General features: G+C 48.1%; 2 protein-coding genes and 1 non-coding gene across 3 annotated transcripts; 2 read left to right on the plus strand and 1 right to left on the minus strand.

Annotated features, from left to right (window-relative positions):
• Positions 1-2,479: 2,479 nt before the first annotated feature.
• Positions 2,480-54,857, minus strand: KCNK12 (potassium two pore domain channel subfamily K member 12). Its single transcript, XM_043468506.1, has 2 exons — positions 54,467-54,857; positions 2,480-7,825 (listed from the first exon to the last, which is right to left on the minus strand). The coding sequence occupies exons 1-2, from the start codon at positions 54,855-54,857 to the stop codon at positions 6,924-6,926; spliced, it is 1,293 nt and encodes a 430-aa protein (XP_043324441.1). The 3' UTR covers positions 2,480-6,923.
• Positions 31,325-31,431, plus strand: LOC122442826. Its single transcript, XR_006269800.1, has one exon. It is a non-coding gene; the product is annotated as a U6 spliceosomal RNA (small nuclear RNA).
• Positions 54,856-55,756, plus strand: LOC122442464 (proline-rich proteoglycan 2-like). Its single transcript, XM_043470339.1, has 2 exons — positions 54,856-55,487; positions 55,594-55,756. The coding sequence occupies exons 1-2, from the start codon at positions 54,856-54,858 to the stop codon at positions 55,754-55,756; spliced, it is 795 nt and encodes a 264-aa protein (XP_043326274.1).
• Positions 55,757-71,079: the final 15,323 nt, after the last annotated feature.

A 71,079-nucleotide genomic window follows, 5' to 3' on the forward strand; every position in this document is an offset into this window, starting at 1 on the left:
CTAGGCCCTCATTTTGCTGACAATGAAAAGGAACCATAGGAAGGTGGGGAGGTCTGTTCACCACAGGCCAGAGAGACAGAAACCAGAGGCAGAAGTGAGCTCTCACACCAGGCATTCGTTGCCTTATGGTTACACCTTTCTTTAGTGATTCCACCAACATTTCTTCTGTGAATGTTTCTCTCAAAGTGGAATTGGAAAGAGCCACAAATGTACTTTGCCCAAACTCCACTTCTTACAATCAAGAAAGCTCTGTGCTGGCTCTAGGCCCAGGGGACTGCACGCAGGTCCCTTTCCTGTCTTCCTACACATGGTTCCTTCTGCCTGCGACACCTCTACCTCTCAGCAGCCAGATCATTGGGCCCCTCTTGTGCTCAGCTTGGACAGCCTGCATCTGAGAGGCTCCTCCGACTGCCTGGTGGGCTGGCTGTCTCTCTGTGGGCGCTCCTGGCAGCCCAGACGGCCCACGGACGTGGAATGCTCATTCTGCAGAGCTGCCAGGCCCTCTTTGCTGTCAGCCTCCCACAGCCTGGAGTAAGGGCTGTGCTGTCTTTCTCACCCTGTCTCTTCCGGCCCTAGCATGGCAAGAAGTTGCTGGTCACAAACTAAACAAATGACCTATCCCCTCCGATCTGGGACCAAAACGGGAAAAGTACCAAACTCCCAGGGTTGGTAGGAGATTGAGATAAACATACAAATCCCTTGTCCAAGAGCCTGGCTTGGCAAATATAAGTTCTTTTTTTATTATCTTCTCATCAGGCTTCCCTGGTAGCTCAGCTGATAAAGAATCCACTTGCAATGTGGGAGATCTGGGTTTGATCCCTGGGTTGCGAAGATCCCCTAGAGAAGGGAACAGCTACCCACTCCAGTATTCTGGCCTGGAGAATTCCATGGACTGTATAGTCCATGGGGTCGCAAAGAGTCTGACATGACTAAGCGCCTCTCACTTTTCATCAGGAAAACAGAAAGGTAACTCACCATAGAAGGGAAGTGTTGGCAATCCATCCTGGATGGCTGGGTGGAAATCTATTGATCAAATGTCATAGGAACCTTAGGCCTTAGAGCTTGAAAGGAAGGTGAGGACCACTTCATGCAGCTGAAACACTGACCTGAGGTGATTATACAGCTGGGGAAAGAGGCCCAAAGACAGAAGGAGGCTGATGGGTGACCATAGGGCAGGTTCCTCCACTGCAACAGCTAGCTGGTAGGTCTCTGCTGGAAGGAGGGGAATGGGAAGGCCTTTTTCCAGAAACACCACAGGCTACAGTTTTGCAAAGTTGGGTATGATTCCTAGGCAGATCAGGAAGTCAATTTAATAGCATTAAAACAAAACAAACCAGAATGGAAAATAGTATACTGTGTATCATTGCAGCTATACGGAAACTTTGGGGTTTGAGGGAGCCAGGGAGTGATTTTGTAGATTGAGGCGGGCAGGGTCTGTACTTGAGTGACCTATCAATTGCTTCTCATCTCTAGAGCAAACTGAAGCATAAAGATAACCTGGCGAGGAGGCTGAGGAGGAGAGAGGAAGCCTCAGTGGAATTGGAGATGGTGATTAAAGAGGGGTCAAAAAGGAGAGGTTGCAAAGGCATCATGGGCAGAAGAAATCATTTGGTTGCAGCCTTCACTCCAGTATTCTTGCCTGGAGAATCCCATGGATGGAGGAGCCTGGCAGGCTACGCTCCATGGGATTGCAAAAAGTCGGACATGACTGAGCAACTAATGCACTTTCTGTCCTAGCTGGCACCACAGAGGGCCTGCTGCAGAAGCCATCATGAAATGCTTCTATAACAGTGATATTGTATATGTGGAGCATTTACACTTTTCAGCGTTCCAAGCCTCCTCGGAGGTGTGGGGAAGGGTGAGATCATTATCCCATTTTGCAGATGGGGAGACTGAGGATCTGAGAAAGCTGACTGCCGGATGCAGAATGAGAATCCAGTCTTCCTAGCTTCTGAATAGGTGGCCTTTCCACCACACCACAATGTGAGCACTCTGTGTTTAGACAAGGTTTAGGGTTTAAGACATTTGCCCTTCAAAATCACCCAGGCAGCTGCCAAAAAATTCCAAGGCCTGCCTGCTTCCCCCCTGCAACCACTAAAATCAGAATTGGGGCATGGGGCTGGGGCATCAGTATCTTTCAGAGGTCCCTTTGGAAAGCCTAGTGCACAGCCAGAACTGGAAACCTTGGGCACAGTTGGGACTGTTTCCCCAGTGCTGGTTCCTCCACACCCCTACTTTCTTTCCGGGCCTGGCTATCAGTCTGCTTTGGCCCATCAGGGGAAGCGGCCTAGGATGTCTGTTGGTGCCCTTAGCTCACGTGAATGACACTGTTGTTTTCCAGAGTAACTCCCCCAAGACGCTGCCACCCAGGCCCAGTCCTCAGAGCCGATGTCTCTTGGGGCCCCCTGAGAGGAGGTGTGATCAGGGAGGTGGAGAGGCAGGCGGCTCTGACAGACAGAAAGCAAACAGCTCAAAGGGGTGGCAGGCTGCATTTTATTCATCGTTAATTTCAACACCCTTCAAACCCTCTCTTGGAGTGCTGCTCAGAAAAATAAATGTATTGTTTAAGAAACCCTGCAGACTGGCCCCGCATGCTCTAAATCACTCCTAAGAGAACAGGGAGCATAGAAAATGATCTGTAAAGCAAGGGGGAGCTTCCCTAGGGAAGACAGGGTGGAAGAGGGGATGGAGTCGGGGGGTGGAAGGGGAGGAGGCTGACAGCAAGGGGAAGGGGAGGGTCTTGGGTCAGGTTGGTGCAGTAATCTCACCACTCCAGGGTGGAGACTGGCTGGGTGGGCACGGTGCCTGGAGGTGTCAGAGCTGCTCCAGGGGCCAGAGTCCAGGCTGATGGCCCTGTCCTTGGGGTCAGGGGTGCTGTCAGCAGCCCTCTCCCCCTCTCCCCCACCCCACAAAGTAGGGAGCCTTTGGCAGCACCAAGCAGCATATTTTCTAACAACTGTTCCAACAAAGAAATGAGCCCCAGCCAGTGCCTCTTCTGGACTCAGAAGTGCCTCAAGCAGTCTGTCTGAATGTGCTTTCCAGACAGTGAGCACGTGCAATTGTGCTTTTTGTTTGTGAAAAATGTAAAAAGTTACAGTAAGATGGAGCCGTCTGGCCCATGGCTCCTGCTGTGCTCCTCACCCACCTGGGAGGGGGCGCGCAGGAGGCAGGGCTCTGCTGGGAGGCCTGTCTGAGGGACGGAGGAGCCTGAGTACATTCGGCAGCTGTTTTCCAGGGTTTGGCTTGGGTTTGGTGGCTGGCTTCTGTGTAAAACACAGATCTGTGCAAAGTGTTCATGAAATTCCCCCAAGACAGGGAGGAATTTTCCAGGCCCTTGCAGATTTCCAGGGAGCTAAAAATGCAAAAATCCTTCTTCTTAAAGTAGCCCAGACTGGGATTTTTCTTTTCTTTTCTTTTCTTTTTTGCCTTGGGGAAAGGGGCTAGTAGCTCTTTATAAAGCTGACACGTGTGCATGTGTGTGTGTGTGAGCGCATGTGTGCATGAGGCTGCAATATGTGACACTCCTGGCAAAAGCCCAGGATTGCCTGGCATTTTCCACAAGCTGAGGGCCTGAGGCTGCCTGAGCCTTCTGCCTCCTCCGCCAGACCCAGACAGAAGCACTGGCTTCAGACAGAGAACACAAGGGCCTGACTACTTGGTCTTCTTACTGAACACGGCACCAAGGCGTGCCCTTGCCCACCCGGCTCTGGAAGGCCAGGCTCCTGTCTAGGATTCTGGCCTCTGCATGGCCACAGCTGGGTGACAAGGGCTTCTTAGAGCCCATGCTGTCTTTACCGGAGCCTCACAGCCCCAGCACGAGAGGAGTGAGTGTGGGCCTCAGGTTAGGAAGCAACTCTTGGAGCCTGAGGGCACTGTGAGCTACCAGCTGTGGGTCAGACCGGAGACCCCTGTGTGGTGGGAGAGGCCACAGCATCTAAGAGAAAGGAGCACTTTCTTAGCCAGGGGTTCAGAAACCTGCACCAAATCAGGGGTCCCTAATGATGTCTATAACCCTGAAATGAAAGGAGGACCCCATCCCAGCTTGTCAGGCAGGTCTAGTTCTCAATGCTCGCCCTCAAGCAGGATATCAAACAAGCCCTTTAGCTCTGGGTCTAGGTTCCGACAATCCCACTGACCTTGTGAGTTTGGCTTTTCCAAGGGAAGCAGCCCCTTTGGCCTGAGGTGAAAGACAATGTTTATTGCGAAGCGGAGAGTAGATTAAGGGAACGTGAAGAAAAGTACATGCATACCACTGAGCCCTGATCTGCCACTGTACACTAGAGGGCCGGTGTTTCTCTGGGAGGTTGCTGAGGAAGAGAGGTCCCTTTCCTGGCTCCCTTGAACGATGCTTTCAATTCCCTCAGAAGCGTGCTCAAGCTGTCTGCAACTGCCTCCTTCCAAAGCGAAAGCACAGGAAAAGAAGTGAAAACAGCTAAGGCTGCAGCATGAGCAACCCAGAAGAGACATCAGGGAGCAGCGGTGACAAGAAGACTGCCAAGGAAGGTGGCGAGCTTTTCTTCTCTGGAGGCAGATCCTGTTCCCTCTCGTGGGGATGGGATTCTATGCGGTCCTGTTCGTGGTCAGAGGATTGCTGGACGCCCCTTCTGGCCTGCCTAGCTCAAGCAGCCTTGATGACTGTGTCTTAAGTCTTCTGTGCTGTTCCTGGGGCTCACCTTTCTGGGTAGGTTGCTGTTTTGCCTGTTGTTAAGTCCTCATGGTCTAGGTATCTCTGTCACGGGAATGTCTGCTTTCCCTCTGGATGGCTCAGATCCCCAAGTTATTTCCCGTTGCCTAGGTGACATCTCTAATTGGATGCCTTTTCATCTTTCCTTCTTTTAAAGGGACAGACCTGAAACCTTATTTCTAGGTCCCATTAGAGAACTCTGCCCTGAAAACATGTGTGCCTCTCTGAACATGTGGTCCCTTCAGTGTGACTGCAGCTGTCGCTCACATGGAGGAAGGGGTGGCGGGGTTGGGAAGGGTGGCTCATGGAGCCAGTCTAGCTGATGTCACAGTGCATCCTGGAAGTGTGGCTCTCTGGAAGCCTACCCTTCAGGAATTGGCAAGATTGACTTCTGTCCAGGCCCGCTCCTCACTGGCTTCACCCCCAGATTAGGGTCTGTGTTTAAAAGCTAATTTAGATCCAAATTAGAAATGACCCCTCACTACCCAAAAAAGAAATGATCCCAAAGTAGCTGGAGAGTTGCTCAGATCTGAATTTGTCTTTTCCTTCCTGCCATGAACTGGAAGGGGCGAGGGGAGGCTGACATTCAAGCATGACTCTTAATGCTGTGTGTGTTGTTTGAGAGTTCCAGGCACATATGCTTCCTTCATTTCCAAGAAGGGAGATTTCACGGCTTCTGATGCCTTTCAGGCAGAAGGTGTGAAGTGTCCTGGTGCTTTTCTAAGACTTCCTGTCAGAAGCTGTATATATATTGGTGGGTCACACTGTGTCTGACTAGACTCTGGTATTTGTCCTTGGGATCGTCATCTTTTTAGATGAGAAAATGGGCCGATAGAGGATTGTTCCTTTATAGTCCGAGACCTTCATCTCTTCAATGAAGACTGGGCATCGGGCCTTCCTCCAGGTGGATGACTGTCTGCGAGGCAGAGGGTGAGTCTAGGAGAACCTGTCTTTCAGCTTGAGGATCATCCAGACCAAAACTTGAATCCCAAAACTGCTTCTTCCATCCACCAGCTTTCTCCCTCTGGCTTGCCTCCACTTCCAATATAGACTGTGTGTGTGGAAAAAAACACGTTCACCTGAGTATCAGAGGGACCCACAGGGCTCAGAATGGGATGTATCCCAAACACATCATGGGCTCTGGAGTCATGTTCTTTGTCACTTGCAGGATGGCTGCTTTGGTTCCCAGGGCTGCAGGCCCTGGTGCCCACCGGTGCAGCTAGCAGAGCCCTGCTGCAGGGGAGAGGCAGCAGGAGGGGGTGCTCTGCACCCCTCAGGCTCTCTACAAGGGAAAAAAAGGTTGAGAAAAAAAATCCCCACCAACAAAGAAAAACTTGTCTGAGAAGACTCAGATGTTCCTGGCAAACAACAAAAAGCATTCCCGCGGATGATGCTGGTGAAAGGAAGGAGAGTTGAGGGGATTCAGAGATGTGCCCTGAGCCACAGAGATCAGCCAGCTGAGGCAGAGCTGGGCTTCTGTAGCCTGAGTGAGCCCTGCAGACCACTGCAGGCTTTCCCTCCTTAAACAGAGTTGCCCAGCTCCATGTTCTAAGTGGACTAACTCCAGGCTGAGAAAGGCCTCCTAAGCCCCTTACCATGGCAATTCCCAGATCTCTGGGAAATGCCACCGTCCGCAAGTTGGTGCTATGCTGCATCTCATTGCATAATACTACACCATTCTCTGTGTGTAGCGGCTGTTCTATATATATACATTAGGAGGCAACATATGGCTCTCCCCACCCCCACCTGTCATAACTGTGACTATATCATTTCTGACGACCAGAAGGAAGCTGCTAGGCTGGGCCAGGATTCTAAATGCTGCGGAGGTAATTCAGAGCCATGGAAAGTTGCACCATATGCTTTGGGGTTGCCAGCTGCTTATGTGCATGGAGGCGGGGTTTAGTGCCAGTCTGCAAAACCCTGGGGCGGCACTCCCCTGGCTGCCGTGCGCACCAGGCGAGGGTCTGGGCTGCCACTTTTTCTCTCCCCGGAGGAGAATCTGCTGGGGACCACGGTTCTCCAAGAAGGGGACCCACAAGAATAACAGGCTCCCCCAAAACCTGCCCTTGATAACATCAGGCCTGGCCAAATAGTATTTCTTTAAAAAAAAAAAAATTTTTTTTTTTGTTTTATTTTATTGGATAAAGGTTAAGAAAGCGCCAGCGTCTGAGAGGAGGGCAAACGCCGCCCGGCTGCACGCCAGCCTGCTTGAGGGTCCATGGCGCGACAGGTTGCGCCTCTACCTGGAGGCGCTGGTCTCGGCCAGGCGGTTGTTCATGATGCCCAGCGCGCCCACGCCGCCCGAGAAGCCGTTCTGGCGCGTGTTGACGCACACGCTGCGCGGGTAGCCGTTGGCCGTCTCCGACAGCTGCTTCTGCAGCAGCGCCAGCGACACCTTGTTGGAGGCCGTGAGGTCGCGCATGGAGATGAGCTCGCCCGACAGGCGGCGGCCCTCGGCGTCGCTGTCGCGGGCCGCGGGGTCGGCGCCGAGTGCGGCCAGGCGGCGGCGCAGCCGGGAGCCCGGGGTGATGGCGTTGCGCCGGGCCAGGGGCGCGCCGGGCGCGGGGCAGCAGCGCGCGCAGCAGCGGCAGCTCAGCTTGCGCAGCATCCAGTTGAGCACCTGCTTGATGAGGATGGAGATGACGTTGAAGAGCGAGTAGATGCAGCACACGCCGAGCAGGATGAAGAGGAAGTTGCCCAGGCGGTAGAGCCCCTGGTTCCGGTAGGCGGCGTGCTGGCTGCTCACCAGGTCCCCGAAGCCGATGGTGCTGAAGGTAACGAAGCAGAAGTAGAGTGAGTCCACGTAGTCCCAGCCCTCCACGCTGGTGTACATGGCCGAGGCGCAGCAAGACAGCAGCACGGCGAAAAGGCCCAGGATCAGCAGCACGTGGTACACCGAGGGCTTCCAGCCTGCCAGGCAGTCGGCCTCCGAGAGCGCGGAGCCGCGGCGGAAGGTGGCGGGCAGCAAGCCGCTCCGGCGCAGCTGGCGCTCCCGGCAGGCGCGCATGATGAAGGCCAGCAGCGAGATGATGCGCTCCAGGAAGAGGTTGAAGAACAGGATGGTCCCGGCGCAGCCGAACAGCCCATAGGCGATGAGGAAGGCCTTCCCGCCCACCGTGGCGGGGGTGGTCATGCCGAAACCTGTGGGGACAGAGCAGGGGTCAGCGCGGTCCTGGCTGGACAGGTGGTCCCCACCCAGCGCGGCGCAGTTGTATTCAGGTGTTGACATGGCTCACATCCTGAGTGGCACCACTCACCTGGAGGAGAAGCAGTGCCAAGACATTTCTCTCCCTTGGCGGCACCAGATATGGTTCCTAAGTCTGGACAACCACTAAACTGATGGAGGATACATGACTCCTCTTCTGGGGGATCTATAAATCAATACCAGTGGGGTGAGAGAGTCGCTAGGAAAGACCCATGGCGAAACATAAAACAGCTGCACAGGGGAAGACTTTGAGATACCCACAAACCACACAAGTGTCATCTGCTCTCTCACCACTCAAATCGTTGGGTTTTTTTTTTTTTCAATGTACCAGTGGCACACTTGGGCCTTGTTAGGACAGAATTCCATAAAGGCTTCATTTGATAGAATCGCTGGGGACCAGGTAGGATGTATTCAGTCCAGGTAGCTATATTTGATGGTCTCTGAAAAGGGGTTTATGAAACTGACAAAGGATTGTTTGAGAATGAGTACCCAGCCTTCAGAGAGTGAGCCTGTCTCTGCCATTGGACATCAGCTCTTTCTCACCCAAGGACCACCATCAATCACCCTTGCTCCACTTGTAGCCAAGGGAAAGGTTTCAGCCCAGCTGGGTCCTGTGCTGCTGTGTGTCTGGAGTGACTTTTATCCTGAGAGGTCTGCTCTAGGCCTGGGCAGCTGCTTACTGCTTTGAACTCTTATAATTAAGTCTTAATTTACCCACTTGTTCAAAGCACAGTCTTGAAGGGAGTTTCTTTATCGACTGATTGCTGCAGAAGGCTTGGCTTCCGGCCAGGGTGCTTGGCCCATTCTGGCCAGGGTCCTGCAGATTGGCAGCTCTGCTCCTCCACCATAAGCTCTCAGCCAGCTGCCAGCTGTGATGTCTTTGTGGGACCCATAGCTACCTGACTCTGGTTATGGGAGGGGATGTTATCCCTTAGCATGAAGATCCACTGCTGCTTGGAGTCTGAGCTGAAAACATATTATCAGAGCAGCACGTCAACACCTCTGCAGCTAAAATTCAGGGGCATCCCTGTTTAATGCATACCCAAGGTCAAGAGGTCTACCTATGCCCTGTTAGTGGGGTAGGGCCAGCTCTGGGAAAGGGGTGGCTTAACTATTTCCCTGAAAAACCTAGAGAAAATTTTTTTTCAGAATGATCCCTTAAATGTGTATGCTAATCATTTTCTAGAATCCTTGGAGGAAATGCCCCATTGCCTGACATTGTCTTCATCTTATGCTTAATGACTCAAGAGAAAATCTTATACTGATACCTCTGTTGAGGAAGATGTCTCCTCCTAGGGATTATGTCCCTAGGTTCAGAATTTTGCTATAAGAGTGTGAAAAAAAAACAAACTAGCAGTGTAGCCAGGAGTTCAAAAGAGGGATTTTGCTATACTTTAAAGTCAAACTCAAGTTTCTGAATTCATAAAGAAATCAACTCTGAATCAATATGACTATATGCGGAGTGGGAGTGTTTGTATTTGTCTCTGTGTGTGTTTGTAAAAGAAATCCTACTAACAGATTGATAACCCAGGTGTCCACCAGCATAACTAATTCATGGTCAATTCATACAAGAAAATACTATATAGCAAAGAAAAAGCAAAGACCACTGCTACCTGCAACAACATGAATGAACCTCACAAAAAGACTGTTAAAAGAAACTGGACACAAAAGTATTCCATTGGCATAAAATTCAAAGCCAGGTAAAACCAAACTACAGTACCTTTTTAGGGATGCATACCTGACTGGTAAAATTACAAAGGAAATTGAGATAAAAGTCAGAATTGGAGTTTGCTCTGGGGTGGCAGGGTGGGATGAATGGAAGGGGACTCAGGGAGACTCTGGGGTGCTGGAAATGATCTGTTGATCTGAGTGGTGGTTACATGAGTGTTCGTTGTATAATAACTTTTCAAACTATGTTTTAGGAGCTTTTTTACTCTTATGATAAGAAAAACCTCAAAATGCCTAGATGATTAGGAACTGTGAGGGATCTTAATTCTGGTCTACCTGTCACTGTATAGGTGAGGGAGCAGGGGTCGAGGGAACATGACCTGCAGCTCGTGGGGGACAGATGGTTCGTGGGGGGACAGATGCCATACTTGTGTCCTGGCTTCTTGCCTGGTGCTTAGACCATCATACACAACACTGCTGCTACTCATGAAGGGAAAACAACACCTCTGGTTGGGGGATCACTTGGCTAAATTCCTAAAGAAATGAAAAATGCTGAGCCTGGAATATTAATACTATGCCGAAGAGAATATTGAATGGAATTTTCCTGTTCTTTAGAATTTTCAGCTAAAAGCTTAGCGTGACATGTAATACATTAGCCCTCATTCTAAAGAGAAGTTTTAAATATTTATTTATTTGACTGTGCTGAGTCCGAGTTGTGACATGCAGGATCTAGTTCCCAGACCAGGGATCAAACCCGGGCCCCCTGCATCGGGAGCTTGGAGTCTTAGCCACTGAACCACCAGGGAAACCCATAAAGAGAAGTTTTAAATACACCTACATTGTATCTATTAAATCAGCAAAATAGGGTGGCCAGTAACCCATATCACCCACTTCCAGGCTGTACAGAAAGGCTAGAAAGTACCCAGGGATAGTGGGAGATGGTCTTGAAATAGGAGGGTGCTGTGGCATCCCCAAGGCAAGAGATGGTGGGGGTGGGATTGGTCAAGAGAGCATGAGGCTGCAGCAGGGGCAGCCTCGCAACTCGTTTCCTGGTGGATGCTGGCTGAACTGCAGACACTTGTAAACTCAGCCTGGAGCACCGGAGCAGAGCATGCTGAGGGTTCTGGGAGAGCCAGAGGTGTCTCCGGGAATCTGACCCTGTGCTGGACAATTCCCTGGGCCGAAGGCTGACTGGTGCAGCTCACACAGGCAGGGGCAGGAAGTGGGAGGACTAGTGGGAGCAGTCTCCTAGGGCATCCTGCACCAGAGTCGGGGGAGAGTGACAGGGGGCAAGTGACCTCTGCAGCCAAATCTGAAGAGACTGCCCAGGAGGGCTGCCTCCTGGATCATGGGGACCTGAGGGGCGGAAGGCAGGGGAGCATGCAGTGTAGTCATAGGAAGCACCACCCACTCAAGGAAAGGTGCGGGGTGGTGGTGCCTGTGTTTGGGGGGATCACCAAAGACATACTGGCTCCATGAAAAGGTATGCCTATCCTAACAGTGGGTGTTGTGGTGCAGCCATAAGGCCAACCCCTACTGGCTCATTCCTTTTCCCAGACAACACTGAGGACCTGGTTTGGCAGGCCTTGTGCTACACTCAGGGCTTTGGTGGAAAACCAGACAGATGCCCTCACAGATGACCTAGGCTGCCTTCTTAGACATTTTACACAGCTCCCCACTTACCCCTCTGCTCTCAGCGGCTCACCCCTGGACAAGGGCAGAGCTTTTCCCTGCTGCCTCCACGCAGAAGCTGGGCCAGACCTGGTCCTAAGGTCTCCTCGTGGCTATGACTGTAGGCCCCAAATGACACCAACTGTGTGACTGGCTGCGGCACTTTTAGCCGAAAATGAAGACGACAGGCAGGTAGGAGGTTCCCTGGCATCACAGAGGGCACCCAACGCCAGGGTCCCTCTCACTGGCCTTCTCCTGAGGTCTGGCCCTGTGCCCACTTCACCCCACTTTGCTTTCCTACAGACCCACCATCGGCTCAGCTCCAGAGACAGGGTGGAGGGGGCACGGTCCACTGTCCTTCCCCATCAGCACCAAGAGGCTCAGAGCTCTGCGGGTGCTGAGGGCGGTAGGGTCAGTGCCTGGTGCTGCTGCCTAGCCAGATGTTCCCACAATGGAAGAACAGTCCCCCCAAACCCTGGCAATCTGTGGGGAGCCAGGCTGGCTCTGGAGAAGGGCCTTGAAGCTTCAGCCAGAGAAAAGGCAAACCCAACCACCCAGAGAATTCCCCCTTCCCCCACTCACACTCTGCAGAGGCGTAATCTGTCCCTGGGTTCGCACCAAACCTGCTGTTTTGTTTATGCCACAATTGATCTGCCATCCCAGTTTGCAGAGAGCAGACACTTGGGGGCTTTATTATGCCACTTTGACAAAAGCTGTGAAGCTCATTCCCACAGTCTGTCTGGTGCCGCCTTCGCAAATGGGGCCCCAGTGACAGGGCCTCTGGAGTTCAGCTCTGAGAGCCTGGAAGCGAGATGGGGAGGCCAGCACTGATCTGTCTCAGGCCCTGGGTGGCAGCCTCTGTGCTGGACACTGGACATGTCCCCTCATCCCATCCCCTCAGCCATCCTGAGAGGGATGCATCATCAACCGCAACAGTGCAGGCAAGGGCATGGGCTGAGTAAGATACTCAGCGAGTTACTGTTTGTAAGTGGCTGAACTGACTCTGGTGCCATTTTTCACTGCACCAAATGGGACATTTGGGTTCATCATCTGGGGCAACTTTTCCCACTAGCTCTGCAGTGTCATCTTGGTGGAGGGGAAATATAATTTATAATCTAATCTGAGATACTTGACAGCAAATAATTACCCCAGGACAACAGGTGTAAGCCACAGTGAATCCAAGCAACTGGGATGCATGATTAAAATGCAGATTCCAAGGCGGGTCCCACTCCAGAGACTTATTTAGAATGGCCCAGGACTCTGCATTTTAACAAACGTCCCCTGATGATTCTAATGTGAATGGGCTAAAGCGCTTCCTTTAAGAAACAATATAATACTCTATTGTTAATGACCCTACTGGTTGGAATTTGCCTAATTTCAAATATTTTGATTTAAATTCCCTAAAACTTTTTTTTTCAGCTTTAGAGAGTTGTAGTTGACATATAAACCTGTAAGATATTTAAAATATACATCATAATGATTTGTTGGTTTAAATTTCAAGTAACATAAAACCCTTGCTGTGGACATTGCAGCTATCTCCTTTAACCATCACCCCACCCCCCACCCCTAAAGTATAGCAGCCAGGCCCCTTGAAGAACTGACCCAACAGCCAAGGGTGGGCTCCATTAGTCTAGCCCAATCTGGAAAATCCAGTCCCTTACTATAACTGGTTGGAGGATATAGGCCTAAGCCAATCAGTGCAGGGCATTTTCATGGCCACAGAGTTTGGCTCAGGGATGGGCATGTGACCCCATTCAGACCAATCAGATGAGAGGAGAGTTTCACTGATCGTTTCTGGGTCAAATGCTTCTCACTTTTAAGAGTGCTGCCCTGGGTATGGAGGGAGCAGGAGGTGGCCCCAGGAGTGGTTGGTGGCCATCTGTGACCATGAGGAGCCAGCTTAGATGAAGCTGACACTGCAGAAGGCTGGGTCAAGTTGTCCTGAAAGCCCCAATGAACTGTCCAGTCAAACGGGCCAGGCTGTCTGGCCGACCTTTGGGCTTCCAGGTACATGAACCCATGAATCCCTTCTCCTGCCTACGCCTTCTGTCACGTACAACCAAACGCACTCCAGCTGGTGCCAATGGTTAAGGGCCTGGTTAAACAAGGAAACAGTACCAGACCTGAACTCAAAGCTTTGACTTCTGTTGTAGCTCCTATCAGCCAAGTGACTGAAGCAAGTCACTATCACTAACTCCTCTGAACTTCTGTTTTTTCATCTGTAAAATGAGCTCTTGATACAAACCCTCTCTGAACTGTAAGACAGCCTGCCGATGGGTGTTGCTCAAGATGAGTCAGTAGACTTAATGGAAGGTGGAGAGAATTCCCATGATTTAAAAAACAAGTTAAAATGAAACAAGTTTATTTACTGCAGGACTTTTCAGAGTGCTCACTGTGTTAACATGAAACCATGAGGGCTATGCTAACACAGTCCAGTGTTCCTCAAACATAAGCCATTGACCGTAGAATGTATTTAGTCACCTCGAGTGACTTGGGTATTTCAAAAAGTAATCTTTAGGAAATGCCATACTTTATGCTCACGAAAAACTAAGGATGAGACATTTAAAAACGTGTGTGAGGATTTCCCACGTTTTAAAAAAGTCACTGCAACGCTGCAATGCCTTTGCAGTGCCTGGCATGTAGAATGTGCTGGGCCAAGTCTGTTGAGTGAATGCATTGACTGTCACTCTACTTGTTTGGAGTAGTGATTCTCTGACTCGATTATCTAGGACCAACCTGGAATCTTATCAGGTTCTGAGGTGGCATTCATTATTCCAAATTTCTAACCTGGCTCCAGGTGAGGCCACTGCAATTGGTCAGTGAACCTTACTTTGAGCACCAAGTGCAGATGACTTAGAATTAACTTCATGGGACGGTCTCAACAGTGAGTTTGGGAACCCCTTGGGAGGAGGGACCATTATATCAGCAATTTGGAATTATAGATTATATAGGCTGCTCAGGTTTGAATCCTAGCTCCACTAGGATTTGTCTTTGAGCAAATTAATTAACCTTTCTGTGCCTCCATTTTCTGTACTAAACTGAGTCAATACATCTAAAACTCTTAGGATAGTGCCTGCCTAGCGTATTGTGCTATGCGGTGCTCAGCCGTTTCAGCTGTGTCCGACTCTTGGCTGAAGCCCACCAGGCTCCTCTGTCCATGGGGTTCTCCAGGCAAGAATACTGGAGCCAGTTGCCACGCCCTCTTCCAAGGGATCTTCCCGACCCAGGGATCGAACCGGTGTCTCCTGTGTCTCCTGCATTGTAGGCAGATTCTTTACTGCTCAGCCACTGCAGAAGCCCTTGCCTAGCACATTAATAAGCGCTTAATAAAGTCTTCTTTCTATTCTTCACAGTGGACAAGGGAATCATAAATAAATTAGGCAGTGATAGTTATTTGCTGATTCAATAACTGAAAATAAAAATTTCAAGAACCTCTCAAGGATGAGAGTTAAATGTCAGGGACAGTGAGAAAGCTGAGGTCAGGGGGGCAGTGGGCAGAGGAGGGGAAAGGACCCATTTGGACTCATCAGATAAAATATAGATCTCCCAGATAAACCTGAATTTCAGATAAACAAATGAACTTTTTAGTGTAAGAACATCCCAAACATTGCATGGGCCATATTTACACTTAAAAAAAAAAAAGATTCGTTGTGTTTCTGAAATTCATATTTAACTGGGAGTTCTGTATTTTTATCTGCTAAATCTGGCAGCCCTACCCATGGCCTACTTGTCTGCTGGGCACACTCCTCTGGGAAGCATCTCCCAACACCCCCCTCTCTTGGGATCCTTCCTGACTGCTGGAGGAGGGGTAACAGGCTCACTTTAACACTCAAGGGGCCTAAAGCTCACACAGAGCTGGGCCTTGCCCAAGGCCAGGCCAGCAGCTGGGTCTTCCAGCACCTCTGCCTCTCCAAACAGGAAACAGTGGGAGATGTGGGGTGGGCTGTGGGGCAGAGGCTGGAGCAGCCTTCAGGCGGCTCTGTGGTTGGAGCTGACACTGACTTGGGGAGAAGGCAGGAAGTACAGGGCCATGCTCTATGGAGGCGGGCTGGGCACTTGAGAGGTGAGACTTCAGTTAAGACTCACATAAGCCCCAGGTCTGGAACCTTGAGGCTGCCCATGTCATCCTTCTCCAAGTCCCTTTCCTGAGGAGGACAGCCGAGCAGCCTGGCCAAACCTTCTGGGAGGGTTGAGAATGAAAGGAAGGCTGGAAGAAGTTATTAAAGCATTTAATGAGGAGTGGAAACATGGAATATGTGATAATTATATTATCACATAATAGCTGATATGTATTGTGCCCTCACTTTTTCCAAGCACTATGCCAAAGCTTCATGTAAATCAATGCATCCATTCTCACAATTCAGTGAGACACAGGGTGTCATTCATCCTAAGTCATAGATTTTTTTCCCTCAAGTTTTAACACCCCTGAAATCAGGATGCACCTTATAATCAATGACTTAGTGTATTTGGCAGCATTCAAAATTCTTAATGGCATACATTATTGGTGCATCTATAATTGATGGTGTCTTAGATTTGATGAACTACAGTGGGAATTATTATCATTCCCGTTTGTGAGATTAGTAAACTGAGTCACACTTAATAAAGGCACTTAGGTTAAATAACTTGCACAGATCACAGAGCAAGCAAGTGGCAGAGCCCAGTGCGAAACTAGAGAAAGGACTTTGTGATGCGCTAAGAGAGAGTCAAATGCACGAGAGTTCAGACAAAAGAGACGTAGGCTGCTTTTGGCTAGAGCAGCAGTTCTTAACTCTGGCTTCAAAGTGGAATCTCCTGGGAAATTTAAATTAGTCCCCAGAGCTGCTTAGGTCAGGGCTGTGTTCTCTTGCAGTGACTGAGAGTCTTATGGAGGAAGAGGTATTCATGTTTAGTCTTAAAGTGTGGATGGGACTTTGAGAAGGAGGAAGTTAGAGATATGGTGTGCCCTGCTGGGAAAGTGGTGTGCACAGGGCCAGGGTAAAGGGCTGGGTCCAGCCTGGCTGGCTCCCATGTGCAGCTTGGTATCCAGCCCACAGACAGCGTTCAGCAACTCTTGCTGATGGAGTGAGTGACCCTGAGGCAGAAGGAGGAGGGCAAGGCTGGGGACCCTCCTGTCCACCTTATTCTCAGGCTGAACTTGCAGGAGCTCTGTGGCAGTGAGAGTGTCACCTGACACCTCTAGAAGCTTCTCCATCATCTGGGCGTGGCATCCAGCAACATGTCTGGCCTTGTACAACAGAAACTCACAAACTCTGACACACTCGATTTCGGCTTTGGAGAAGGTGATGCCTCCCCCCAGCGTGAAGACCAGAGCCTGAAGCCAGCCCAAAGGGGATGTTGACACTCACTTGGGACAGCTGAGGTCACAGTGGCCCCATGAGGTGAAGGGACAAGTTATTGGTGGAGTCGTCTTGGGTGTGTGTACAGTAGAAACTCACAAACTCTGGAAACATCAAGCTCAGTGAGCCTCCCTTCCTGCAGGCTTAGGAAGGGCCAACATTGGCTTTCTTGGAGAGCTGAGGGCAGGGGCTGTGGCATCAAGCTCTGGCGCCTCTACTCACTAATGGGCCGACGGGGACACGTTATTCTCCCTCTAAAAGTCGCCTGATGACCGCCTACCTCGTGAGGTTGCTGTGAAGAGTGGATGAGGAGGTGGTTCCCTCGTGCCTCCCACAGTGCCTAGAATGTGGCAGGCGCTCAAGAAGCTGCAAGCTTAACTGGGAAACACACGGGCGAGGCTGGCCCTCACATCACAGCTGATGAGCCGCAGGTGGAGCAGGGCCCGGTGAACTACGACTAGGCATTTCAGCAGCAAGGAAAAGCCCCCGTACACACACCCAAGACGACTCCACCACTAACTTGGAGTCCCTTCACTTCACCGGGCTTCCGTGTCCTCAGCCATCCTGGGTGAGTGGAACATCCCCTCTGGGCTGGCTTCAGGCTCTGGTCCCCTTGCTGGGGGGGAGACACCACCTTTTCCAATCCTGAAATCATATGTGTTAGTGGGGGGAGGGGGTTGATACTGGAAAGTGGGCCTGTGGTGGAAAAGCTGACACTCTGGGCGCGGTGTTTGCCGGTACTTGGGTGCATGTGTGTGCGTGCGTGCGTGCTCACTCGTGTCTCTCTTTGCAACCTCATGGACTGTCGCCTGCCAGGTTCCTCTGTCTGTGGTATTTCCCAGGCAAGAATACTGAAGTGGGTTACCATTTCATCCTCCAGGGGATCTTCCCAACCACAGGGATTGACCCTGTGTCTCTTGTGTCTTCTGTATTGGCAGACGGGTTCTTCACCAGCTGAGCCACCAGAGAAGCCCACTAGTACTTGAGGATTTGTCTCAATTGTAAACCAGATGGGAGGCTCCCTGAGGGCTCGGCGCCACAGCGGGGCTGGGGCTGGCCTCACGCCAGAAGCTCCCTGTGTGCGTGTGCTGAGCCGCTCCGTCGTGTCTGACTCTTTGCGGCCCCACGGACCATGCCAGACCCGTCTGTCCCTCGGCTTTCTCCAGGCAAGAATACTGGAGTGAGTTGCCATGCCCTTCTCCAGGGGATCTTCCTGACCCAGGGATCCCGACCCCATCTCTTACGTCTCCTGCATTGGCAGGCAGGTTCTTTACCACTAGCTCCCTGACTCAGTCCAGAGAGGCAACACAGAAGCACACAAGCCCTGTGGAGAAAGCGGGCCCTCTCACTCTCCTGTTCGCTTTTGCTTGTTCTTTGGGGGCCTTTGGGATGATCTTTAAGGGGTGTGTGGGGATGGCTGAGAGGGCCTGGGGCTTAAAAAAGTAGTCTGAACCCCACAGGCTGCAGGTCAGGGATTTTTAACATTAGAAAAGTTTTGGTAATCTGGGAGTGATGGACATGTGACCCCAAGAATCGGCTTTGAATCTCAGTGCTGTTTTCCTTGCCCATGGGGCTAACTGAACCTGCCCCCACCATGCGCTTCATCTGTGGGATTAAGGTTTTTCTCTCCTCACCAAAAATCATTCCGCAAAATGAGTTATTAAAAGCCGGTTAACTACGCCTGCCTCCGGGACGCTCCCGCTTAACAACCTCTCCTGGGGAGCAGCTGTCAAGCTGGGGCCTCGGAGCTGGAGGGAAGATGACTCATTTACATAGAGCCCGTCCTCTGTCCTGCCCCCCTAGATCTGTCCCTGTCTCTCTGATGACTAATCCTCTTCAGGGATGAGCTCACCGCCCCTCCTGCCCACCACAAAAAGAGCAGAGCCCAGAATTTAGCCTCAGCCCAGAACTGCGGGAGAAGACTGACTCCAAGGCCAGGGAAGGCAGGGACAGTCCCTGATGCGACAAAAGTCTGGCTAACAACAGCCGGAGGTGGGGCAAGAGGTGAGGAAAGCCCTGAAGCCCACGCAACCCCAGCCTTGCTCCCCCAAACCTCAGGGTCCCCACGCAGGGCTGTGGAGAGGCACAGGCCACCCCTCAGAAGGGCGAGTAGACCCACTGTGGGGAGAAGGCAGGTCCCTCAACCCAGAAGTGTCCATACACTGTCAACTGAATCACACTTCACCTACAATCCTAGTTGAGAGAGAAGATTCTTTTTTAAAGGGAACCTGTGGTAGTTCCCAGAGAAGGCAATGGCAACCCACTCCAGTACTCTTGCCTGGAAAATCCCATGGATGGAGGAGCCCGGTAGGCTGCAGTCCATGGGGTCGCGAAGAGTCGGACATGACTGAGCGACTTAGCAACAGCAGCAGCAGTGTTAGTTCCTGTCAAACTGTCCTCTCACGCACACAGTTCCAGCTCCTCTCAGTTAATTCAGTTTTTATTCATCTGGAGAAGCACATCCTCCTCCCCGCCCATGCAGCCACAAGCCACATTTGAGGGGGGCCTTTGCCCCCAGGCTGAGGGGAGACACGAGGAAGGGGCTGCTTCTCGGGGCTCTGAAACCATCTCGCTGACTCTGGTTCCCCAAACCTGGCCACCTCCCCACACCTCTCCTCACAGAAGGCAGTCTGCCTGGCTGCTCCAGAGGAGGAAACAAGCCAAGAAACCATGAGAAAAGCAAACTGCACTTGAAGCTGCAGCCAGGTCCAGCTGCCGTGTACAGTAGAGCGGGTCCCCGGGGAGCCGTGGGTATGCCGCGCTGGCCCGCTGACATGGCCCCTTGCCTCAGGCTGGTAAATCAGCGTGAACATCTCTGTTAGGGCCTGGCTGGGTCAGGAGGGCCCAAACCTGTGGCCCCTGCACTGAGGCTAAGTAGGGAGGGGTGCCTCCTTCTCCAGATGGGGTGGGGGCCATCCCAGCTGCACATTCGGCTCTCGGCTGCCCCGCAGGGAAGGGAGGCTGATCCCTGGCTCACAGGAAGGCAGGGTGCAGCGGAGGATGTCTGGAGCCTACTCTGTGCCCCGCACTCTGCTGGTGCTATCACAGATACGTCCCCAGAGCAGCTCCTGGGTGTGCTGGGGGAGTGTGTGACTTCTGGTTATTATTCAAGTGTGGAAACCAGGGCTCAGAGAAGTAAAATAGTGCCTGAAAGAACACCCCCAGCACTCAGGCCTCAAGCCCCACATTCACAACTCTTTCCATTCTGCCTCTTAAGGCCTGACTCAGCCTTTGGTTCAGAGATTGTGGCTGTGAGTTTGCTTTGAAACATGCAAACAATCATACCATGCAGGAGGACTGACTGTGGCCAAAATGCCTGCCCTGGACCTATGGCAGGAATCTGTACCAGATCCCAAGCAACGAGAGACAGGGGCCGGGGCACAGAGGCGTTGAGGACCTTGCTGAAGATCACAGAAATTCCAACTCAGGCCCGCCGACTCCAAATTCCACTTTCCTTCCTCATCACTTTGTTTTAACCCCCTTGCCCCATTTGCACAGAGAGGGCCTGATGACTTGGGACCAGACTCCTGGTTTTCTGGAAATATTCTCTGTCCCGGTCATTCTGAACTTTGTCCCAGACCCAATGCACTGAAGCACAGCTCTGCCCAGATCTCTCTCCTGCTTACATTGCAACAAACTCCCAAGGGACAGGAAGATCCAGAATTTCTTAGGCTTAGATTCAAGGCCCCATTTAACTTTTCTAGCATCATCTCTCTTTGAACCTTCTTCTTCAGGGTCACAGGTCCCCTCACTGATCCATACACACACATTTTCATTTACCAGGTAATTACTAAAATCTTGCTTCATAATGGACACCACATCATGGGGATATGAGGTGAGCAAGGAGGGCAGAATCCCAGCCTGAAAGAAGCTCGTGTCTAGCAAGCATACCATGAACACTCCCTCCTTCGTGCCTTTGTGCAAACTGTTTCCCATCTTTGAAAGTTTGCAATAATTTCTTTCCTTTTCTGTTCACCTACCTGAATCCCATTCATCACCTGGTAGCACTTAGAGCTCATCAGGCATTTAATTATGTGCTGCTCACGATGGCCTCTGTACTACTGACTACGGTCCTGGAGTATTATTTCATCTTGTGTGTTTCTGTGTTGCCTTGCCAATGAGGAAGTGGTCCATGTCTTAGGTTTCTTCTCATCCTTCATAATGCAGGGACAGAAACTGCAGTTTGTCTGGTGACCACCAGTAGGTTCTATACCAGAAATGTGATTTCCATCTTCATTTTAGTTAATCTACCCAACATGTTTTTGAGACCTGCTGTGTGCCAGGCATGGGGGTGGGGAAGAATACTCAGATGTACAATATTGCCCATACCCTGCTGCTAAAGGTCACCAGGAACACACCTGCAGTTCAACAAAATGGAATCTATTGACTCATGGTAACAAAAGACACTGTCTATCATGGGGACCTGGGGGACTCATTTAGGATTTGGCCTTGGGTCAAGTGACTAGGGAAGGACTCAAGAAAGCAGGGCTTTGCTCTGAACTAGATGCCACCAAATCAGGAAACAGAGGATAATTCTAGGCTTGAGTATCTTAATAATTGTTACCTAGAAGGGGGAAATAATGGAGGAAAGCCAAAGCTGTGACTGATAAAGAAATAGCAGTTGCTCACGTTAATCTGATAGGGGTGTTTGGTCATTTCTGTGGTTTGGATGATGTTGTTGATCTGTGTTCAGACATGATGTTGGTGAGTGGTCTGACTTTTAATCTCACTCCACCTGAGTCACAAGGTGGCCTTGGCGGCTGTAGATGTCCTGGGAAAGTGCTTACGTTCAAGGTCCAAACCCCATCCCCACACCTTGTTGCCCAGCTGCGAGTTCCAGGTTGGCTCCTGACTCAGAGGTTGCCTTTGTCTTTCTCAAAATAGTTCTGCTCTTAGTGTTCCATAGATGCTATTTCTTTTTTAAAATTAATTCCTTCCAAGTTTCCCAATATATTGGCTATATATATGTATGCATGTGTGTCCACACATGTATTTAATTACATAGGTGAAATATACCTCTAGATTGTGAAAATATGGGTGATTTTTATTTCCGGTTTTCTTCTGTAATGGTGGTTTAGTCACTAAGTTGTGTCTGACTCTTGTGACCCTGTGGACTATAGCCCACCCGACTCCTCTGTGCATGGGATTTCCCAGGCAAGCATACTGGAGTGGGTTGCCATTTCCTTCTCCAGGGAATCTTCTTGACCCAGGGATCAAACCCCAGTCTCCTGCATTGCTTTTATAAATATTTCATATTTCCTTGTGGTACAAATGTGGTTCAAAAGTATGGCTACTTTTGAAACCATAACTTTTTTCCCAACAAGCACTGTTTTTTTTTAATTATAAATAAAAATGAATAAGACCTACATTTTCAAGAAAATAACCATGATACCTTATAAAAATAACAACATCGGAGACATCATGGGATGCCAGGAGACAAAAGAAAAGATCTGAGTGGGCTTCCTGGAGAAGCAATAAAGATGCGTTACCCAAGCAGGTGGAGGCAATGGGAGACAGTCTTGGAGGTCTGGGTTGGAACATCTGTTCAAGGGTCATATGGATAAGACTTCCCAGGAAGCATGTACAGTATGAGAATGGGGGCCCCTGGAGAAGGGGCAGAAGAGGAGCCCATGAAGGAGGTTTTCATTCAGTCAACAAGTAGTGACTGAGGGCCCATTATCTACCAGGCCCTTAGGCTTTATAAGTGATCCAGACAGACAAAGCACCCTGTCCTCACAAGGCTTACATTTCAGCATGGAATATGGATAATAAACTGTGAGCATATTGTGCAAGTAAACTGCATGGTATACTAGAAAGTGGCAGTGTTATGGAAAGAAGAAGAAAAGAGTTGGCTGAGTGGGTGGAGAGAGCCTGGGGGAGGGAGGAGGTGGTTTGTGGTACTAAGTGGGGTAGGTCAGCACAGGCCTCATTGAGGAAGTAACATCTAATGAAGAACTGCAAGGAGGTGACATCTACAGTAAGGCTGTTCCAGGCCAATCAACAGCCAGAGGCAAGGAGATGGAGGTAGGGGAGAAAGGAAGAGGGAAAAATAAAGGAAACACAGGACAAAGAGATTGGTCAGCAAATCTCTTATGGACACACTCAGGACAAAGTTTCAGTTACGTAAATGCCCCAGAATATGAAAAAAAACCTATTACTCTCATTTTATTTTTATTATTTTTTTTGAATATTCATTTAGTTGGCTATACTGGATCTTAATTGCAGGATGCAAGATCTTTAGTTGTGGCATGTGGGCTCTAATTCCCTGACCAGGGATCAAATCTGGGCCCCCTGCGTGGGCAGTATGGAGTCTTAGCCACTGGACCACCAGGGAAGTCCCTCATCTGACTTTAACATGAGGGACAAAGAGGTAAACAAGTGGTTTTATAAAAAGAGGAAGAAATGCAATAAATTTTCAACTAGATTCCAAGGGACATCTGAGATGCTGAATAAAATTTTTTTCTCTATGAGCAGAACCTCCTGCCATTTTAGAAGGTATTAAGATGTTAAGAATAACCATCAACATTTTTTAATATCTCTGGAACAGTGTATAGAGCAAATTTTTATGTCTTATCTCATTCGGTCATCACGATAACCCAGGAAAGAATGTCATCACTGTCTCATTTTATAGATGAGGAAATTGAATCCATGAGAGATAATGTGACATAAATGGCATGTGACTCCCTCGAGTCTGAGCCTGTCTCCTGTCTCTCAACCTCATCTCTCAAGCCTATAATCTTTCAGTTATAACAAGGGAAATAGTTGAGGGCATATCAGTTTATATTTTGAGTACAGTGTTAATATGTGCTCAATCAATGTTTGTCTACTAAAAATTTTACATGACAGTTTTAAAAGAAAAGGCCAGTTTCTCTGGTTGCTGTGATGAGGATGTCTGAAGTGGCAGGTCAAAGAGTCCAGTTCAGAGGTATCAAAGGGTGGGGGGTTGTCCAGAGCAGGACAGTAGCCCAAAGGGAACTAAGGAACAGAGGCCAAAGGGAGGAGGAAGACTTGGCAGAAGGCATGGAAAGTAGAGGAGGAAGCAGGAATGAAGGGGTGCTCAGAAACTTCCTAACAGTTCCCCTGGGCTTTGGCAACTATGAGGAAGCTGGCTGTAGGTGTGAGGGGAGGGAGACAACCTCATGAATGCCAAACTGCAAGGGGCTGTCGAGGTGCTGAAGAGGGAAGAAATGAATGAAGGCCTTTGAAGCAGCATATGAGGAAAGCTGGGACACCCACACCTAGGAAGGCCAAGGCCAAGACAGGCACTTCACTTACTTACCTCAGGGAGTGCTATGGACTGAATGTCTGTTTCCACCCACCAAATTTCACAGATTGAAATCCTAACCTCTAATGTGACAGTACTAGGAGGTGGGGCCTTCAAAAGGAGATCAGATGAGGGTGGAGCCCTTATGCATGGGATAAGTGCCCTCATAAGAGGGGCCCCGAGATCCCTCTTTATCTCTCTTTACGCCATGTGAGGACACAGCGAGATGGCGGCCATCTGGAAGCTAGGGATTGGCCCCTCACCAGACACCGAATCTGCCAGCACCTTGATTTTGGACTTGCGAGCCTCCAGAACTGTGAGAAAGAAATACTGTTTAAACTGCTTAGTCGGTGGCATATTTGTTATAGCAGCCCGAACAGACTAAGACAGGGAGGCTGAGTCAATTGCTAAGGTATCCAAGCACAGTGGTTAAAATCCCTGGCCTTGGAGTCAGAGATCTGGGCTGTACTTCGTGATCGGTGCCCACGCAGAGCTCCTGGCCATGTGTCCATGTCCTCATCTATGGAGTGAAGACAGTATTACCTCACAGGACAGCCACAAGGATTCCATGGGGTGGCTCCCGAGGGCAGCGGAGTGCTTGGCACAGAGTGAACACTCAGTAAATATGCTCATTATTAAGGTTACACACCCTGCAGAGGGCAAAGAAGGGGGAAGACTGACCTGGGCAGACCTCTGTCTGGGAGAAAGTACGAATGATGGGCCTAAATTTTCACAACTGCATGTCCGTTGCTGGATCTTGCTTCTAAGGCATTTACTCCCTGTCTTGGTCCCCTTGGGCTTCTATAACACGATTCCACACAGTGGACGGCTTATAAACACAGATACTGATATCCGACAGTTCTGGAGGCTGAACGTCCAAGATCAAGCCACTGGCAGGTTCAGGTCTGGTGAGACCCCTCTTTCTGGTTCACTGACAGCAGAGTTTTGCTGTGTCCTTGCATGGCAGAACGGGCCAGGGAGCTCTCTTGGGCTTCTTTTATAAGAGCACTAATCCTGGTCATAAGGGCCCTGCCCTCATGAGCTGATCAAGTTCCCAAAGTCCCCACCTCCTAATAACAACACCTTGGGGGTTAGGTTTTAACATACAAATGGGGGAGGGGGCACAAACACTCAGACCACAGCAGTCCCTCACGCACGCACTCACCTGGTCACTCACTTCTATAACACCATGAAGGGCCTGCTCTGTGCCAGCCATGAGGGGCTTGCTGTGCCAAAGGGCTCTGTATCTGGCCTGGGGTGTGGGAGGGTACAATTACCCCATGAGGGGCTTGAATGATAGTGCAGAGACCTAACACAGTAAGTCCCCTCTTGTGGGAACTCCAAATGCCATTTCTGTATAAGTCAGGTTATCAGAAAATAGCCACCATGGACCACAGTATCCCACTCCCCACAGAAATGCATTCCCTGTTATTTAATGTTTTGCCTCATGCCTTTGGGAAGGGATGGTGGGAACATCCTTTTGAAGACCATGTCTGTATCTTTTGCAAAACCACAGAAAAAAATATCATTTGCCCACGTCCCTTATTTAAAGACTTGTGAGATTCATTTCTCCTTGAATTCAGGATCTAAAGTGTTGGCTTCCTAGAGGCACTCGTCTACTTGCTCCCTTTTAGTGAACCCTGAGCACAGTTTGCCTCTTGATAGAGCCGGTGCAGTGATCAGTTGCTGTAGGTGTCTAGCATGTGGTACATCTCTCATCAATTCTTAATTATTTTTAGTTCCCTTCCTCCCCACCCACCTGTCCCCTTCTTCCTGTCCACAAGATCTGCTGAGCACCTGCTATAAAGCAAGCACCAGGCTAGGACACAGTGCTGCCCTCTTAGAGAGTACAGTTCAGCTTATTCTAGTTTTATCACTCAAATTTGTTCAAGTCCTGTGTGAAATTTTAAGCTGGCTTTTAGTCATATACAATAAGCAACAGCAATTTTCAGAAGTGTCTAAGTCACAGTGAAAAGTGAAAGTGAAAGTTGCTCAGTCGTGTTGGACTATTTGCAATCCCATAGACTAAATAGTCCATGGAATCTCTAGGCCAGAATACTGGAGTGTGTAGCCTTTCCCTTCTCCAGAGGAATCTTCCCAACCCAGGGATTGAGCTCAGGTCTCCCACACTGCAGGTGGATTCTTTACCAGCTGAATCACTAGGGTAACCCCACCAAACACATGGGATCTCTTTCTCTAAGGTGGTCTCTAAAATACAGACCAACTCTCTGTCACACAGGAGGGTCCTAAGATGTTTCAGTCTAAAGGCAGGGGGATGGCCACAGTGACCTCTTGTCTCCCCAAAATTTCATATGTTGAAGGCTCCAGTGTCTCAGAATGTGATTGTGTTTGTTGATAGGGCCTTTAGAAAGGTAAATAAGGTAAAATGAGGTCATATAAGTAGACTCTAATCCAACATGCGGAGGATGAGATGGTTAGACAGCATCACTGACTCAATGGACATGAACTTGAGCAAACACCGGGAGATAGTGGAGGACAGAGAAGCCAGGCACACTGCAGTCCATGGGGTCACAAAGAGTCCGACATGACGTGGGGACCGAACAACAACACTATCCAGTACGACTGGTGTCCTTATGTGAGGCGATTAGGACACAGACACCAAGGGAAGACCATGTGAGGACACAGTGAAAAGGCTGCCATCTCTATGCCAAGGAGAGAGGTCTCAAAAGAAACCAATTCTGCCGATGACCTTGATCTTAGAGCTCCAGCCTAAGAACTGTAATTTTTGCTGTTTAAGCCACCCAGCCTGTGACACTTTGTTTGGGCAGCCTGAGCCAGCTAACAGCCCATTTGCTGGGCTGCAGCAGCCCTGCATTGCTGTACCCTAGCTTGTTCTGTTTTCTGCAGTAGCCAAGGCTGCAGAGAGCTCAGATGCAAAGCTTAGTTTCTGAGCACTGATCAGGAGGCTGTGTTTATATTTATCCTGCTAACTGCAGGGGACTGTTTCTACCCACGGCAATAACCTCCTGGGGGATCTGAGGGCAGCCAAGGAAACAGCTGCCTCCGTCAGGCCCGCTGGGTCCCTCCAGCAGGGCCCACACACTCAGGCCCCACGCTTCTGAGCTGCCTCCTCCCTTCAGGCTGTCTCTGATGCCTGGCTCTCCTAGCCCCTACACCAGGCTCGGGCTCCCGGGCCAGAGCTAGTCTACCTGGCACCCATGTGAATTGTGAGGATGCAGACTGCTTCTCACAACCTCTCCAGAACGTTCCCAGACCAAAGACTGGTGCCTTTGCAAGCAAGTCACGATGCTAATCTCACTTAGAATCTTCTGATCTGCAGTCAGGTGAGTTACCCATTGCACCAGCCTCACTTAGACTCAACACAATACCAGGTACTTAGTAGGTACTCAATGAACAGAATAAGAAGGGTTCGTTTATTTTTTTCTCTTCATAAACTGCAGTGCCTTTGCCACCTGTTCTCCTGAGAGCCCTGAGGGGTGGTCTCTTGGGAGAGGGTCCCAGCAACCCTGGGCTCTTCTGGGGTCCTGCAACCTGCCAGGAGCCTACAGGAGGTTTCTGTTGGACCCCTGGCCACACTGCACAGGTGCTTGTTTTATCTGCAAGAACTGGGACCACTGAGACCCACTGCTGCACTGGGACCCTTGAGATCTTCAGGGGGAGTGTAAGGTGAGAGCACCGAAGTCAGAGGGACGCTGCTGCTGCTGCAGAAAATCTGAGCTTACAGGAAGCCAGGGCACCACAGGGACACGTAAGAAAAGACAGGGAGGAGCTGATGGGTTTTCAGTGCTGGCTATGGAAACACTTTTTCTGGTGGATAAGTACATGGGTCAGTCTACATGACATGTGAATGTGTGCTCTTTAAAGGAATTATTTGAGATGGGAACTTTACTTGAGCAGAGGTGTCCCTGGAATTATGAAAAGAAGATCTGCCAGGGCCTCATCACCACCACAAATAGTCACAACCCCTCCATAAGAGCACAGATGACAACCTCTTTTTTTTTTTTTTTTTAAGTTCCTATCACTGCACTGTGTCATTTTCGTTACGAGTCTTCTGTGGGGTTTATGGTTTTAGAGGTCATCTTCACAGAATTTATGTACCTTTTCCCCTAAGCATCCATGATTGGGGGACTACTATCCAGTTTTTAGATGCACAATCTGAGGCTCAGAAAGGCCTGGTCTAAGGCAAGTAAGTGGTGGAGGTGGTGTCAGAATTCGGCTCAGTGACCCCATGGTGGGTGGCTCTCCTTGCAGGCTTGTGACTATCTGGGGCTTTCAGAGCAGAAACCTGTAGGAAGCTCAGCTGGCCCACTGGGTACACCTGCCCCTGGCTGGACAGATACCCCACAAGGCAATGGGGTGTATTCCCCCCAGGTGTGTGCCCTGTTGGCTCTTTGGGAGAAAGGATGGTCAGGAGGTTCTGGACACTGCCCCTGGACTGGTCTTCTGGAAGCTGGGCTCAAGTGCGGAATGGCTCATCTTTCCTCTTCCCCTGCTGCTGTGGTTCTGGGGATCAGAAGAAGAATGTTCAACACTTCTTTTCCTAACTGGAGGATAATTGTTTTACAGTGTTGTGTTGATTCCTGCTATACAACAACACAAATCAGCCAGAAGTGCATATATCTCCCCTCCCTCTTGAGCCTCTCTCTCAGCCACCCCCCACCCTACCTCTCTAGGTTGTCACAGAGCACAGGCCGGGTTCCCTGTGTTGTATAGCAACTTCCTGCTAGGTATCTATGTTATACATGGTAATGTATATTTGCAATGCTACCCTCTCAATTTGTCCCTCCCTCTCTTCCCCCCTGATGTGTCCACAAATCCACATTCTACGTCTGTGTCTCTATTTTTATCCTGCGAATAGTTTCATCAGTACTATTTTTCTAGATTCCATATATATGCCTTAATATATGATATTTGTTTTCCTCTTTCAAAGCCTATTTCCCATCCCTCTGCCAAGAAGTGCAGCATCATCCACCAGCTTCAGTTCTCATAGCTCTTGTGCCACTGATGGGAGCAGGGCATAGATTGTTTTCATAAAGGAGCCTCCTGGGAGCAGGCTCCCCCAGATGTGGTGTGGAGTCCCCAGGGTCTGCTCCTGGTGGCAGCAAAAGGCCAAGAAACATTCGTGACACCACCAATTTTACCTCTTTTTTTCAGACTGAGTCCTCTGTCTCAGAGGAGATAGACCTTGACCCTGATGTCGGACACACAGATATGCCTGAACCCCATCTTTGTTGCCTGACCCCTCCTCCTCTCCCTCGACACATACATGGCATCTCGGGGATAACACAGGCCAAAGGAATTCTCATCATATCAGTTCTCAGCTGGTCTCAGCCTGTCCCTCAAGGCCACATAGCTCAGGGAAGCCCCGCATCTCTGTATCAGCTCTCAAAGGCAGGGCTTGATTACGGACAGCAGCACCTAGGAAAGCCTTTGTTTTTCACACCCTACCTCCCCAGGCCCTAGAGATGGCTAGCCCCATTGTTCTCTGTGCTCTTACTAAAACACACCACTCCCGTGTACTTTCCTGTTTGAGTAACTCATAGATTGCAAAAACTATAATTTCCTGGGATCTGTTTTAAATGCCCTTTGCTGGCAGACGTGGGCTCGGCATGAGTTCTCTGTAATTTTCCAGCCTCCTAATGCCACCCCTGTAGCTAACATGTACCATGCACCAAACATAACCCACCTTCTTTCCACCCACCAGACAACCCAATTACTCACTCAGAGAGTCTTCAGCAGTGCCATCCTGAGGGTCCCCGGCTAGGTTGTGGAGGGAGGGGATGTAATCATGCTTCTGACAAACTATAGCTCATCCTCTCCAAGGAATACTATGTGTCCAATAACAGGAATGCTTGAAAAGTTTATTCCTACATTATATGCACACACAACTCAGTTGTGTCTGACTTTTAATGACCCTGTGGATTGTAGCCTGCCAGGCTCCTCTGTCCATGGGATTTCCCAGGCAAGAATACTGGAGTGGGTTGCCATTACCTTCTTCAGGGGATCTTCCTGACCCAGGGATCAAACCTGCCTCTCCTGAATTGGCAGGCTGGTTCTTTACCAACTGAGCCATCAGGGAAGTCACTATATATCAGTATATAAAAAGCAGGACCCCCAATTTTTTTCAGGACCCCAAATCTTTGTCCAGAAAAAAAAAGACTTGTAGTGATTCTATTTTATGGTGAAAATGTGAGGATTTTTTCAAGAGTTCCAATTGGCATATATTATTTTAATGAATTATAGACAACTCACTTTGTCATAATTTTTTAAAGTCAAGGTCCAACAGCATGGTGGGGTAGGAAGTCACACATCTGTGAATAGATAAGGCCGTGAGGGGTCAGGGGTGGGTGGTCAGATGACCACAGGCAGAAGCTAAGAAAGAGGGTCATGAAGCCTGCATTATCAGGGTGGGCTCTGCAGAGGAAGTGGATGTTGCATGGCATGGATTAGGGGGAAGTACAGGGGGATGAATAGGGGAAGGTATTCTGGGCAGAGGTAACATAATGAGGACCTGGAAGTACATGGTATCTGGTCTAGTTTGGCTAGAGCTGAGGGTGCAGCAAGGAGAACCTTAACCCCTCTCGGGGTTGGAGGGACTGGGCCCAGTTTGTAGAGCCTTGAAACTAAAGGAGGTTCCCTGGAGGAAACCAGGGAGGCTGCCACCAGAGAACGGGCCCTTTGGGAGGCTCGGATACCTGTCGATGTCTTTCCCCAATTCAGTCACTTATTAAGTATCCTTTATATCTCTAAATTCCTCATCATTCAAGGAGCACCAACTTTGCCATCCAGGGGGGTAGGGTGGGAGGTGGGTGAAATGGCAGAAGCCGCAGGGCCACCTGGCTTAGAATCTCAGTTCTGTCACTCACTGGCTCTTTGATCTGAGAAAGCCATTGAACTTCTCTTTGCCTTGGTTTCCTCATCTGAAAAGTGAGGGTATGAATGGTACCCACTTCCACAGCAGGTGATGAGGATTGTGTAAGATAAAGTGTGGGAAACACTTAGCATGGGGCTTTGAAATGTTGACCATTTGTACTATTAGAGAACAAAGAACAGAGTTTCTAAAGATAGGGTATAAGGAAGGATAGAGAAGAGAAAGGTGGGAGAATGAGTAAAAAAAAACCCAGACTGAATTTCTCTAAGCTCCTTTTGTTTTCTTTGGGGAAATAATTTGTTCAGGAGGCCAGCCCACATTTTCTGTGTGCTCTTTTGGGGGGAGGAATCCACTTGACAGAAAGAGAAAGGGATAACTATGGACCAGACCAGATAGGGAAAAGCTATAAAGGTAGCAGCACTTGAGGGTTCCAGGAACAGCCCCTCCCCTCATTCAAAAACCTCCAATGGCTTCCCAGGGCCTAGAACCATGGGGCCCAGTCACCCGGCTTGGACACCTATGACTGCAGTTATTGCAAAGGCAGCTTAGCTGTCATAAGTTTCTCCTACATTTGTGCTATTGGTTTCCAAACATATTAAATGATTTTATGATGGTGAAAAGATGCATTTAAAACTGGTATTGAGTGCTCGCTTCGGCAGCACATATACTAAAATTGGAACGATACAGAGAAGATTAGCATGGCCCCTGCGCAAGGATGACACGCAAATTCGTGAAGTGTTCCATATTTTTGTACGTTTCCCCAATAAAGTCTTTTAGAAGCCAAAAAAAAAACCAAAAAACTGGTATTGAATTAGTTCAGAGGACTTTGTGTGTCAGCATGTATTTTCCCTATTGAAAGTGTAGTCACTCAATTGTGTCCGACTCTTTGTGACCCCATGTACTGTAGCCCGCCAGGCTACTCTGTCCATGGAATCTTGCAGGCAAGAATACTGGAGTGGGTTGCCATTTCCTTTTCCAGGGGATCTTCCCAACCCAGGGATTGAATCTGGGTCTCCTGCCTTGCAGGCAGATTCCTTACCATCCGAACCACTAGGGAAGCCCATTTTCCCTATTAATGAATAGATATTGGAAGTGTATGTGACTTCTGTCAGACGGGTTCTGTAAAAATATCTCTAGCTTTTAAAGTGGTCCTCACACTTAAAAAGCATGGCAGACTTCTGATTTAAAATGATCATCTCATCACCTGATCTTATCTACTTTCCCTCCTAAGAATCTCTTAAAACAAAGGTAAAGGGATATAAAGGCTCAAACTCTGAGAAGGGGCAGAGAGATTTCCTGTGGATGAGGAATTTCAACAGACTTCAGAAAGGTGACCAGCAGGAGAGAGGGGTGACTGGCGAAGGCAGGTGCTGCTCAGAGAGGACGACAGCCAAGGAGGGGAGGAAGATGAACCGTCCCATAGAGCCCTGGGGAGACGTGGGTCTGGGCAACACCACACAGATAACACTGGCTGCTCACCCGCTGACCTAAAGAGACGCCTGAGTCCACCTGCCCCACCTGTGCCCGCTGAGCTACCGGCCAGAGTTGATTCTAATTCCTAAATGTGAGTGCGCAGCCACAGTTCGGACATCTGAGATAAGCCTGGGACCTCTCCCTCTAGCTCAGTCCCACCTTTATCTTCTAGACCACTAAGGCTTTGTCTTCAGATCACTTCTCTTCTGGGTATCAACGAGCACACTGTAGGACCGTGGCTGTATGTTGAAATTACCTGAGGAATTTAACAAAATATGAATTTCTAAGTCCCACCCCTGGGGAGGATGATGCAGTTGGATTGGCTGTGGAGGGTGGGGTGGGGGGAGGGGTATCAAGACTTTCAAAAATTCCCGAGGTAATTTTTTTAAATGTGTTTCTTTTGTCTGCACTGGGCCTTTGTTGCTGCACTCAGACTTCCTCTAGTTGTTAGGGGTAGGGGTTACCACCCCCTGCGAGTAGGGGTTCCTCTCTGTTGCAGGGTGCAGGCTTCTCATTGTGGTGGCTTCCCTTGTTGCGGAGTATGGGCTCTAGGAGCACATGGGCTCAGCAGTTGTGGCCCACGGGCTGAGTTGCTCCATGGCGTGTGGAATCTTGTCAGACCAGGGATTGAACCCGTGTCCCAGATGGATTCTTATCCATCGTACCACCAGGGAAGTCCTCCCCAGATCATTTTAATATGCAGTCAGGGTTGAGAACACTGTCCGTGTTGATATTTGATAGGGCTTTAAATAATACTATAGAAGAGTGGTTCTCATCCCTGCCTGTACACTGGAATCATCGGGTGAACTTCTAAAAGTACCAATTCCCAGGCCTGATCCCCGTGATTCTGACTGAATTGGCCTAAGGTCAGGTCTGAATATTGATTTTTTTTTTAAGTTTCTTAAGTGATTTAAAAAAATGTTTATTTATTTGGCCATGCCAGGTCTTAATTGTGGCATGTGGGATCTTTGATCTTTCTTTGTGGCATGCAGGATCTTTAGTTGCAAAATGCAAACTCTTTGTTGCAGCATGTAGGATCTAGTTCCCTGACCAGGGATGGAACCTGAGGCCTTCTGTAATTGGGAGCCTGGAGTCTTAGCCACTGGACAACCAGGGAAGCCCCTTAAGTGATGTTAATATTGCTGCAGACAGGGTTAAGAACCAGTGGTCCATAGACTCACAAGTTCTAAATCTGCATCTTGGTTCCAACTGCCTGACTGACATCCAGTTTGAAGTCAAGAGACATCTCAAAATAAATATTTTGAGAACTGAGCTCTTTATTTTCTCTCCCAGCCACCCTCTCCTTCGTTCTATTAAATCTTTCCTTATCTCAGTAAATGACAAGTCCATCCTTCCAGTTGTTCAGTTCAAAAATCTTAGAGTCCTTTCTGATTCTTTCCTTTATCTCATACTCTATATCTGATCCATGAGCAAATCTACCTTCAAAATAGATCCAGAATCTAACCACTGGCTTTTGCTTCAGGCCATGAGGGAATAACTGGATCCATATTTCTTTCCCAACATAAACCACTAAGAAACTGGACAAAATTTATGAAGTAATTATTTTCAGGCCCTGGAAGACAGGTAAGTACAAGATTATGGTCCCTGAGAGAGGGAAACAAACAGGGTGAAACCTTTGATTGCCCTGGTTTTCTGCCTGGATGCAGTTTGCAGATAGCAGTAGAAGGAATAGGGATCCAGAACCTAGCGGTCTCAGTGAAGGACAAAGCAGCTTCAAAAAAATGGCAGACTTAAAAAAAAAAAAGGCAGACTTACAGGGTAGCAGACCAGAGAGGAAGAACTACCAAGAGAAGGCGCTTCAGAAATCTGTGGGGTTCCCCTGAGTCTTTGGCTGAATAACAGTCGGTGCAGGTATAGGGTGAAGCTCCTCAAGACCAAGATGGGGCGGGGGTGGTGGTGAACAACTTCCAGGAAAGAACAGTTGCCAGAGAGCTGTAAGCCAAATAATTCCCAGAGCTCTCATAGAGCCAGGAATCACCTGAGTTCCCATCAGTTAGGGTGAAGAGGTTTCAAAAAACACACGAGGAATTCCATAGAGCCCTAGAAAGAGTATGCCCTAACACTGTGGCTAAATTAGTCCCAGAGAAAAGGCTCTTTTAGACCTCACTTTTAAAAGCTTAAAAACAAGCTGAGAAAAGATCAAACTTACCCATAAGCAGCTTAACTGTCTGCCATAACAGAGTCTACCCCTGTTAAAAGGAGGACAGCATAATCAACCATCAAAAACGTAAAGCTCACAATATTCTGGTCTCTAATAAAAAAGGATCAGAAAAAAAATAAAAAAATAAAAAAGGATCAGACATACAAAGAAGAAGGAACATGTAATCCACAAAGAGAAAAACCTGTTAACATAAACAGACCCAAGAGTGGCAGAGATTAGGGAATGAGCAAAGACATTTAAACAGCCATTATTAACATATTGAATATGCTCAAAATTTGAAGGAAAAGATGAACTTAATGAGGAGAGAAATGGGAAAAAAATGGAAAAGAACTAAGCAGAATTTCTAGAGATAAAGAATATAATATTTGAAAGAAAATTTCCACTGGATAGAATTAATACTGGGTTAGACACTGCAGAAAAAAAGACTTAACTTGGACATAGCAATAAAAACTATCCAAAATGAAGCAGTGAGAAGAAAAAAGAAAGACTGAAAAAAAAACAAAAAAGAAAGCAAGAGCCTCAGTTACCTGTGAAACCGTATCAGGTAGTCTAATAAATGTGTAATTGGAGTCCAAAAAAGAGATAATGGGAGTAAAAAAAGACTATTTGACAAATTTTGGTCAAAAAATTTTCAAAGTTAACAAGACTTATAAACACACAGATCCAAGAAGTTTAATAAGCCAACAGTAGGATAAACACATACAGAAAACTATGCTTAGGCACATCAAAATCAAATTGCCAAGGGAATTTTCTGACAGTCCAGTTGATAGGACTCCATACTTCCACTGCAGGGGCCATGGGTTTGGGGAATCCTTGGCCGGGGAATTAACATTGCACAAGCTGTGTGGCCAAATAAGTAAGTGAACAATTTTAAAAAGTCAAATTGCTGAAAATCAAGAATGAAGAGAAAATCTTAAAAACAGCCAGAGGGGAAAAGGGCACATTACATAAACATAAACAAAGAGAAAAATCACAGACTTCTTGTCAGAAACTATGCAAGTGAAGAAACAACCTTCTAAATGCTGAAATTAAAAAAACAAAAAACAAAACAGCCCTTCAACCTAGATTTCTATGTTGTTGCTGTTGTTCAGTCGCTCAGTCGTGTCTGCAGAGAAGGTGATGGCACCCCACTCCAGTACTCTTGTCTGGAAAATCCCATGGATGGAGCAGCCTGGTGGGCTGCAGTCCATGGGGTCGCTAAGAGTCAGACACGACTGAGCGACTTCACTTTCACTTTTCACCTTCATGCATTGGAGAAGGAAATGGCAACCCACTCCAGTGTTCTTGCCTGGAGAATCCCAGGGACAGGGGAGCCTGGTGGGCTACTATCTATGGGGTCGCACAGAGTTGGACACGACTGAAGTGACTTAGCAGCAGCAGCAGTTGTGTCTGACTCTTTGCAACCCCATGAACTGCAGCACACCAGGCTTCCCTGTCCATCACCAACTCCTGGAGTTTGCTCAAACTCATGTCCATCGAGTCGGTGATGCCATCCAGCCACCTCATCCTCTGTCGTCCCCTTCTCCTCCCGCCTTCGATCTTTCCCAGCATCAGGGTCTTTTCAAATGAGTCAGTTCTTCACATTAGGTGGCCAAAGTATTGGAGTTTCAGCATCAGTCCTTCCAATGAATATTCAGGACTGATTTCCTTTAGGATGAACTTGTTGGGTCTCCTTGCAGTCCAAGGGACTCTCAAGAGTTTTCTCCAACACCACAGTTCAAAAGCATCAATTCTTCAGTGCTCAGCTTCCTTTATAGTCCAACTCTCACATCCATACATGACTACTGAAAAAACCATAGCTTTGACTGGATGGACCTTTGTTGGCAAAGTAATATCTCTGCTTTTTAATATGCTGTCTAGGTTGGTCATAGCTTTTCTTCCAAGGAGCAAGTGTCTTTTAATTTCATGGCTGCAGTCACCATCTGCAGTGATTCTGGAGCCCAAGAAAATAAAGTCTCTCACTGTTTCCACTGTTCCCCATCTATTTGCCATGAAGTGATGGGACCAGATGCCATGATCTTAGTTTTCTGAATGTTGAGTTTTAAGCCAAGTTTTTCACTCTCATCTTTCACCTTCATCAAGAGGCTCTTCAGTTCTTCTTCACTTTCTGCCATAAGGGTGGTGTCATCTGCATATCTGAGGTTATTGATATTTCTCTCAGCAATCTTGAATCCAGCTTGTGCTTCTTCCAACCCGGCATTTTGCATGATGTACTTTGCATGTAAGTTAAATAAGCAGGGTGACAATATACAGCCTTGAGGTACTCCTTTCCCAATTTGGAACCAGTCCATTGTTCCATGTCCAGTTCTAACTGTTGCTTCTTGACCTGCACACAGATTTCTCAGGAGGCAGGTAAGGTGGTCTGTTATTTCCATCTCTTGAAGAATTTTCCAGTTTGTTGTGATCCACACAGTCAAAGGCTTTGGCATAGTCTATAAAGCAGAAGTAGATGTTTTTCTGGAACTCTCTTGCTTTATCAATGATCCAACAGATGTTGGCAATTTGATCTCTGGTTCCTCTGCTTTTTAAATCAAGCTTGAACATCTGGAAGTTCACAGTTCATGTACTGTTGAAGCCTGGCTTGGAGAATTTTGAGCATTACTTTGCTAGTGTGTGATCCATACATGACATGCATCCATATATGACTACTGAAAAAAACCACAGCTTTGACTATACGAACCTTTGTCAGCAAAGTAATGTCTTTGCTTTTTAATACACTGTCTAGGTTTGTCATAGCTTTTCTTCCAAGGAGCAAGCATCTTTTAATTTCATGGCTGCAGTTACTATCCACAGTGATTTTGGAGCCCAAGAAAATAAGTATAGATTTCTTACTTAGTGAATATATCTCTTCTGAAAGATCTAATCATTTTCTCTGACACTGCCCATCACACTCTTATCCAAGTCACCATCATCTCTGGAATACTTCAAAAGCCTCCTAACTAGTTTCCATGCTTCTACATTTGGTCCCCTATGCCTATAAACTCATTGCACTCCTCTTCTCACAACCCTCTAAAGGCTCTCATTTTACTTAGAGTAAAATCTCAAGGCCTTGCCATGGACCATAGACCCTGCATGGTTTAGTCCTTGGCTATTGGCTCAGATGGTAAAGAGTCTGCCTGCAGTGCAGGAGACCCAGGTTCAATCCCTGGGTCGGGAAGATCCCCTGGAGAAAGAAATGGCAACCTACTTCAGTATTCTTGGCTGGAGAATTCCATGGACAGAGGAGCCTAGTGGACTACAGTCCATGGGATCACAAAGAGTTGGATACAACTGAGTGACTAACACACATACACTTTGCTCTGAGTTCACATTCTAACATTCTCCCACTTGACCCTTCTTCAAACAGTCCTCCAGGCTCACTGGTTTCCTTGCTGCTTCTCCAACAAACCATGCAAACTCCTACTTAAGGACCTTGACACTTGCTGGAATAATCTTCCTCCAAGTAGCCACATGGCTTGCTCCCTTGCTTCACTCCATGTCTTTCCTCAAGGGTCATGTCATCAGAGACCCTTTTAGATTACCCTATGCAAAAAAGCACCCCCACTCCCATCACTCTTCATTCTGTTACCTTATTCTTTTAATAGCATTTATCACTGTCTGCCTTTTACTTATTTGTTGACTGACTGCCTCCTCCAACTAGAATGTTAGCTCCACACAGCGGGGACTTTGTTTGCTTACTCACTGATGTACACAGAATGTGAAATCAGTAACACACGTGTATGCGTCTCTACCTCAAGTTTGTTCTGGACTCCTTGATACATAAAAACATTTTGGTGCCAGTTCTGGGTAAGACAGGTCATTGGTTGAAAGTTCAACTCTAACCACAGGCTTCCCTGTGCATAGCTCAGAAGGGCTGGGAGGAGCTCTAAATGACATGTGTGCCACTTCAGTGGCACCCCTCGGGGGTTGGAAACACTAGGAAAATTACAAGGGAGAACAGCCAGGGCCGTGCAGATGCTGGCTCATTCGATCACGTTATACTGAGAACTGGGCCCCTCTCTGCAGGGTCTGCATCAGCTCTTTCCTCTTCCTCAGCCCTGGGGAGAGGAGAGGGTCAGGAGCTAGGACAGAATTAATCAGAGTACTCAGCTCCGAGTTGAAGTTAGAGTGCCCTTCAGCTGTAAACAGCTATAAAAGAAGAAGAAATTTTATGGAAAAACATTTAAAAAGATATAAACCAAGGATTTAGAAGAAGGTGAAGGTGATTCTGACAAAGATGTCATGAATTAAGGTCATTGCTACACACCAACTTCCTTTGCATTCAGGCCATCCTCCCTCCGTGCCTTTCTCACCTGCTGGGCACAGAAGCTGCCCTCAGCAGTCTCTGAGCAGTGGTTGGGGGTGGGGAGGGCTGCCCTGCTGAATTCTGCTTTGGAGGAGGGGCTTTCTCATCCAGACTCAGCCTGACTTCACTCTCTGCCTTCTGTACAGTTGCAGCATCCTCAACTCCCTTCCTCCCATTATTAGACATGCACACAAATCTCCGGATTCATCACAGAGATCCCCAAGCCCGTAGTTAGCCCCTTTCCTTAGATCTTCATGTGTGACTTTGATGTCAAGAAATTAAGGAAGAACCGAGGATGAGAACCAAGATTAGTAAGGGTCATATTGAGTCATGTTGAATGCCAGTTACTAGACCCTGCCATTTGGCTCCTGAGACCATCTCTCATATCTCTCACGCTTCCTCTTCTCCTTTCCAAAGGCCACAGGATCCTCAGCCCTTATCGCTGTCCCCCTCCATTCAAATCACTCTGCACACAAGTATTTAGCATCCTGGTCTGCCACATTAACAGATGAACAACACTTACTGACCTGTTATATGGCCAATTATGTGGGTCCTTCCCACGACCACACAAGAGAGATGTCATTGTGAGAAAGATTTGTGCACAGCTGCTAAGTTGGATGTGCCAAATTCTGCTCTCTGTCCACAGTGCATACACCAGTGGCTGTAAAACAAGAGCTATCATATATCATGAGCCACTTAGAGCTCATGAAGAAATAATACACATTGGCAATCCCTCTGAATGAGTTTGGAATCACATAGCAGTTCAGAGATGAATATTACAAAATCAAGGATTTGCCACCTTAGAGACACATAAGCTCCCAATAAACTGAATGGGACAGCTGGTAGTGGGCTGATTTAAATGTTCAAAGTGAACACCCAAAACAAGGGACTTCACAATTATCTGGTTGTTTCCAGGCCATTTAGAGACCGACAATTTAGACTAACAAGATTGCCTGATTTAATGGCATAACTATATAGTGACTAATCAGCCAGAATGTTCTTCTCAAACACTCATCATCACATTATACTCCTGCTCAAGAACGTGTATTGGCCTCTTAATGCTCCTCACGCCAAATCTAAGGCATTTCTGCCCAGCTTTCAATATGACCTCTGATAAGACCTAAACCTAAGGAGCAGTTTTACCAGTTGCCGATCCTCAACATGCCTAAGGCAGGCCGGTCCTGACCTCCCGCACACTGCTCCCCCAGGCCTACCCTGAGAGGTGGCATTAGACATACCGGAATGAGCAAAGGATCTGGGGTTCAGCTTTGCCACTCACTGTGTGATATCAGCCAAATCACCAAGAAAAACACTAACTCATATTAAAGTGTTTATTAAATGCCATGGCCAGATGAAGCACTGATCTTCATGGTCTCATATAAGTCTCCCAACAACCATGTGAGACAGACACTGTTTTATTCCCCTTTCGTAGATGCTAAAACAGATGCTTTAGAAGTTTGTTCATTTGTTTAACAAACACCAGTTGCTGTGCTGTGTGCCGAGAATATAACAGTAGATGAGACAAGACCTTTGTTCTCATACAGCAGGGAGTGGCCAGAGGCCATGCAATAAACAAGTAAATACAGGAAGTGGATGACTTAGGAAAGTGGTACATACTCTAAAAAGACAGCAGTGTGATGAACAGCAGCTGGGGGTGAGTGGGCAACACTCTTGTAGTCAGGTGGTTAGAGAAGGCTCCTCAGGGGTGCCATTTTCATTTTAGATGTCGAGGTATCAATGTCGTTGAAAAGTCAGCTATGCCGAGGGGACATCTAGGGAACAGGGCTCCAAGCAGCAGAAACTGCAAATGCAAATGCAGTGAGGTCTAATAAGTCTAGTTTGGCCATAGTGAGCTGAGCAAAGGGGAGAGCAGACCCAGTGAGGCCCAGAGGAGGCAGGGCCAGGTCACTCAGGGCCTTGTGGGTCATGATGAAGAGACAGATTTCCTGCAATGGGAAGTCATTGGCAGGTTTCAAATAAGGGAAGGACTTGACTGATTCATACTTTTAAAGATCTCTTTGTGGACTTCCCTGATGGTCCAGGGGTGAAGAATCAGCCTTCCAACACAAGGGACATGGGTTCAATCCCTGATCGGGGAACTAAGATCCCCCACATGCTGAGGATCTCAGCACACCACAACTGGAGAAGCCTGCGCACTACTATGAAGCCAAAAAAGAAAAAAAGATCTTTTTGGCTGCTGTGTGGAAAAGAGGTCAAAAAGCAGGAGGAAGCTGGAGGATTTGTTGGGAGACTGATTTGGTTGTCCCAGCAACATACAATGATTGTGATCAAAGTAGCCCAGTAGTGATGGACATGGAGACAGAGGATGGAGGTGGGGAACTGTTGACCAAAACCATCAACCAGGCACAGTGACAACCACTTGCCTAAGTAGTCTCACAACAGGAGGTCCCAATAAAGAACACGGTGTTGCTGTCAAAAACTAACCAGAATTTGGGAGGGACCAAAAGAAGGAGGAGATAGCCAACTTCCCAGAATCCTTCACACTGGAATCCATCCTGGCTGAGGGATGCATGTGCCACCAGGAAGGGCCCTGAGTCAGACCAAATATGGGCACAGGCAAGATGAGTGGCCTGAGACAACCCGGAAGCTAACCCTGTCACCATAGAACCTGAGACTCCGGGCCACATGGCAGAGCAGCTCTCCTGGGCTCCTTACCCTGCTGCTCTCTAACCAGGCACCCCTTTCCAATAAAGTCTCTTTCTTCATCAGTGCATGTATCTCCCTGGACAATTCATTTCCAAGTGTCAGACAAGAGTCCACTCTTGGGCTCTGGAAGGGGTCCCCCCTCCTGCAACAAAATTGGAGCATATTTTGCAGATTGAGCTGACACGATCTGATGATGAATATGGAACATTAGAGAGAAAGGAATAAGGACAGCTCCTCATGATGGCATGAGATGTTGAGATGAAGAAGACTGGAATAGAGCAGAAATCAAGGGTTCTACTTTGGTCTTCTTAAGTTTTGATACATACTAGGCCTCCACACAGAGACGCCAGTTAGGCTGTTGGACCTCCAGTCTTGAAGCATAGTGTGGAAGATTGGGGTTATTCATCTAGAAGTCATCAGAAGATAGACAGGGTTTAAAGCCAACAGTGTTATAAGGGCTCAAAGAATGTTACCCCAAAATGTTCAACGTTGGCATAAGGATTATTTTGAGCTAGAGGCAATAGAGAAACAACAGATGCAGGAAAAGCTCTCTACCCTTCCTCTATAAGCCCAAAGGTAAGGTATAAATTTTCCTTTGTGAAGGTGTCCCCCCTCCTCTCAACTACAGCAGGAAAGAACAACTTTTAATCACCAGAGACACTTCTCACCCCAAGACTGCAAGAGATAGAGTCTGCACAATAAAGCTTACTAAAATAACCCTTACCTTCCATTGAAAAAAAATTTTTTTGAAAGTGTTAGTCACTCAGTCATGTCCTATTCTTTATGAGCCCATGAACTGTAGCCTGCCAGGCTCCTCTGTCCATAAGTTTCCCCCTCATGTTTACCTTCTCACAACCTATTGCTCCTAGAAGCCCAAACCCTTGTCTGTTCCGTATTATTTCTCCACAATTTACAGCTTTGTTAAAATGGCATATAAGCCCCAGGCTTAATTGCTCTTTCTTTGGGTCTTCAATTCTTTTCTATAAAGGCCTCCATATGCATACATAATAAGCCTTTTCTTATGTCCATCTCTTTCATCAGTTTAATTTGCAGTACTCCAGGTTTAGAACCTAAGGGGACAGAAGAAAAAAGTTTTCCTCTCCTACAGGTCGAGTGACAAGGTCTGGAAAGAGAATCCAGGGAGAAAGGGACCCTCTAACAATAAGAAAGCACAGAGGAGAGGGTTCAGCAAAGGAGACTGGATGGCAGCCAGTGAGGACCAAGGAGCGCGTGGTGCTTCACAAACCAAGAGAAAAGAGGATTTCAAGGAGGGATGGCCGGTGGTATCAAATGTTGCTGAGATGCTGAGTAAGATGAAGATAGGGAAGGCATCACTGGAATTATAGAAAGGAGGTCATGGGGGATCTTACAAGAGCAGACTCAGTGGAAATATGGGGCTGGACTCTGGTTTGGGGTGGATTCAGTGGAGGAAGAGAGATGTTGACTACTCTTTTGAGATGTTTTCCTGTAAAAAGGAGCAGCGAAATGGGGAGGAAGCTGGAGGATGATGCAAAGGGTCAAGGGAGGGGTCTATTAAGAAGAAAATACAGCATATTTGCATACTGGAGGACAGACCAACAGTGCATGGTGTGTGTAACGGCAAAAACAAAGTCTTTGAGAAAGCTGGACAGGATGAGACCCAGTGAGGCAGGCATTTGAAAGTGGGCAGTCCATCTGCTGTTTCAAAGGAGAGGCAGCTCCACATGATGAATGGATTTGGAGTTGTAAAGATGAAAGAGTCTCTGTCTGATTACTTTTATTTTCTCAATGAAGTGTGAGCAGAGAGTGAGGGGTGTGGGAGGCTAGGAAGTCAGCCTCCCTGGGAAGAAGAGGAATAAGCGGTGAACTGACACAGTAGGAACGTAGGAGGAGGGTCTGCGAGGTGGAGTGTCTGGCTGGTCCCCAGGGCCATTAATTTAAAGTTGGACTGGTCAGCATCTTTGCACGATTTTTTCTAGTCACATGGAGCAGCGTGGGCACAGGTTAGGAATGGGTGGAAAGCTGGTATTTTGATGGTACCAGGGTAGGTATAGGGACACAATGCAGGGAGAGAGAGGGGCAAGGAAGCTAAGGGTCCTTGCAGAGAGAGTGAATCTAAGCTGGGTCAAGAAAGGAATGAGGGCCCAAAGAAAATGATGGAAACATCAGAGTAGGAGACTGCAGGTTTGGGGTCCAAGGAATACTATATTGGGGCAACAGAGGATGTGACCTGGAAAGGTGGGAGGTGGTGACCAGAAGGTGGGCTTTGAAGGCAGTGCAGCTCACTAGTCATGGCTTTGAAGGCAGTGCAGTTTATTCACTGGACATGGATGGAACAGAGGACTTGCTGGAGGGGGATAGAGGAAAACACTTCTATAGATGAGATGGTCAAGGAATGTGAGGCTGGGGTCTTGGATGAGTCATGCCTGGGAGACTGGACAGGGGTGGAGATGAAGGCAGTGAGCTGGACTTCTTAAGTGATCAGGAGATGTTCCCTGGCAACCCCACTAGTGAATTACAGAGCTGGAATCCTAAGGCAGGCCAGGGTCCCCAGTACTTGCCCATAATCACTACACTACACTGAAATCTGCATCTTGGTGATGCAAATTTATTCATTCTTAACATGGAGGCACCTACAGGACCAGCCTGCCTGGCTGAATAATGCACAGCAATGAGCTTTATAATGCACTTTCCATGCGCTGTGCATATGCTCTGTTGGTTGGACCACTCCAGCGGATCTGAGCAACTCCAGTCAGAACAGGGCACACCACTCATATCAGCTAATGAAATCCACGCCTCTGAACTGAATTTGACCAGAACCCGTTGACTTTAGGGACTGGGCTGCCTCAGAGATCTGGGGTCTGTGTAGCAATGGCAGTAAGGGGACTTGATGTGGCTGCAGGCTTCCTGACATACTGGCTGCATGCTGCATCTCACTTGAAATGCACTGGTGTCTCTGGCTACTTACAGAAGCACCAGAGTGAATTCCTCTGCAAATTGAAGCTTTCTTTTACAAAGTGAATCATCATCTGATTAAGTGGAGATTTTCATATTTTACTTTTTTGTTAGACTGGTGTCTAAGTAGAGTTGAAAATCCTGGAAATGGCCAATTATTCAAATTTATGTTCATTCCACAAGTATTCATGGAGCCCCTCCCTCCCATGTGCCAAGCCCAGTGCCAGGCACGGGGAGATGGAGCAGAGAACAGGAGAGAGAGGCTCCCGGGTATTGGGAGGGTCAGGCCCTGCAGTTCCACTCAGCATGGGCAGTTTTGTCTTTTCTTTTCCCTCCCTGGCCCGGGCTGTCCCTGCAGCTTTTCTGGCAGGTCCTGGTGTGAGCAGCTCACCACAAGGCGTTCAGAATTCAGAACACTTGGCAGCAAGGGGGTGAGATCGTGGCCATTTGGAAAGGATTAGGGAGAAGTCACGCGGAGTGCGATTTGAGGCTTATGTTTATCTCAACTGTAACTTTCCAGAAAGCTGGGACACCCCATTCCAATAAAAGCTTTCCCAAGTATTTTTAGAGGCATTGTGATGGTGCTCGGCTATGTGGATGAGGTGGTTTTCTGGATTTGTGGAATCGCATTTAGTTACTTAAAATTTCTGTTCAATTTATGAGCCAACATCTGGCTTCTAAGGGGTGCGTCATGGGCTAGTGATGAAGAAGGTAGAGCTATTGAGCTGAGAGGCAGAATTCAGCAGGGCTTCCTTGTGGCCGGAAGCTGCAGCGACGGCCAGGGCCAGATGGGCCATCTGGGCTGGTGGGAGAGCTGGGACCAGAAGCCTGGCTTCATTGTTCAGAACTGAACTTGTCCCACCACTCCTGGGGCACTGGGGCTGAGGCTCAGAATCATCTGGTTTGGTTTCACTCCAGTAATTCTGCCGGGCCCCAGGCAGGGTAGGACAAGGACCCGGCTGACTCAGAGAGCCACGGAGACAGCACTGTCCGCCAGGGGAGCCCCAGCCAGAGTGAGCTGGCTGTCTGCTACACACCTGCCAGCCACTGAGAGATCGTTAAACCAGTGGCCAGTGCACGGCCAGCCCCTCTGGCTCCGCCGGGCATGGAGGGAAAGGCAGGTGCTGCGAGGTTCCTGGAGCCCAGCCTGCGCCCAGCTTTTTCCACTTTCTTTTTATTATTTCCAGCAGTCCAAGGTTTTCAGTTACTCACACTCATTTATTCATTCCATCCATTCAACATACGTTGATTAATCGCCGCCTTTGTGCCAAGCATTCTGCTCCATGATTTGCAGAAACTACCTCTTTGCTTTTTAATTATCTCCATCTCCAGACACAGTGCCCACTTCGTAGTAGTCATTCTTTGCATGGCTGCTGCCATATGGCTGTTACTGTCACTAACTAGCGGTGACAAGCACTTCTAAGACAGGGCTCCTGACCTGGAGGAAGGAGAAAGGACACCTACTGGGTTCTAGGTCCTGTGCCAGACTTTACTATACCTTACCCCACTGAACAGAGGCTGGCATTATTGCCAGGGAAACTGGCATAGAAACAGATAGTGACCACGTGTCTTGGGGCAGTAAGAGGGGCTCCAAGAAGGTCTTGCTTTTGTGGTCTCATCTGAGCTGCAGCTTAAAAACCAAGTTCATTTGGTGAAAAGATGGAAAGAAAGGGAAGACCATCCAGGTGGAGAAAACAGTATGAGCAACGGCCTGGAGCCTGAACACGCCTGGAGTTCAGGGGTGGGGCTGTGGGGGAGGGTGGGTGGAGGGGGGCTGGCCAGAAGTTGAGAGTGGCTAGAGTCAGGGGTGCACTGGCGGGTCCTTGGTTTCATGCATTCCCTCAATGTCTGAGCAGGTTTGCCTCTAAGACATGCCCTTGGATAGTCCTGACCTGGTCATGTCCCCAGACTTTCCTGGCTGGTGTGCTAAAGTGCAGACCTCCGGGTTATTTGCTTTTCTGTTCCCACCTCTCCTTGGCCACTGCTGCTGTCCTAAGTACAAGGCTGAGGGCCTTCAGGTCATGAGATCCTTTCTCTGGGCAGGAGCTTGGTGCAATGGGCCCCGAACATTCCCATCAACACAGCTGCTGGAGTTGTAGTGAGCTCTGCACGGAGTACCATGCTCATCCACACTCTCTTGCCTGCCTGCGGCCTCCCTCAGAAAGGATGCATGGTGGTGTGGGATGGAAAGCCCGCAGCCCTCGGCTCAGCGTAGCCACTGGGGCTACAAGGAGAATGGCAGAACCAAATCCGAATCCCCAAACTGTGCCTGAGCCTCCTCACACTCACCTCCTCTGCCCCCACTACCCAGCAGACCCTAGACTGGGCTGGGACTCATCTCCCTCTGTGGAGTGGCTCAGGGGCAACAGAGAGGTTCTTGTGCAGTCAGGGCTCCTGAATCTTCTATCCTGCCACTGATTTCTTTGCCCTGTAACCCTAGGCAAGTTGCTTAACCTCTCTGAGCTGTTTCATCATCTGTGAAATGGGAATACAGCATTCTCTTTGCTGTTCTGGGGTTTGGGGAAAGATTCCTGAGTAAACACAAGTAAAAACACTGTAAACAGGCAAACATAACACGTGTGGATGGGGGGGATGGTGGTAATAATCAAAGAGATCAGAGATGCTCCAGTTACCCTTTGGCTCCCCAGAACAAAGGCCCTGACTCCTGGCAGGGTGGAGTCTGGAGAGGGAACGTTCTGGCAGGCTCTTCAGCCTTGCCTCTCCTGCCCTAGACCTGGGGATGCTGTCTCCACCCATTGAGGGAGCTGAGGAGCCCCAGGATGAAAGGAGTAGCAGCAGCCTGGCTCCCCCCACAATGGGGTGATGCCATCGTGCCATCCTACCACTGCCTCTCCCCACAGTCCCAACACCAGACCCGCCTCAGAGAAGCGTGGGGAGGCCAGGTCTCAGCTCCATGACCTCCCCCTAAGCCCAGGCTATGCCAAGAGGCGCCGGCCCACCAAACCCAGAGGGTGGGCAGCGGGGGGATAGAGGGTGGCTTTCCAGGGCTCTGCTTGAGGGGTGAGGACCAGAGACACAGCAGGGGACACCAGTCTAAACCACCACTCGGTCACTCGTTCAGTTATTCACCAATCATCTTTAAAAAGATCAAACAGCACACACACGAGGCATTAAAAATTCCAGTTGAAGACCCAAAGAAAATGCATTTTAAAGAGGTCCCTCCCAGGTCAGTTATGTAACAGCATCAGACAGCAATGCGCCCCCGAGATAGCGGCCCATGAGAGGGTGGTAGATGCCACAGGGCAGGGGCGGTGAGACCCAGAGGGCTGGACGCAGAACGGTGGGTCAGGGCTGAGCTCAGCTTCCCTTTGCGCAGGGGGGCAGTGCAGGGCTCGCCCATGAGGCTCACCCTGTTCTGAGGGGCTGATGCTTTCTGAGGGCTTGCCAGGCACTGCACATACAGATTAGCTCCTTCTTCCCTTGTGGGCGCCCATGGGCAGGGAGCATTGCTATCCTCACTTTTCAGAGGAGGAAACTGAGGTGAGAAGAGGCATGCCCTCTCACTAGGAGCGCGCGGCTCGGAAGTGGCAGAACTGGGACCGGGACCCAGGCTGCAGAGTTGGTGTGCTTAGCCTGCACTGAGGGCACCAGAGGATGTGAGCAAGCCACCTTCCCAGATATGAGAGCATCAGAGCTGGAGGGGACCCAGGTGACCCCGGCACTCCCTACTTTTAGGAATGAAGACGCTGCGGCCCCGCCTGGTGACCGTTCCTGCTTACAGCCATGCAGCCAGTGAGGGGCAGAGCGGGTCTAGGCTGCAGTCCCTGACTCACTGCTGCTGCTTTATACCCACGCTGTGTCCAGTGCACTCTGGGAACCAAGGATATGGGCATCTCTCGGAGCTAGTGAGGAATGCAGAGTCTCAGGGTCCACCCAGACCTCCTGAAACTGACACCCGCACTATGATCAAAGCTAGTAATTCGGATACTGTCTTGATTGAGAAGCACGGCTCTGTGCTGCCCCGCCTTCTTGGTCGGCAGTATCTGTTACTGGGAAAATAATGCCTTTGTGTCCAGACACTGTAAGACTTCAGCTACTGTCTTCTTTCTGTAATAGGTGGCTTGCTGTTTTTTTGTTGACAAAAAGGTATAAATGCTTGGAGAAAGTTCTAGAGGATTTTTACAGCTGGAATATTCTAGAGATAGGTATCTGCTCCATGTGGCACAGTTCTGGGCCAGTCCAGGCTGGGGTCCTTGGGCACAGTCAGGATCAAAGGGACACACCCTCTCCGTCAGCTGGCTTGCCCTGAAGTGGTGGCAGACATCCCCGGGAATGCAGGGGACGGGAAGGAAGAGGCTCCAGGTATTCCCTCTCTGTTTTTGATGGCTGGGAAGCTGTTCCTGTTTTCCTTCCTGCCCTTCTCCACTCACCCAAATTCCCCAAAGGAAGTGGCCCTCAGTAAAGCAAGAGAGGCTGAAGATGCTGAAGCCACTGCCCTGGTCAGGGGTCAGCTCAGTCCCAGGGTCTGAGCGCAATCCTGGAGAAAACCAAGTGGACCTGTGGCTGTTTCCATGGAGCAATTTGCTGGGTAACTGTCTAGTCTCTTCTAGGCTCTGTAGAGGCTGTAGGCTCAGCTCAGGAGAGATCAGACAGTCCTTCACTCCAAAGGGACTGGCCCCAAGAGCCATGAAGAATGGCAGTGTCTCCTGACTATCAATTTCACTGCTGGGAATTCAACCCAAGGAGATATTGCATGAAGAAAAGGCCATCTGCATAAAGATAATCACTGTGGTATTACTCAAAATAGCTCCCCAAACTGAGAACCACACCCAGACACCCAGCAATGGGGGTAGTAAATTATAGCACATCATTTAGAGAGAATATTAGGCACTCATTAAAATTAGTATGTGGTGCTTCCCTGGTGGTCCAGTGGTTAAGAATCCATCTTACAATGCAAGGGATACCAGTTCGATCTCTGGTCTGGGAAGATCCCACATATTGCAGAGCAACTAAGCCCCTGCACCACAACTACTGAGCCTGTGCTCTGGAGCCCACAAACTGTAACTACTGAAGCCCATGCAACTATACAGCCTGCGCTCCACAATAGGAGAGACGCCACCACAATGAGGAACCAGCAAACCACAATGAAGAGTAGCCCCCGCTTGCTGCAACTAGAGAAAGTCCACGTGCAGCAACAAAGACACACGCAGCTAAAAAATAAATAAATAAAATGAGTGTGTGAAGGACATGTTGAAGGATGGAAACAACACTGATGACATTATAAAATGTTAGACCAAAAGCAGTTCAGCACTTGTCAATCAGTTTCCTTTCATTTTCCTACAAAAGAAAGTACTGCAAGGGACCTTGCAAAAATGAAAACAGTTATATGAGGGCAGAGTATTATGAGTTATCATAATTATTGACCATTTACAATGTGCTGGGTCCAGTGCTAGTTGCTGAGGAAGGAGCAATGAATTAGAATGCATTTTCCTCGCTGTCCATCTGGAGTTCCAAATCTAATGATGGATTTCCACCCCACCCCCACAAATGTCCTTCAAAGTTGTCACAGCATCATCTTCCAATTAAAAAAAAAAAACAAACTGATGAGAGAAATAAGCAAATAAAGGTGCTCCTCTCCTTCTGGGTAATATATTTTACTCCTAGCATCAGAGACAGCTCCAGCTGGATTACATACATGTCAGAAGAAAACCGAGTGTAAATGTGGTAGTGACATTTCGGTCTTATAATGTCTTAGTTTCCTTTGAAACAAAAACATTTTAAAAACTCCATATTAAAAAGGAAGAAAAAAGTTAGAACTTGTTACTAATCTTGCAGTTGAATAATTAAGTATGCCTAATTCTGAAAGTAGCAAGCTAAATTATGCAGTGCCAAAAGTGACATCTCTTATACCTACACCATCCCGGCTAGAGCGGCATGGTTTTAGCTTTATAGCTAAAATACGCTGCCAGAAAACCTAATAAAAGGAAGCAAAAATATTTCTGTTTATATCAAGCTGCCATTTGAGAGAGACTTTTAAATATGTTCTTCCCTATGTGTAAATCTGACAGCAGTTGCATAATTAAAACCCCAGTGGAGAGTTTCCTTTTAATCTTTTCAAAGTAAACCAATAAAACATCCTTTAGGATATGAAATGACATATTAATACTCTTTGTATGTTTGAATATCATTCACCTAGGGACTACCTCCAAGAATACTGTTTAGTGCTAAAAGAACACCAGTTACTGTCTTTATCTTCAGGAGTTCAAGTTATCATGGGAGATGCAGATAACAACATGCCACAGGCGATACATGCATGGTTGTGAGTTCTGCTTGCTTAGGATTTTGTTAAATGGAGGAATGAATAACTGGATGCATTTACATTAAAACAAACTTGATTTCATCTCCTTGGGAATATGTCACAGAGCATAAATGGGAGAAATAATTGCCCAGGATTTCAGTTCAGTGTAAGCAATCAATATGAATAATTTAGACCACAAAGTGGATTTTTATTTTACTTGAGCTATTCAGACTGAATTTCTATTCAGCCTCAACTACCATTGAACAATCACTGGTAAATCTTCCCACTGGGTCTGTGTTGTGTGGACACACATGTGTCTCACAATTGCAGATTACCTAGCTCCAGATATGGGCCTTGCTCAAGCCAAATGTCAGGACAAATATTCTACCTCATTAGGACGTTTCATCTAACCTGAGTATACACAGCCACACCTGAATTTTTCTTCTATCTCTCCCTCTAGCTGGAGGCCCATTCCTGCCCCTTCTTTCCCTCCTCTACACACCCACCCACACACACACACACACACACACACACAAACTAGTGCAAAAGAAGGCAGAGAGCAAGTGGCTACTGTTCTTGGACCAGAATTTACCCAAATGTCTCCTACTTGCTAGCATTCCTGTCTCTGACCTTCTTGGTACTGGCTCTTGTCTTCCCAGCTGTCTAAGACTTGCCAGATGCTTCTTTCTAGCCTGTCTGAACTCTAAGATGTGTCTGATCCTTCAAGTTCTCTCTGGACTTAATTGTTGGCCTGACCAACAGACCAGTCTGTCTGCCCAGCCCTGCTGCGGTGTCAGACACACACACACATTAAATACTTCAGCCTCAAACAAGAATGTGCCCACCAATTATATGAATGAAACTGGCAGAATAAACACAGCATAACTTGGATTCTGGACCCAGCTGAACACATAATTAACTGTGACCCGAGACACATCCCTTAACACTCTGAGCCACATGGGGCTGGACCAAAGGACTCCTCCTTGTTCCAATCATCATTAGTGAGGCTAGCCAAGATGTAGTGCCCGTGAACATTGCAATTCAACTGCCCTTGTTGGAATATGCTTCAACCCTTGCCTTGTAGAATAAGCTTTAACCTTTCAAAATATAGCACTCAGGGCCTGATATACACATTATATGACAATATACCATATTTATGGGATAAATGATGGCAGAGTTTTCTACACTAAGGTCTAGACAAATCTGTTAGCTGGGTCTACACAATACAAGAAAACGTCCACATTGTTGCATGGAGCATTCACACTGTGATATTCAAATAAAACTGAGTGCATGCTAATTTTCCTCTTCACTGGGTGACATGGTAGATACCGAATCCTGACGGCCCATTTTGGACTCAGATTTGGCTCCCTGAGCTGCTGAATCCATAAAAGCACCAGTAGTGATAATCATTGTCTCTGAAGACTCAGGGCATTTAAGGGAAAGGAACTATATAAACAGAAGTGAAACTGACGTATGTAGGTCTTTACTTAAATTTCATCCAAGTACATTTTTGCAAAAGAAGACTGAAATAAAAATCATGCTACTTCAGGATTCAGCAGAACTTATCTAACTGCCTGAGACCATGACAGCAGATGGGTCACTGGCAGAGACCCTGCTACCTATGTGGCTCTCTTGGCACCTCTGCAAAGGGGCTAGTTGAATGCTGAGCTGTCCACCAGCTGATTCTGGTCCCTAAATGCAGCTCTTATCCAAGATGAATGTCTCCCTGCAGCAGATTTTGGAAACAATGTGCTGGGTCATTTGTAACATAGCCACAAGCTTCAACATAGTCCTCCTACAAGGCTTGCCTACATTCCCAAACACAAATCAAGAAAGAGAACATAGTTTCTTTCTGCTTGACTAAAAATCAGCCAATCCTGCCAGTAGATTAAAGGCTCAGGCTTGGAACAATTTGCCAACATGTTGACTTGATTTTGTGCATAGGGCTGAAAAGAAGCTGTAGAAGCCATGGCTGGGCAGTGAATAAAGGCAGTGAATGAATGAAGAAGGGAGCTCATCAGAAAGGCACAGGGACCACAGGTCACTGGAATGAGGCCCCATCTAGACGGACTCATGGCCTGCAGGGGAAGGAGACATTGCTGTCACCTTTTCCCTTAACCAGTGGGTCCCATTAGGAAGCCAAAGTCAGAGCACACCGCCGGGACAGAAATGCTGTGACTGTCCAATATGTGCACAGGTGTGCCTCTAGGTGAAAGCAAATGGGTGCGTTTAAAAGAGGAAGAACATAAATCAATAATGAGCTATGAACACATGATGTCATCAGGACTAAGCATCTTTAGCACTTTTAAAGCACTTAAAAAAAAAACTAGTTGCTATAGCAACTTGATGCAGTTCTTAAAAGGGGATTTTTTTTAAGGGGGTCATTTTATATCTTCAATCACCATAACAACATGATATAGCTTTTACAGGGTATTTTAATCCAATTTGTTTGTGCTTTGGACTTGGGCCATATTTGCCTTTTCTATTTTAAGTCATCAGATCAAACATGACACATGAAAATTCATTGAAAAGAAGTCCTTTCGTAGACTGTACATATACGCTCAGAGAGCCACCTCTAGTTGCTCATGCTCTGCACATGGATGCAGTCTTTCTGCCTTCCAGCAGCCATCTGCAATGGCTTACACTGGGCAGTTAGTCCATACCCCATCTCTAAGCTGGTGTACCACTCCAGGCCAGAATTCACCCAGAGAAGGCTGCCTACGAAATCCTTCACCTTTCAGTCCTGTGACTCCAGTCCCCTCTGCCAAACCTACCACCAGCAGATAGTGCTTTGGGGTGACTGGAAGCAAGAGCAGCCAAATGCTTTTTTTCACCCTGGGACTCAAAGGAGGAGTGGATGAGACACAGAGTCATGCCAAAGTAACAATCTTGTATTTATTCTGCACTCTATACAGTAATGGGAGGAGATCTGTCGCACATGACACCCGGAAATGGGGGGATGCACAAAGTGGGTAAGAGAAGAAGAGAGACAGAGACAGGGTGGAGTGGGGAGCCGTGGTGGCTCCTGAACCTCTATAGAAGAAGCTCAGAGGAGGGTAAAAGAAGTGGGGGGAAGGGCTTCAAGGAACATTTACACAGCATTTCCTGTACTGTTACAAAACCATGAGCTGTTTTTACTGCAAATAAGAGGAAGGGATGATGGAAAGTATAGAGAAGCTAACCCCTGCATACAAGCTACCCCTTGGTGCCAATATTTATTGGAAAAGATAACAAGGTTACAAAGAAAAGAGGTCAAGAAATTGGAGGGAAATTGCAGGGTGGATAGTAAGGGCAGAAAACCAGAATAAGAGCAGCTGAAGTCCTATTCTCCAAGTCTAATGGGTTTTTGCTTTGGGAAGGGATGGTACAGACTGTAGGGAAAAGGTGGAAGGAGACCTGGGGATTAGTCTGAAAAATGGTCACCTTTTCCAAGGTAAAGGGTCTAGAGGACTCGGGAAAACGCATGGGAAAAGAAAGAAGAGAGGGAAAAGAGACAAAAACGCTAGGAGAGAGAAAGGGCTTTCCAGATTACCTGGATGAGGAAACCGAGGACCGGGGGCCGTGAGAAATAAGAAGGAAGCCCCAGGCCCCCCATACATACTCTCCCCTGTCCTTTTCAGAAGCGAACACTGAGACACAAGAGGTTAGGTCACGGAGTTGGCAAGCGCTGGAGCGCGGGCGGCCCCCGGTCTGCCCAGTACCTGGGTAAGGGTTCTCCCCGTTTGGCCTCTCGGCCGGGCAGTCACCACTGGGTAAGCGCCAGTGATGGGCCTTTCAGGCCACCTCCCGCGCCTAAAGCCAGTAAAGAGGGACACGAAGCAGGAAGAGAGGGACTGGCGGGGAGGAGAGGGCGCGATGAAAGTAAGCACTCGGGCATTAGAAGGGAAGAGGAAGCCGAGGGACGCGGCTCGAGCCCCGGAGCAGTGGAAAGGGCAGCAGGTGAAAGACGCGGAGAGGAAAGTGGCGCGCCGGGCGCGTAGCTCACCTATGGTCGACACCACTGTGCCCACGAAGTAGAAGGCGCCGGGGAAGTCCCAGCGCGGGCGCAGCGCATCGGCTCGGACGCCGGCTGCCAGCGCGGCCTCGTAGTGCCGGAGGAAGGCGCGCAGCTCCGGCTCGGCCACGCCGTGCGCCGCGCTGAAGTTGCGCAGCGTGGCGCCCCAGCGCGCCCGTGCCTCCGCCTCGCCCGGACTCTCGAGTGCCGAGAAGACGGTGGCGCCCGCCACCAGGTAGAGGCCGATGAGCGCCGCCAGCAGTACGAAGCGGCCCGTGTCCTCGTTGAGGTGTGAGCGGCGGCAGCAGCAGCAACAGCAGGAGGGGCGCGGCAGGCGGCGGCGGCAGCGGCGGGGCGGGGGCCGGGGGCTGCGGGAGGACATGGTCCGGAGCTCAGCCCCGGGGCCGGGGCGGCGCTCGGGGCCCGGGCCGCGACATCTCCCCCGCGGGAGCAGAAACGTGAGGATGGTGACCAGGGGACTGGGGCCGCCGCGGAGCAGCCCGGACGGCAGGGCGCCTTCGCCTCCTCCTCGGCGCTCAGGCCGCACACGGGTCCCGCGGCCCTTCGGGGGCCAGAGCTGGGGCGCTCCTCTCCGCGCCCCGACGCCTGGCCGGCTCCCGCGGCTCCTCACCCACCGCCCTCGTGCGCGGGGGTCTCAAGGTAGGCCCCTGCCGCCTTGTGGCCGGAGTCCGCGGGGCCCCGGGCCTCATACTCCCCTCCAATCAGGCCGCGGACTGCGGGCGGGGCGGGCTGTAGAGCCCGGGCGCCTAGGACTGGGACAGGGCAGCAGGGCTCGGAGAGAGACCCCGGGGGCGTCCCATGAGGCGTTCCTGCCAAGCGGCTCCCAGACGCAGGCTCCGTGGGCAGTCCAGCTCCCGCCCCCGGGCTTGAGCTGGCGGCGTCGGCTTCGGAGCCTTGGAACCGAGCAGAGTCCGGGGAAGCGCTCCCTTTCCAGCTCCAGCCGGAGAGCCGCCCGCCAGGGAGAGGCGGAGTCACCGGCGCCCGGGGCGGGGTGTTGGGGGTTGGGGAGTAAGGACGGGAGAGAAGGGGTGGGGAGCTGGGCTCCTGCGACGCCTTCCCGGTCGTTCCGGTGACACCAATGCGGGGCACCGAAGCAGGTGTCCGGGCTGCGGTGCAGCTACCACCGCGCCGGGGAACACCGTCCAGTCCCTCCCTGCGCTTCAGCCCCGGAATCCCTCCCTTATGTCCAAGCGGCCGCCAAACTTTGCTCAACTTGACGTTGCCCTGCGGTCTCAGGTGCTGGAGGCCGAAAGTCGCTAGTTCCCCAACACCCGGTTCTCGGGCTCCAGTCCGAAGTTTAAGTTCCCTTTCGCTCGCTTCTTCTTCCTGGATCCATCCGCGGCGCCCGGTCTCGGAGAGTTCCTTCGGGGGAAAGGATCCTACTTAGGCGCGGGGGTGGGGTCACTGGGCTCCGGGCGGCGGGAGAACGAGGGCGTCTCCTCCCCCTGCCTACCGAGAGGGCGGCCGGCGTCAGCACCGCGGACAGCGCATCGGTGCGGCAGCCGCGGGGCGGGCTGCGCTCGGGCTGCGGGGACGCGCGGCACGGGCCCAGCCGGTCACCCTGATGCGCTACGCTCCCCAAACCCTCTCTTTCCCTTTCTGCCTCCCGTGTGTCCCCTCGACCCCTAAGGCAGGTGCGGTCGCTGAAGCAGAGTGCTGGCAGGGCGGGGACGCTGCGGAATAGAGACGGGGGAGGAGTCAAGCGCGAGTAGGGGACCAAGGTGCCTCGGGAGAAGGGAGCGTTCAGGCCCACCCGGGGTCTCCATTCGTCACCCCTACCCTCTGATCCTTCTACCCAGGGTGGTGGGGGACCCTGGTTAAGATCCTGGAGGCGGCAGGGTGGGTAGAGATGTAGGGAGAGCTCCCTAACCGGCTCCCCCAGGCCAGCAGTGGGAAGGCTGTGTTCTTGAGCCCTGAGGGGGAGGGTGTGTGTCGGGGGCCGGATATCTTCCGCCCTCTCCGCCCCGCCGCAACAGGGGAACACCACGCGAGGCTCGGCCCTACCGCGGGAGCTTCTTCGCCCAGACGCAGGCCGGCTTTGCCTGGATCTCTTAAGTTCTGTGTCGAGGAATGCCCTTGGAACAGACAGAAAACTGTCCTCTTCTGGCAGCCAGCCCCTAGTCCGTCCGTCCCCCTTCCACAGGAGAGGGGGACCCTGAATAATGATGAGATGATGCAGATGACAGAAAATGAAGATAATGATGGGGACTGTGCTTAGATACCCTAGATGGGTGAACTGTGAGGAAATCCAAAACCAACCCCCCACCCCAAATCTCAGGCTGTCTGATCTCCACAATAGAAAATATTCAAGCTAAGTTCCACCCAAAGTAGTGGCATCGTCAGTCCCCTAAGTGTCAAGGAACTCAAAGTGGTTCTTGAGCAAGCCTCCACCATTCACTGAGCGTTTCAAAGCCTGGAAACGCTTCTGACCCATGCCCTGACAGGAAGACTGGAGGCTGGTGGGGACAAGAGAGCTGTCCAGAAGCTGAAAGGCATCGGACTTGAGATACTGCTTTTCCCAAACCAGGACACATCAGAGACTTGGCTCTTCTTAGAAATTCTACTCCAGTTTTTAGCTGGAGCCAACTGCACTCTCCTTTGTGGTAGGGAAGGGACAAATGGGAGAGGCTCCACCACTAACAGAGTCAGAAGTAGCCTTACTGGTCCTGGATGGCTTGTGGCTAGCTTTACAGTCTTCTCAGAAAGGGTCAGGGGAACCTTTGAGTGAGGGAGAGCATCTCATCCACTGAGAATATAGAGCCCTCTCTTTTTCTGAAGCACAGTGGGAGCCTTATGTAAACACAAATCATTGTCATTGCAGACTATTGTTATTATTGACAAAATACACTTCAATTATTCTCTCCAAGCCTTGCCTCCCCTGGGCTCACTACTAGTGTCATCACCCTAGCCTGTTCCTCCATCCCTATAATATCCCTGTCTCTACAAGCTCCTGCAGGTAGGGAGGACAGCCCAGCCATGGGCCTCCAGGGCTGGATTCCACTTGACTGGTCAGGTCTGACAGAAGGCCCAGAACTGTCATTCCAGGAGTTGGCCCTAGAGTCTCCAGATGAAGCTGAAGGACATTGCCAGATCTCTCGGCGGTTTTCTCCGCCCAGACTCCCAGGGCAGGAACAGAGCGCTTTGCTGCAGTGTTCTGTGCCTCTGGACTTTCTCCTTACCCATTTGGCAGAGGGCCTGCCTTGTCCTCCAGCTTGTTATTCTAGCTTGATTAGTAGCAAACCCCTGGCATTGATCTCAGCTCTGAATGACCTAATTGATTTATATAATAGGGAAATGATCACTTCCCTGGACATAGACTTGGGTCCTTTGGGGAACCAGCGCCATGATGAATGCTGCCTTTGCCCACTGAATCAATGTAAGTCACCAGCTTCAAGCTGGCTATCCACAAAGCTTTAACCTCAACCTTGAATTGCTGTAACAGCCTCCAAAAAATGGGGACTTGCTATCACAATGTGTCCATGTTTCTGTCTATCCTGCCTGTACCTGCCCGTCATTACCCTGATCAAGTCCATTTGATCTGATCATGTCACTCATGTCCCTAGACTACAGTCTCCAATGGTTCCTTCAAAACCATAAAAATTTAGTCTTTAAACCCTTGTGGCTGCTCTTCAAAGACCTTGATGATGTGATTCCCATCAAATCATCCCAACCTCACCTTTTACTACTTGCAACTTATCTCCCAAATGCTCCATACTCAGCCCAAACACCAGTGCTTTGCTTACGCTGTGGCCCCTGCTGGAGTGCCGTCTTCTTTCTCTTCTCCTCCAGCTGTTTGTGTAAGCAGCTCAACTCAGGGTAGACCTTTGTTCTTCCAGAAAACTTTTTCTTTATGGGATATTTTGACCCAATCACATTGATTGCTATAGATCATTTGATTCTGAATGTCCTCAGGAACTTCAGACAAGACACTTGAGCAGATACATCCTCTGTCTTCTCACCCTGTCTCTCCCTGTGTCTTTCTGTACTTTACTTTGTAAAAGAAAACACAATGGAAGGAGTGTTAATCAGGAAAATTAGGTCAGGTCAAATGCAATCAAATGATGATTCTACTCCTAGGTATATATCGAAATAAATGAAAACATACATTCACGTGAAAACTTGAGTGTGGATGCTCATAGTAGCATTATTCACAGAAGTGGAAACAACCCGTATGTCCATCAGCTGATGAACTGATCAGCACAATGTGGAATGTGTGTGGTTGTGGCTCAGTCGCATACAACTGTTTGTGACCCCATGGACTGTAGCCCTCCAGGCTCCTCTGTCCATAGGATTCTCCAGGCCAGAATAATGGAGTGGGTATCCATTTGCCCCTCTAGGGGATCTTCCCCACCCAAGGATTGAACCCAGGTCTCCCACATTGCAGGTGGATTCTTTACCATCTGAGCCAGCAGGGAAGCTGTACAATGTGGTATATTTATACAAAGAAATATTCAGCAATAAAAAGGAATAAAGTTCTGATTCATGCTACAACATGAATGAATCTTAAAAGCATTATTCGAAGTGAAAGAGGCCAGTCACAAAAGATGACATAGTGTATGATTTTATTTGTATGAGATGTCCAGAATAGGAAAATCCATAAAGACATGATTACTTAGTGGTTGCATAGGTCTGGGGAATTGAAGAAGAATGAGAATGACTGCTAATGTGTATGAGATTTCCTTTGAAAATGATAAAAAAAAAATTCTAAAATTGATTGTGGTAATGATTCCACAGATCTGTGAATATACTAAAAATCTTCAAACTGTACATTTTAAATGTATGAATTGTATGTAATGTGAATTATATCTCAATAAAACTGTTAAAAAACAAATAGAAATGCAACTAATCAAGGAAATCTTTACTGGAAAAAATGGAAATAGAAAAGAACTTATCCAAAGAAAGATAATTTCTTTAAAAATGGGGGAAAAATAAAATAAAAATGGGAAAAATTGGAAGCAATATGACTGTGCTAAAGGGAAAATTTATTATGAAGTTGAACTTGAATAAAGGAGTTTGTGTCACAAAATACTTTCTCTTAAAAGTTAATCTGTATGGGTAATATTTTGATGAAAAATTCAACATTCCAAATAGCAAATTAAAAGTGTTCTGGGTACCTCCAAACCTCTTTGATCTTCCTGATCTCGAACTCCTCTAATATTTGTCTACATTACTCATTTGGTAGTTAGTTGTGTTACAGGATATATATATAATATTATATATAATATGGAAATATAGCAGAAAATCTGGAGAAGCTGGTCATCCCTATCTCCTGTGAAGGGCCACTTGAGCAGCCTTCTCATTTGTACAAATGCAGAAGCCCTTCTCTCATTTTTCTTTAATTAAGGTTTCATAAGGCCTTTTATGGTTTGTGTGATTTGGCCAAAAATTTCTCACCCCTTGTTTTGCAGAGTTAGTGACAAAGGAGGAGTGAGCCAGTTTTACCCAAGGACTTTCAGGATGGAAAGAAAAAGTGTCTAATCAGTTTTCCCTGAATCTGAGGTCAGAGACTTGTTGAAGAAAGATAGGAGGCAATATCTAACCACAGCTCAGGATTGGGATGGGGTGAGGAGGGGGAAGTAGGGGAAGGACTCTTGAAATTTTTCTGAGGAGTAGGAAATCTGAGTAGAGGCTAGGCTCAGACAAGTGTCTAAGTGCTTTGGTGGGACAAGATGTAACTGGTACTGGATGCTCCATAGGCCTATCTCCCTGGTACTGTGTGAAATCTGAAGAGTAGGGTTAAGCCTGGACTTGTGACCTGAGAGGAGGGCAGCCTTGATGCCCAAGATGACAACTCATGGTAAAGTGCATCTGAACAGTGATAGAAAAGCAATGTCACAAAAGATGCGGAGACACTTACAACACCAGGGGTGATCTTGCTCTTTTTTCTTTCCAATTGGCATTTGGAGGAGGGAGTAACTTTCAGACTGAACATCTACTATCTAGATGTTCTATCCATTATTAAAAGTGGGTATTGAAATCTCTAACTTTGTTGTTCGGTGCACATATATTTACAGTTGTTATAACTTCTTGATGGATTCATCCTTTTAGCAATATGTACTATCTTTTTTTTTTTTGTCTCTTGTACCAATTTTTTATTTAAAGTCAATTTTGTCTGATATTAGTATAGCCATTCCATCTCTCTTTTGGTTCCTTTTTGCATGAAATGTCTTTTTGAATCCTTTAGCTTTCAATTTGTGTTTTTGAATGTTAAATGAGTCTCTAGTAGACAAAATATAGTTGGATCATGAGGCTGTCTTGCAACTGAACTTGTTAAGAATGCCTATGATTGTATAGCTGGCTCCTGATATATTTCCAAATAATCAGTGAATAAATATTTACCAAGGATATACCAGATACAGAACAGTGTGCTATGAAGCGTGTTTGTGTGATGAGCTCTGCTCTCCTTGTAAGAGTTTAAAGCCTGGTTGGGGAGACAAGATATGCATATGGGAAGCAGTAAGGGGCATGTCACAGCAGATACAGTTAGGAGCTGACTGTGTGGTACTGATCATGGGAGGTCAGAGAAACGGGGTCTGTGGTGAGGGCTGCAGGAGTGTGAAGTTTTCGGTAGCAGGTGCTATGTGGGCTAGTCCTGAGGATGGATAGGGTTCAGATCTATAGAAATAAAGGGTACATTCCAGCCAGGAAAATTGACCTGGGTACAAGCGTGCAAGCAGGAAAGAACATTTTTTGTTCAAAGAACTGTGGTGAGCAGAAAGTAGACGTGGGTGAGAAGAGAGGGAATAGCCTCTGTCTTTTATATTCCATGACCTCACTCGCTGGCCTCTCAGCCTCTCAGTATGACTATTGTATGCAATAACTGACCCTGTGAAACTCAAAGATCAATGCTCTCCTTCCAGAGTGAGAATCAGATATCTAATATAAATTGACTCAGGCTTAATGAAGCCAATTTAATGGCAAATTTTTAGTTTCCCCACATACACGACCACATGGGGTTAGCCGTGCCTACAGAGGAAAAGAGGGACAAGTGGAACCTATTGGGCATACAGTCAAGGGCTCTAGTGTTAAAATCTCCCTGGGCTCCACAAATGTCTTTGCAAAGAATGCATTGTGTTATCTTTATATCAACATGATGCTTGAGGATAAATGAAGTCACTGATGCCTGTCTGTTTACAAGGAGCTTAGAAATGAAGCCTAGCATCCTAGAGTGAGGAGCTGCCATGAGGCCACTGGAGACCACTCCTTGCCTAATTTTCTTGTCCAGAAAACTGTGGGTTATTTGTCTAAATGTCTCCATGAGCCAACTCTTGCAATGCCAAATCACTTTTTATTAGGAAGTGATTTTTAAATGTCTATCTTAATTCTTCCTTATTTTAAAATCTGATATTTTTTTGTTCTGTAGCTAAGGCCATGCATGTACTGATTTTTGTCCCAAATAGATTTTGATAAAGCCTTTAAAAGGATATAAAAGTAATGTATAAATAGAATGATTAGAAGACTTGGAAGATTCAGTAAAGGAAAAAACAAAAATTACTCCAAATTCCATTCCATTATCCAGAGAGAATTACTATTATCAGTTGTTTTAATAACTCTCCTGCCTGGTTGTCTGACTCTATTAGTCTATCTATCTATCTGCACATACATACTTAATTTTATTAAAATTATGGGATATGTTGCATACCACTTTAAACTTACTCTTTAACATTACAGGTCATTCAAAAAATATTTCAAGTATTTTAGTTTAAACATATTTGTGAGGCACTTACTAGAGACAGAGAGAGTGTCATTTGTTGGCATACTGTCCTTCCAAATGAAAATTTAACTAAATTTCACATTGGCAAGTATTCCTGGATTTTTAAGGTTTCCCCCTCATTGTTCTCCTCTATCTTTTTGTATTGTCCTTTGAGTGCATGCTTAGTTGCTTCAGTTGTGTCCAACTCTCTGTGACCCCTATGGACCATGGCCTGCCAGGCTCCTTTCAGTTCAGTTCAGTTCAGTCGCTCAGTCGTGTCCGACTCTTTGCAACCCCATGAATTGCAGCACACCAGGCCTCCCTGTCTATCGCCAACTCCCGAAGTTTACTCAAACTTATGTCTCCCAAAGAATGCTCAAACTACCACACAATTGTACTCATCGCACACGATAGTAAAGTAATGCTCAAAATTCTCCAAGCCAGGCTTCAGCAATATGTGAACCGTGAACTTCCAGATGTTCAAGCTGGTTTTAGAAAAGGCAGAGGAACCAGAGATCAAATTGCCAACATCCGCCAGGCCCCTTTCAGTTCAGTTCAGTCGCTCAGTCGTGTCCGACTCTTTGCGACCCCATGAATCGCAGTATGCCAGGACTCCCTGTCCAGGCTCCTTTAGTCCCCTATTAAAATGGGCTTCCCAGGTGACGCTAATGGTAAAGAATCTGCTTGCCAATGCACGAGATGTAAGAGACATGAATTTCATCCCTGGGTTGGGAATATCCCTTGGAAGAGGGCATGGTAACCTACTCCAGTATTCTTGCCTGGAGAATTCCCATGGACAGAGGAAGCTGGCAGGCTACAGTACATAGGGTTGCAAAGAGTTGGACACAACTAAGGTGGCTTAGCACACAGGCAAAATTTCAATAGATGTTTGGGTTTGACTTCTCAGTGAGACTGCTAGTTCCCACTCAAATCCATTCTGTACCTCTTTTTCAACAACAGAGCATCCATTTTATTTGTGGTGTCAATGTACCAAATTAAAAGACTACATTTTCAAGCCTCCTTTGTAGTTAGGTGAGACTGTGCTTTTAAGTGCTAGCAAAATATTATATGGGACTTTCAGGAAGGCTGAGTAAAGGGAGATAATTCCATAGGAGTGAATGCCCTTTTATCCTTTAACTATTCCTCCTTCCTCAGTCATGCATCCTAGAATGTGGATGTGATGGCTGGGACTCCAGCTACCGTCTTGAGTCATGAGATGACCTTAATGAAGGAAGCCTCATTGTTGAAGAGCAAGATGATGAAATGAGCTTGCATAACAGAGAAATGCCTATCTCTAGTCTTCTTAGATGGGAGAGAATTAACCTTTATGTATTTGACCCACTTCACTAATCAGATATTCTGAATATTCAAAAGTTCCTGCCTGAAATCAGTCCGAGATGAGAATTTAGACCTTCAAATGTTGTGAGACAACAGGCCTGACTCCTTCTTCTGCTTCAAATTTTCCCTCTCATCCCCCAACTTCCCTTCTTTCAGATGTCTTGTACCTTCTTGTGGTCTCATGGTGGTCGACTTTCCTCTGAGTGTGTGTGCGTGTGTGTTTGTTGTTTAGTCGCTAAGGTGTGTCCTACTCTTTTGTTACTCCATGGACTATAGCCCCGCCAGGTCCTCTGTCCATGGAATTTTCCAGGCAAAAATACTGGACTGGGTTGCAAGTTTCTTCTCCAGGGTATCTTCCCAACCCAGGGATCAAACCCACATTTCCTGCATTAGCAGAAGGGTTTTTTAGCAGTGAGTCACCAGGGAAGCCCAAACACGTGTGTGTGTTTCCACTTTACTCTTATTATACACATTCTTTTAGTTGGGGGAGCTGCAATATCAGCAACTTTTCTAATTCAAAAACACTACCAGACTCAAAAGCAAAAACAAAGCAGAGGAGGGCACAAAGATGAAGATGCTTTGGAGTTACTATAGCAAATATTTCATTGTTTGAATGAGTCAGAGGTCTAAAAATACTGAACTGATCTTTAGAGATTAGATAATTTGTTTTAACTGGGCAACTCTTATAAAAGAGGGTTGAGCTGAAGAGAAGAGGAATGGAAGGCAGCATCGGAGAATGGGCATTTTGGGGAAGAAGTTGTTCGTATAATCAAATCATTCTTCAGACTGTTAACTGTTGCTATGAAACATGTACAAAGACAAGGTTTGTTCATCAGGCATCAGTTAAAACCCTTGTGCTGAAGATGGACCACAGCACAGAGCATCTTGCTCACCTTAAACAGTTGAGAGGGACACGTGCTATTTCCCTTGCTATAGTCCAGTGATGAATCTTGGTGGGTAGAGAGGTTGGAGAAGGGCATGGACATGGGGATGGTATCTGGAGGGGTAGGATTGGTGGAGGCAGGTGCAGAGATGGGATGGGAAAAATCTTGGAGACACTTTCCAGTATTACATAACTCAGTAGGGCTTCTAGATGCAACAGTATTCCTTGTGGCTGGAAGCTCTTCTCTATAGATGAATATGCAAATGTGATCAGCCCGCCTTAATTCTTCCCTTCCCCCCCCCCTTCCATTCTTTCCTTCCTTCAATCCACCTATACAATAAATATTTCCAAACCTCTACTCTGGGCCAGGCACTGTGTTATTAAGGATTCTGACTCATGACAGGTGATTTTAGGATGGGGTAGGAAGGAGGGTAGAGTGCCATTGGCAGAGCTGGAATCATAGATGAGAAAGCCAAGACCCAGACAGACAGTCAGAGGTACTTATATCCTGCAGTGCATTTGTAATCTATCCACCCAAAAGCCCACTGGACTGACTTGGCTTGAAGTAGAGTGTATTCTACATCTATTTTGTCCTGGAGCCTCTTGCACCCAAATTCCCTGGAGCTCTTACTGAATATGCAGTACTCAGGCCTTTGCTTCCATTGTGGCTCAGCTGGTAAAGAATCCACCTGCAATGCAGGAGACCTGGGTTCGACGCCTGGGTTGGGAAGATCCAACCCAGGCTACCCACTCCAGTATTCTGGCCTGGAGAACTCCATGGACTGTATGTCCATGGGGTTGCAAAGAGTTGGACCTGACTGAGCGACTTTCACTTCACTTCACAGGGCTCAGCCCAGACCTGCAGAATCCTAATATCTAGGGATTGGGTCTGGGAACTTGCATGGGCCACAGACTTCCCAGTTGAGCTTCCTGGACCCTTGAGTTTGTGGAAGTTGGACTTGGGCCACTGGATCAACTGAAGTGGGCCTTAGAGGGTCAGAGTCTGGAAATATGCGTGCATGTGTGCTAAGTCGCTTCAGTCGTGTCCAACTCTGTGTGACCCTATGGACTGTAGCCAGGCTCCTCTGTCCTTGGAATTCTCCAGGCAAGAATATTGGAGTAGGTTGGCATGTCCTCCTCCAGGAAATCTCTCTCAGGGTTCAAACCTGTGTCTCTTATGTCTCCTGCCTTGACAGTCAGGTTCTTTACCACTTGTGCCACCTGGGAAGCCTGTCTGGAAATATATTTGGCTGTAATTCCAGTGTCATGAGGAAAGGTAAAAGAAATACAAAGCCTGCTCCAGGTCCAGCTCTGCCACTCACTGGCTAGGTGACCTTAGCTAGTTGACCGTAGCCTAAGAGTAATTATTTGAGCCAAACCCACCAACAAACATACCCTTCCTTGATCTAGAATCATGCTTATGTCCAGGTATCCTGGATGCTCAGCCCACAGACAAAGAGGTGATGTCATTAAAAACCTTTCCTTTGAGTGATTCTTAAGGGAAACCTCTTCAGAGTTGGAGGGCATGCTATTTCTATCCCAGACTCTCCTGCCTTGTTGTCAGGAAAGTTCCCTGGAGCCTAGGAACCCAATCTTTCCCAGGAGCCACCGTGAAATGTATCTGAATCATCTCCAGGGCCCCGGAGAAGGTCGGCCTGAAGCCCACTTCAACAACTCACATTCTTTCATAGAACAGCTAAGAACTGTCAGACAGAGAGGTGAGGGAGATTGAAAACGGAGACAAGCGGGACCAGCTCTAGAAAAGTTTGCCAGAAAAGTTCCAGTCTCTCCCCAGTTTGCGGAGCTGGGAGCAAAGTGCTGAGTAAGAGCACATTGGAGGTTAATTACAATCTGGGAGGTGTTTTCACTGTATGAGCCCTCAATATGTTACATATAAAAAGCGTAAGATACTGTAACCTGAGGTAAGAAGCCAGTGGCTGGATTCACTCTGAGAGGTATGGCTGCCCGCCGCCTTCCTCAAAAACAGATATTATGAGGAGAAAAGTCCAGGAGGGGGGCGATGGGGAGGGCCCTCATGAAAATGCTGAGATTTCAATGACTCTCCTCTCTTCCCAATTCCCTGAAGAGAACTGCATCTCAACAGGTCTCAGGTTCATGGAAAAGATCCCAGGCTCATTTGCTCATTTCTTTTTCATTTTGCAGCAAGTATTATAGGGCATCAACCACATGTCAGGTATGCAGCTAAGTGCCAGCTACAAGAGCCAAAACTGATGTTTTCTGGCCTTCATTGCAGCTTCAAGCCACTGGGGAATCACAAATCAAACATGCATATGAGAAATTAACAATGTAACAACACTGTGAGGGAAACAGCATGGTTCTGTGAAAAATGCATACAGGGAGAGTTGACCAAACAGGGCAGGGATGTACAGGCATTGGCCAAGAGGAGGGCATGTGAGTGCCAGAGAGTGGCCACACAGAGGGAACAGCCTGTGCAAAGGCGTGTAGGCAGCTGGCAGGAGCTGAGGAAGGGTGCTGTGGGGTGGGCAGGGCCAGCAGAAGCTCACCCCTCAAAGCTTTGGAAGCCCTAGGAGAATGCCTCCCAGAAAGGGAAGCCATTGTCACGTTGCACGCAGGGGTGCTGGATTCTCAGGCTGCCTCTGATTCTCCCAGGGTCTCATTATGGGCCAGGGGGACCCTGTTCTGGAGCCCTGACTTCCTCTCTCTCACCTGCCACATCTAAGCAGACACCCAACTCCTATCCATCCTGCTTTAGAAATTGCTCTCAAATGGACCTTACTTCCTGAGTCCCCTGCCACTGCCAAGCCTTCCTTCCCCTGGACTGTTGCCATCCTCCACATTCTCCACTTGAGAGTCTTCCCTCTGCAGCCCACGCTCCACAGCAGCTTCCTTCCTAAACACACACTTGGTCTCTACCTGACTTGTGCAGCTCTGGTGGTCCCCAGAGCCTGGAGGAGCAGTCCTGGTCTCTTCAGACCAGCTCTCGCATCTCTGCTCTTTCTGACCTAACCTACCCACTACTTTGTCTCCTCCCTCCCTGGCATGGCCTGCCCTCCCTTACACCTGATGCAAGAACTGCAGATGAAGGACTTCTCAGCCTTCCTCAACACACGCATACCATCTCCACACTGCTCCCTCTTCCTGCAATGCCATTCCTTCTTCTTCACTGGAAACTCCATTTCCTTTGTTAATATAGCAGCAGGCATATCACCCCCTGTGCCAGGACACCATCAAACCCCCATCCCTACTCCCTAGGCAGGAAAATTCTGCTGCGACAGATCTTTCTCCCTGGCTAGGGAGGGCAAACCTCTCTTGAGGGCAAACACTCATGCCGTGCTGGCGCATAATGGATGCTCAAGAAATAGTGAAAGGAAAGACCATATATTATGTGATTCCATTTATATAAAGTGTCCAGAACAAACAACCATAGGAGATAGAGTGCAGATTACTGGTTGCCAGGGGATGAGGGGAAAGAGGGAATTGGGAGATATGAGGTTTCTTTTGGGGTAATAGAAATGTTCTAGAATTAGAAAAATGTTGCACAATATTTTGAATATACTAAAAAAAAAAAACCACTGAATTGTACAGTTTAAAAGGGTTTAAATGGTGAATTTTATGTACTCTGAATTTTCTCTCAACAAAAAATTTTGGAAAAGAAACAAAAAGACAAATGAGTAATGAATCACTTTATCTTATTTTCTAATTTCCTTTTATCTCATATCCTTTCCCTATTGGTTATTCAGTCCACAATTAGCCAACATTTTATTTGAAATGAAAAATTTATCCAATCACAGATAAATCTGACTTATAATAAAATACCAATTGGCGGGATTTGATTCTCTCGTGATGTGTCTTTTTCTTGCTCATGTAGAAACTTTGAAGGGGAGAAGCTACCAAGTCTGTGTCATCTTCAGTACATACACTGCCCACTTTGCTAAAGACCAAACTTGGGCTGGTATCAGAGAAACAAATTATTTAGGATTGTGCATTAGACTGTGACCAAAATAACTTTTCAAAGCCTTTCATGCCCATGGGCTCATTGGTTTATCACGAAAACCTTCTGAGGATAGGTGTCCTTTTGAGGGAGAGCGAAACCATGTGTCCTTCTTAGCTCAGGAGTGGCCAGGGGGGCTGAGCTGAGCTCTTCTGACCTGTCATTTCTGCTCCTGAGGGAGAGAGAATGAGCTGAACATTTTTCTACACGTGGGTTTTACTTGTTACTCTTGTACTTGTTATTTAAATTGAACTTGTTACTACTGAGTAATGCAGCATTTTGAGGAAAACGAGAAAACACTAGAAGGTACAAGATTGAAGACATCACTGGGGTCACTTCAGCAGAGAAGGACAACAAAAAACCCCAGTGAATTAAGATGGTTATGTTGACTCCACTTCAAACAACTGACTCAAACCCCCATCTCCAGTTCTAAAAGACCTATGAGACACACCATTAAGTGGAAATTACAGCAAACCTGCCTCTCCCCAAGATGTCCCAAACACTCTTGTGATTAGAGAATTCTCAGTAGAGAAGCTTAAGACCTGATTTACAATAACGGATCAGTTTCAGTTCAGTTCAGTCGCTCAGTCGTGTCCGACTCTTTGCGACCCCATGAACCGCAGCACGCCAGGCCTCCTTGTCCATCACCAACTCCCAGAATTTACCCAAATGCAAGTTCATTGAGTAGGTGATGCCATCCAGCCATCTCATCCTTTGTCGTCCCCTTCTCCCTTCTCCTCCCACCCTCAATCTTTCTCAGCATCAGGGTCTTTTCAAATGAGTCAGCTCTTCGCATCAGGTGGCCAAAAGTATTGGAGCTTCAGCTTCAACATCAGTCCTTCCAATGAACACCCTAGACCGATCTCCTTTAGGATGGACTGGTTGGATCTCCTTGCAGTGCAAGGGACTCTCAAGAGTCTTCTCCAACACCACAGTTCAAAAGCATCAATTCTGCGCTCAGCTTTCTTTATAGTCCAACTCTCATATCCATACATGACTACTGGAAAAACCATAGCCTTGACTAGACAGACCTTTGTTGGCAAAGTAATGTCTCTGCTTTTTAATATGCTGTCTAGGTCGGTCATAACTTTCCTTCCAAGGAGTAAGCCTCTTTTAATTTCATGGCTGCAATCACCATCGGTAGTGGATCAGGGACTGAGTTAATCTATGAAAACCTTTGTAAATATTTTTCCATGAATTAATAAGGAAACTCTCACTCATATTACAAAAGAGAATTTATCCATACTGCAGACAAATTATGTGAGTGATTTGTTGTAAGCTAATACTTCCTTGGCACATACTATATGCCACACACTATTCTAAATGCTTTAGATGGATTAATGCATTTAATCCTCACAATGACCGTAAAAGATGAATGTTCCTGGTGTCCCTGTTTTATAGATGAGAAAACTGAGGCACAGAGAAGTTCAGTTATTTGCCCAAGGTTACACAACTAGCAGATGGCAGAGCTGGAACTTGAACCCAGGCAACCTGGCTCCAAAGTCTACCCAACAAGTGGAGTCCACAAGGTAGTGTGGTTAGTGGGTCAAGCCATCAAGGCAAATATTTTGGCTGAAACATTTGCAGCGAAGGACATAATACACAGGGGTAAATCTGCATTTAATAGGATCTCACTGGAGGTTTAATTTGTGATTGTAAAAGCTTTCTGTTGTTCCGTTTGCTTTTTTCCCCAGAGAGGGGACAATCTGCCAAGACTGTTTTCATGCTTGTCAACTGGCAGGTGAGCCAGGTTAAAGACCTAGGAGCTTTGCTCTTGGGGAACAGAGAGAAGCTAAGTGAACTGGGCAGTGAAGGAGGTGAGGTCAGCCTTCTTATCCAGCTCCCAGTCTCCATCCTCCTTGGTGCTCTCCAGACTAGTCTTCATGTGCCTCCTGTCCTTACCTCCAAGACACTGGATTCCCTCACCATTTCAGAAAGACCAAAAGTCACCTCCCTTGTCCTCTAGAGAGAAGTGCCCTGTTTCTTAGGCAGAGATGGTTAATTAAATTTTCAAGTAAGTAGACAAGTCAGCACTAGTTCTTTAAAAAGAAAACTGTAGCGACTCAGCAAATTCTGAATATAAGTTGGATGTTTGCCTGACTTGTGCCCAAAGGGCCTGGTACCCACCTTCCCCCTGCCCCCACCCTATTCCCACCTCCTTACTTCTGGAAAAGCTCAGCAACTACACTATTTCTTCATCCAAGTACAGGACCTGAGGGCCGACAGGAAGTGAGGACCCTGAGGTGGATCATTCCCTGCTCCAGAGGACAGAAGCATTCTGGAATGAATGCCTTCTGCCTTTCTTGACCAAGGTATATTCCTTGGTCGATCATCACCAGGTCTACAGTGAGAGTCATGGTGGTTCCAACTGTGTGTGTTGAGCAAATTCTGGGAAGAAAGAGCCTGGCATGGGCCACAGTGGTTGTGGAAGTGGCATTATGACTTCTTCTACTCTTTATAATTATCTATGTATCTGGGATCCCTACAGAAACTTGGCATTACTTTGTTGTTTAGTTGCTAAGTCATGTCTGACTCTTTTGCGACCCCATGAGCTGTAGCCCACCAGGCTCCTCTGTCCATGGGATTTCCCAGGCAAGAGTACTGGGGTGGATTTCCATTTCCTCCTCCAAGGGATCTTCCCAACCCAGGGGATCAAAGATCAAACTCTTGGCTCCTGCATTGGCAGGCAGATTCTT

This window comes from Cervus canadensis, chromosome 5, assembly GCF_019320065.1.
Source record: "Cervus canadensis isolate Bull #8, Minnesota chromosome 5, ASM1932006v1, whole genome shotgun sequence".
NCBI classification, from domain to species: domain Eukaryota; kingdom Metazoa; phylum Chordata; class Mammalia; order Artiodactyla; family Cervidae; genus Cervus; species Cervus canadensis.

What these genes read in the sequence shown, in the direction of transcription:
- LOC122442464 (XM_043470339.1), top strand. Translation starts at nt 54,856, where the DNA reads ATGGTCCGGAGCTCAGCCCCGGGGCCGGGGCGGCGCTCGGGGCCCGGG. An exon ending in TCACCGGCGCCCGGGGCGGG is followed by an intron (nt 55,488 to 55,593) that starts GTGTTGGGGGTT and finishes GCACCGAAGCAG; the next exon opens with GTGTCCGGGCTGCGGTGCAG.
- KCNK12 (XM_043468506.1), bottom strand. Translation starts at nt 54,857, where the DNA reads ATGTCCTCCCGCAGCCCCCGGCCCCCGCCCCGCCGCTGCCGCCGCCGC. An exon ending in CACAGTGGTGTCGACCATAG is followed by an intron (nt 7,826 to 54,466) that starts GTGAGCTACGCG and finishes CTGTCCCCACAG; the next exon opens with GTTTCGGCATGACCACCCCC.